Below are 72,089 nucleotides of genomic sequence, written 5' to 3' on the forward strand. Positions count from 1 at the left end.
AGTGACTTTTATGTCTCCTCCTTTTTTCTCTACTAAATTGTTAGACACACTTAATTTAGTTTAATTTCAGTTTTTCAAACATTTTATTTTAATGCAAATTTTTGTTAAATATTAAAAACTATTAAATGGCTTATGCATAGAAATGAGAAAACGCTCATGTAACACACAAAATAAGCTCCATTTTTCCTTATTAAAAGTATTATTATTATTATTACTTTTGTTACTATTACTATTATTATTATTATTATTATTATTATTATTATTGTTATTATTATTATTATTATTATTATTATTATTATTATTATTATTAACTTTTGTATAGTAAATATTTTTATACCAGTTTTAAAATGAGTTATTAATTTTATTCAATTTCTTGCCTAAAAACACAGATCACAGATGATCTCTTGCATAGAAATGAGAAAACGCTCATATAACACACAAAATAAGCTTAATTTTTGCTTAGAAAACTAAGCTTACTTTTATTACTATTATTATTATTTTTATTATTATTATTATTATTATTATTATTATTATTATTACTATTATTATTATTATTATTATTATTATTATTAACTTTTGTATAGTAAATGTTTTTATACCAGTTTTAAAATGAGTTATTAATTTTATTCAATTTCTTGCCTAAAAACACAGATCACAGATGATCTCTTGCATAGAAATGAGAAAACGCTCATATAACACACAAAATAAGCTTCATTTTTGCTTAGAAAACTAAGCTTACTTTTATTACTATTATTATTATTATTATTATTATTATTATTATTATTACTATTATTATTATTATTATTATTATTATTATTATTACTATTATTATTATTATTATTATTATTATTATTATTATTATTATTATTATTATTATTATTATTATTATTATTATTATTATTATTATTAAAAAATTATATTAAACAGACAGAAAACGTCGTATTCTGACAAAAAAACGAATTACGTTATAGACTTGACGAGAACGGCGTATCTCGGACTCTTATAGGACTCTTATAGGGTCAAAAAGTATCAGTTTGGATTAAAACAAATTATTTTTGTTGACTCTCAGTCTGAATTGTTCATCAGTTCAAACAAAAACGGCTTATTTTAGACGATCTTTTGCTTTGAACATGAAAATATACATCGAACAGACTAAAAACGTATTAATCTGGCATAAAAGAGCAATTTATGTATCACTTTGGATAAAGGCAGCTAATCCTATTCGTTTCATTGCTTAAAATAGACAAAATTGTTAATAAATCAAACAAAAACGCTGTATTCTAGCACAAAATACTAATTACATTAAAGTTTCGACGAGAATAGCTTATTTGGAATGATTCTATGCTTCCAAACGAGTAAATTTTTATTAAACAGACGCCAAACATCATGTTTTGTCCTATAAAGACATTTTATATTGCAGTTTGTATTAAAACAAAATATTTTCGTTGATTCTTTGTTAGAAGCAGCAAACCTAACATTAAAGAATCTGAAAACTTTGTATTCGGACACAAACCACCGAATTTTGTATCAGTTTAGACAAAAACGGTTGATTTTCGACAATATTTTGCTTTGAACAAGAAAACTTATATCAAACTGACTAAAAACGTCTTATTTTAGTACAAAACAAAAGATTTGCGTTATAGTCTTAAAGCTGATTCATGCCACAATTTGGATAAAAACCAATTATTTTCGTTAATTCATTGTTACAAACATGAAACCTTACATCAAAGTAACTGAAAACCCCTTATTCAGGCACAGAAATTGGAATTACGTTTCAGTCTGGACAAAAACTGCTTACTTTAGACAATCCTTTGTTTTGAATACAAAAACTTACATTAAAAAGATTTAAAACGTCTTATTCTGGCTGAAAACTGCAAATTATATATTACTCTAGATAAAAGCAATTTATCCTGATTACTCCTTTACTTAGAATAGAGTAAACTTGTATAAAACTTAATGAAAACTTTAAATTTCGTCTCAAAGAAATAATTTACGTTATAGTTTTGACCAGCACTGTTTATTTCAAACGATTTTATGATTTGAAACTAATGAACTTTTATGGGGCAGATGCAAAACCACATATTACCATATAAAGCGTTGTTTTAAAGCAAAGTATTACCTTTTGCAACAAGAAATTTCACACGTCAAAGAAACTGAAAACATCGTATCCATGCACAAATATCGAATTACGTATCAGGTTAGGCAAATACAGCTTATTTTAAACTATTCCTTGCTATAAACAAGAAAAATTTTATCAAACATATTGAAAATGTCTTATTCTCGAAAATAAGAGCAAATTATGTATCAGTTTTAACAAAAGCGGATTACTCTGTTTGATTCTATGCTTAGAGTAGAGTAAACTACTATAAAACGTAATGAAAACTCTATATTCAAGCACAAAAGAACAAATTACGTTATAGTTTTGACAAAAAAAAATTATTTCGGACGACTACATACTTCGAAGTAAGCAAACTTTAATTGAACAAGTGCAAAAGCTAATACTTTGCTTTAAAATAACGATTTATGTGGTAATATGGTATTTTGCATCTGTCCTATAAAAGTTTACTCGTTTCGCTCCATTGAATCATTCGAAATAAATTATTTTGACACAACAACGAAAATAATTTTTTTGTTCAAACTGTAACATGTCGTTTTTATAAAACGAACTAAGACGTTTGGCATCTGTTTAGTGAAAGTTTTCTTGTTTGGAGGCATAAAATCGTTTGAAATTAACAGTTCTGGTCAAAACTATAACGTAAATTATTTCTTTGAGACGAAATTTAAAGTTTTCATTAACTTTTATACAAGTTTGCTCTATTCTAAGCAAAGGAGTAATCGGGATAAACTACTTTTATCCAAAGTAATACATAATTTGCAGTTTTGAGCCAGAATAAGACGTTTTTAATCTTTTTAATGTAAGTTTTCGTGTTCAAAAGAAAGAATCGTCTAAAATAAGCAATTTGTGTCTAGACTGAAACGTAATTTGATTTTCTGTGACATAAATCGTTTTTTAAAAGCGAAATTAGACGTTTTGCCTCTGTTCAGTGAAAGTATACTGGTTTCAAAGCATAGAATCGTTTGAAATTAACAGTTCTCGTCAAGACTATAACGCAAATCTTTAAAGTGATACAAAGAAATAATTTACGTTATAGTTTTGACCAGAACTCTTAATTTCAAACGATTTTATGCCCCCAAACGAAAAAACTTTCACTAAACAGAAGCCAAACGTCTTAGTTCGTTTTATAAAAGCGACTTATGTTACAGTTTAAACAAAAACAAATTATTTTCGTTTTTGTTGTGTCAAAATAATTTATTTCGAATGATTCAATGAAGCGAAACGAGTAAACTTTTATAGGACAGATGCAAAATACCATTTTACCACATAAATTGTTATTTTAAAGCAAAGTATTAGCTTTTGCACTTGTTCAATTAAAGTTTGCTTACTTCGAAGTATGTAATCGTCCGAAATATTTTTTTTAGTCAAAACTATAACGTAATTTGTTCTTTTGAGCTTGAATATAGAGTTTTCATTACGTTTTATAGTAGTTTACTCTACTCTAAGCATAGAATCAAACAGAGTAATCCGCTTTTGTTAAAACTGATACATAATTTGCTCTTATTTTCGAGAATAAGACGTTTTCAATATGCTTGATAAAATTTTTCTTGTTTATAGCAAGGAATCGTTTAAAATAAGCTGTATTTGCCTAAACTGATACGTAATTCGATATTTATGTATGGATACGAAGTTTTCAGTTTCTTTGACGTGAAATTTCTTGTTGCAAAAGGTAATAATTTGCTTTAAAACAACGCTTTATATGGTAATATGTGGTTTTGCATCTGCCCCATAAAAGTTCATTAGTTTCGAATCATAAAATCGTTTGAAATAAACAGTGCTGGTCAAAACTATAACGTAAATTATTTCTTTGAGACGAAATTTAAAGTTTTCATTAAGTTTTATACAAGTTTACTCTATTCTAAGTAAAGGAGTAATCAGGATAAATTGCTTTTATCTAGAGTAATATATAATTTGCAGTTTTCAGCCAGAATAAGACGTTTTTAATCTTTTTAATGTAAGTTTTTATATTCAAAACAAAGGATCGTCTAAAGTAAGCAGTTTTTGTCCAGACTGAAACGTAATTCGAATTTCTGTGCCTGAATAAGGGGTTTTCAGTTACTTTGATGTAAGGTTTATGTTTGTAACAATGAATTAACGAAAATAATTGGTTTTTATCCAAACTGTGGCATGAATCGTTTTTAAAAGGCGAAATAAGATGTTTTTCCTCTGTACAGTGAAAGTTTACTCGTTTCAAAGCATAGAACCGTTTGAAATTAACAGCTCTCGTTAAGACTATAACGCAAATCTTTTGTTTTGTGCTAAAATAAGACGTTTTTAGTCAGTTTGATATAAGTTTTCTTGTTCAAAGCAAAATATTGTCGAAAATCAACGGTTTTTGTCTAAACTGATACAAAATTCGGTGGTTTGTGTCCGAATACAAAGTTTTCAGATTCTTTAATGTTAGGTTTGCTGCTTCTAACAAAGAATCAACGAAAATATTTTGTTTTAATACAAACTGCAATATAAAATGTCTTTATAGGACAAAACATGATGTTTGGCATCTGTTTAATAAAAATTTACTCGTTTGGAAGCATGAATCATTCCAAATAAGCTATTCTCGTCGAAACTATAATGTAATTAGTATTTTGTGCTAGAATACAGCGTTTTTGTTAGATTTATTAACAATTTTGACTATTTTAAGCAATGAAACGAATAGGATTAGCTGCCTTTATCCAAAGTGATACATAAATTGCTCTTTTATGCCAGATTAATACGTTTTTAGTCTGTTCGATGTAAGTTTTTTTGTTCAAAGCAAAAGATCGTCTAAAATAAGCCGTTTTTGTTTGAACTGATGAACAATTCAGACTGAGAGTCAACAAAAATAATTTGTTTTAATCCAAACTGATACTTTTTGACCCTATAAGAGTCCTATAAGAGTCCGAAATACGCCGTTCTCGTCAAGTCTATAACGTAATTCGTTTTTTTGTGTCAGAATACGACGTTTTCTGTCTGTTTAATACAATTTTTTAATAATAATAATAATAATAATAACAATAATAATAATAATAATAATAAAAATAATATTAATAATAATAATAGTAATAATAATAATAATAATAATAATAATAGTAGTAATAAAAGTAAGCTTAGTTTTCTAAGCAAAAATGAAGCTTATTTTGTGTGTTATATGAGCGTTTTCTCATTTCTATGCAAGAAATCATCTGCGATCTGTATTTTTAGGCAAGAAATTGTCTAAAATTAATAACTCATTTTAAAACTGGTATAAAAACATTTACTATACAAAAGTTAATAATAATAATAATAATAATAATAATAGTAATAATAATAATAAAAATAATAATAATAGTAATAAAAGTAAGCTTAGTTTTCTAAGCAAAAATGAAGCTTATTTTGTGTGTTATATGAGCGTTTTCTCATTTCTATGCAAGAGATCATCTGTGATCTGTGTTTTTAGGCAAGAAATTGAATAAAATTATAACTCATTTTAAAACTGGTATAAAAACATTTACTATACAAAAGTTAATAATAATAATAATAATAATAATAATAATAATAATAATAATAATAATAATAATAATAATAATAATAATAATAATAATAATAATAATAATAATAATAATAATAATAATAATAATGATAATAATACTTATAATAATGAATTTCTTTCTAAATTAAAGCTTAGTTTTTCTAAGCAAAAATGATGCTTATTTTGTGTTATCTAAGCGTTTTCTCATTTCTATGCAAGAGATCATCTGTGATCTGTGTTTTTAGGCAAGAAATTGTCTAAAATTAAAAACTTATTTTAAAACTGGTATAAAAACATTTACTATACAAAAGTTAATAATAATAATAATAATAATAATAATAATAATATAAATAAAAATAATAATAATAGTAATAAAAGTAAGCTTAGTTTTCTAAGCAAAAATAAAGCTTATTTTGTGTGTTATATGAGCGTTTTCTCATTTCTATGCAAGAGATCATCTGTGATCTGTGTTTTTAGGCAAGAAATTGAATAAAATTAATAACTCATTTTAAAACTGGTATAAAAACATTTACTATACAAAAGTTAATAATAATAATAATAATAATAATAATAATAGTAATAAAAGAAATAATAATAATAATAATAATAATAATAATAATAATGATAATAATACTTATAATAATAAATTTCTTTCTAAATTAAAGCTTAGTTTTTCTAAGCAAAAATGATGCTTATTTTGTGTTATCTGAGCGTTTTCTCATTTCTATGCAAGAGATCATCTGTGATCTGTGTTTTTAGGCAAGAAATTGTCTAAAATTAATAACTCATTTTAAAACTGGTATAAAAACATTTACTATACAAAAGTTATAATCGGTTTTTAATAATAATAATATTAATAATAATAATATTAATAATAATAATAATAATAATAATAATAATAATAATAGTAATAATAATAATAAAAATAATAGTAATAATAATAATATTAATAAAAATAATAATAATAGTAGTAATAAAAGTAAGCTTAGTTTTCTAAGCAAAAATGAAGCTTATTTTGTGTTACATGAGCTTTTCTCATTTCTATGCAAAAGATCATGTGTGATCTGTGTTTTTAGGCAATCTAAGCCATTTGATAGTTTTTAGGCAAGAAATTGGCTAAAATTAATAAGTTAATAATAATAATAATAATAATAATAATAATAATAATAATAATAATAATAATAATAATAATATCAATAATAATAATAATAATAATAATAATAATAATAATGATAGTAATAGTAACAAAAGTAATAATAATAATAATACTTTTAATAAGGAAAAATGGAGCTTATTTTGTGTGTTAAATGAGCGTTTTCTCATTTCTATGCAAAAGATTATGTGTGATCTGTGTTTTTAGGCAATCTAAGCCATTTTATAGTTTTTAATATTTAACAAAAATTTGCTTTAAAATAAAATGTTTGAAAAACTGAAATTAAACTAAATTAATTGCGTCTAACACTTTAGTAGAGGAAAAAGGAGAAGACATAAAAGTCACTAAAGTCTTAGAGTTGTCTTTAGTCGTCATATTAATAACAATAACATTTATAATAACAATACTAGTAGTACTAAATTTGCTTATATGCAAGCGCTTAATTAAGGTAACAGTTTTTTGGTTTCTTGCTTATATCTCGAAAACAGTTACTCCTATCAATTTTTATCTTTTCACTAAAATTAAAGTTGATAAAATTTCCTACAAAATAGTTATTTGCATTTTTCATGTAGGACTAACCATAAGCGAGATATAAGTTTGAAAATAATTAATAATTAAAAAAAAGTGTTTTAACAGAAAATGTCTTGTGATTTAAAATACACTTAATTTATTGGGTCCAATACTTTATTAGAAGAAAAAGGAGGTGACATAAAAGTCACTGAAGTCTTCAGAGTCGTTTTTAAATGCTGCATTTTTGTCTAAATCTCAAACATTGAAAACTGAATTACATTTTTGTTCAGTAACAGTTACAGTTTTCTTATTGGTTTTTTGCTTATATCTCGAAAACAGTTCCTCCTATCAAATTTTATCTTTCTTTCAAAATTAAAGCTGATAAAATTTCCAACAAAATAGTTATTTACATTTTTCTTGTAGGACCAAGCATAAACGAGTTATAGAGTTGGATATAAATAATATTTAACAAAAATTTGCTTTAAAATAAAATGTTTGAAAAACCGAAATTAAACTAAATTAATTGTGTCTAACACTTTAGTAGAGGAAAAAGAAGAAGACATAAAAGTCACCAAAGTTTTCAGAGTTGTTTTTAGTACTAAATTTGCTTATATGCAAGCCCTTAATTAAGGTAACAGTTTTTTGGTTTCTTGCTTATATCTCGAAAACAGTTACTCCTATCAATTTTTATCTTTTCACTAAAATTAAAGTTGATAAAATTTCCTACAAAATAGTTATTTGCATTTTTCATGTAGGACTAACCATAAGCGAGATATAAGTTTGAAAATAATTGATATTTAAAAAAAAATGTGCTTTAACAGAAAATGTCTTGTGATTTAAAATACACTTAATTTATTGGGTCCAATACTTTATTAGAAGAAAAAGGAGGTGACAAAAATGTCACTGAAGTTTTTAGAGTCGTTTGTAAATGATGCATTTTCGTCTTCGTCTCAAATATTGAAAACTGAATTACATTTTTGTTCAGTAACTGTAACAGTTTTCACTTTGGTTTTTTGCTTATATCTCGAAAACATTTACTCTTATCAATTTTTATCTTTCTTTCAAAATTAAAGCTGATAAAATTTCCTACAAAATAGTTACATGCATTTCTTTTGTAGGACCTACCGTAAGCGAGTTAAAGAGTTAGATATAAATAACCTTTAACAAAAATTTGCTTTAAAATTAAATGTTTGAAAAACTGAAATTAAACTAAATTAATTGTGTCTAACACTTTAGTAGAGGAAAAAGGAAAAGACATAAAAGTCACTAAAGGTTTCAGAGTCGTCTTTAGTCGTCATATTAATAACAATAACATTAATAATAATAATGCTAATAGTACTATATTTGCTTATATGCAAGCGCTTAATTAAGATAACAGATTTTGGTTTCTTGCTTATATCTCGAAAACAGTTACTCCTATCAATTTTTATTTTTTTACTAAAATTAAAGCTGATAAAATTTCCTACAAAATAGTTATTTGCATTTTTCATGTAGGACTAACCATAAGCGAGATATAAGTTTGATAATAATTAATATTTAAAAAAAAAGTGCTTTAACAGAAAATGCCTTGTGATTTAAAATACAATAAAAACATTTACTATACAAAAGTTATAATTGGTTTTTAATAATAATAATAATAATAATAATAATAATAATAATAATAATAATAATAATAATAATAATAATAATAATAATACTTATAATAATAAATTTCTTTCTAAATTAACTTATATTAAACAGGCAGAAAACGTCGTATTCTGACACAAAAAAACGAATTACGTTATAGACTTGACGAGAACGGCTTATCTCGGACTCTTATAGGACTCTTATAGGGTCAAAAAGTATCAGTTTGGATTAAAACAAATTATTTTTGTTGAGTCTCCGTCTGAATTGTTTACCAGTTCAAACAAAAACGGCTTATTTTAGACGATCTTTTGCTTTGAACAAGAAAACTTACATCGAACAGACTAAAAACGTATTAATCTGGCATAAAAGAGCAATTTATGTATCACTTTGGATAAAGGCAGCTAATCCTATTCGTTTCATTGCTTAAAATAGACAAAATTGTTAATAAATCTAACAAAAACGCTGTATTCTAGCACAAAATACTAATTACATTATAGTTTCGACGAGTATAGCTTATTTCGAATGATTCTATGCTTCCAAACGAGTAATTTTTTTTAAAACAGTTGCCAAACATCATGTTTTGTCCTATAAAGACATTTTATATTGCAGTGTGTATTACATCAAAGTAACTGAAAACCCCTTATTCTGGCACAGCAATTCGAATTACGTTTCAGTCTGGACAAAAACTGCTTACTTTAGACGATCCTTTGTTTTGAATACAAAAACTTACATTAAAATGATTAAAAACGTCTTATTCTGGCCGAAAACTGCAAATTATATATTACTCTAGATAAAAGCAATTTATCCTGATTACTCCTTTACTTAGAATAGAATAAACTTGTATAAAACTTAATGAAAACTTTAAATTTCGTCTCAAAGAAATAATTTACGTTATAGTTTTGACCAGCACTGTTTATTTCAAACAATTTTATGATTCGAAACTAATGAACTTTTATGGGGCAAATGCAAAACCACATATTACCATATAAAGCGTTGTTTTAAAGCAAATTATTACCTTTTGCAACAAGAAATTTCACGTCAAAGAAACTGAAAACATCGTATCCATGCACAAATATCGAATTACGTATCAGTTTAGGCAAATACAGCTTATTTTAAACGATTCCTTGCTATAAACAATTATTATTTATTAATAAACAATTATTTTATTAATTATTTTCAATCTTATATCTCGCTTATGGTTAGTCCTACATAAAAAATGCAAATAACTATTTTGTAGGAAATTTTATCAGCTTGAATTTTAGTAAAAAGATAAAAATTGATAAGAGTAACTGTTTTCGAGATATGAGCAAGAAACCAAAACACTGTAACCTTAATTAAGCGTTTGCATATAAGCAAATTTAGTACTATTAATATTATTATTATTAATGTTATTGTTATTAATATGACGATTAAAGACAACTTTGAAACCTTTAGTGACTTTTATGTCTTCTTCTTTTTCCTCTACTAAAGTGTTAGACACAATTAAATTAGTTTAATTTCAGTTTTTCAAACATTTTATTTTAAAGCAAATTTTTGTTAAATATTATTTATATCCAACTCTATAACTCGCTTATGGTTGGTCCTACAAGAAAAATGCAAATAACTATTTTGTAGGAAGTTTTATCAGCTTTAATTTTGAAAAAAAGATAAAAATTGATAAAAGTAACTGTTTTCGAGATATAAGCAAAAAACCAATAAGAAAACTGTGACTGTTACTGAACAAAAATGTAATTCGGTTTTCAATGTTTGCGACGACGACGAAACTGCAGCATTTAAAAACGACTCTGAAGACTTCAGTGATTTTTATGTCACTTCCTTTTTCTTCTAATAAAGTATTGGACCCAATAAATTAAGTGTATTTTAAATCACAAGACATTTTCTGTTAAAGCACTTTTTTTTTAAATATTAATTATTTTCAATCATATATCTCGCTTATGGTTAGTCCTACATGAAAAATGCAAATAACTATTTTGTAGGAAATTTTATCAGCTTGAATTTTAGTAAAAAGATAAAAATTGATAGGAGTAACTGTTTTCGAGATATAAGCAAGAAACCAAAACACTGTTACCTTAATTAAGCGTTTGCATATAAGCAAATTTAGTACTATTAGTATTATTATTATTAATGTTATTGTTATTAATATGACAACTAAAGACAACTCTGAAACCTTTAGTGACTTTTATGTCTTTTCCTTTTTCCTCTACTAAAGTGTTAGACACAATTAAATTAGTTTAATTTCAGTTTTTCAAACATTTTATTTTAAAGCAAATTTTTGTTAAATATTATTTATATCCAACTCTATAACTCGTTTATGGTTGGTCCTACAAGAAAAATGCAAATAACTATTTTGAAGGAAATGTTATCAGCTTTAATTTTGAAAAAAAGACAAAAATTTATAGGAGTAACTGTTTTCGAGATATAAGCAAGAAACCAAAAAACTGTTACCTTAATAAAGCGCTTGCATATAAGCAGATTTAGTACTATTAGTATTATTATTATTAATGTTATTGTTATTAATATGACGACTAAAAACGATTCTGAAGACTTTGGTGACTTTTATGTCTTTTTCTTTTTTCTCTACTAAAGTGTTAGACACAATTAATTTAGTTTAATTTCAGTATTTCAAACATTTTATTTTTAAGCAAGTTTTTGTTAAATATTATTTATATCCAACTTTATAACTCGCTTATGGTTGGTCCTACAAGAAAAATGCAAATAACTATTTTGTAGGAAATGTTATCAGCTTTAATTTTGAAAGAAAGATAAAAATTGATAAGAGTAACTGTTTTCGAGATATAAGCAAAAAACCAAAGTAAAAACTGTTACCGTTTCTGAACAAAAATGTAATTCAGTTTTCAATGTTTGAGACGAAGACGAAAATGCAGCATTTAAAATCGACTCTGAAGACTTCAGTGACTTATATGTCACCCCCTTATTTTCTAATAAAGTATTGGACCTAATAAATTAAGTGTATTTTAAATCACAAGACATTTTCTGTTAAAGCACTTCTTTTTTAAATATTAATTATTTTCAATCTTATATCTCGCTTATGGTTAGTCCTACATAAAAAATGCAAATAATTATTTTGTAGGAAATTTTATCAGCTTAAATTTTAGTAAAAAGATAAAAATTGATAGGAGTAACTGTTTTCGAGATATGAGCAAGAAACCAAAACACTGTTACCTTAATTAAGCGTTTGCATATAAGCAAATTTAGTACTATTAGTATTATTATTATTAATGTTATTGTTATTAATATGACGATTAAAGACAACTTTGAAACCTTTAGTGACTTTTATGTCTTCTTCTTTTTCCTCTACTAAAGTGTTAGACACAATTAAATTAGTTTAATTTCAGTTTTTCAAACATTTTATTTTAAAGCAAATTTTTGTTAAATATTATTTATATCCAACTCTATAACTCGCTTATGGTTGGTCCTACAAGAAAAATGCAAATAACTATTTTGTAAGAAATTTTATCAGCTTTAATTTTAAAAAAAAGATAAAAATTGATAGGAGTAACTGTTTTCGAGATATAAGCAAGAAACCAAAAAACTGTTACCTTAATAAAGCGCTTGCATATAAGCAGATTTAGTACTATTAGTATTATTATTATTAATGTTATTGTTATTAATATGACGACTAAAAACGATTCTGAAGACTTTGGTGACTTTTATGTCTTTTTCTTTTTTCTCTACTAAAGTGTTAGACACAATTAATTTAGTTTAATTTCAGTATTTCAAACATTTTATTTTTAAGCAAGTTTTTGTTAAATATTATTTATATCCAACTTTATAACTCGCTTATGGTTGGTCTTACAAGAAAAATGCAAATAACTATTTTGTAGGAAATGTTATCAGCTTTAATTTTGAAAGAAAGATAAAAATTGATAGGAGTAACTGTTTTCGAGATATAAGCAAAAAACCAATAAGAAAACTGTAACTGTTACTGAACAAAAATGTAATTCAGTTTTCAATGTTTGAGACGAAGACAAAAATGCAGCATTTAAAAACGACTCTGAAGACTTCAGTGACTTTTATGTCACCTCCTTTTTCTTCTAATACAGTATTGGACCCAATAAATTAAGTGTATTTTATAAATCACAAGACATTTTCTGTTAAAACACTTTTTTTTAATTATTAATTATTTTCAAACTTATATCTCGCTTATGGTTAGTTCTACATGAAAAATGCAAATAACTATTTTGTAGGAAATTTTATCACCTTAATTTTAGTGAAAAAGTAAAAATTGATAGGAGTAACTGTTTTCGAGATATAAGCAAAAAACAAAAAAACTGTTACCTTAATTAAGCGCTTGCATATAAGCAAATTTAGTACTACAAGTATTGTTATTATAAATTTTATTGTTATTAATATGACGACTAAAGACAACTCTAAGACTTTAGTGACTTTTATGTCTCCTCCTTTTTTCTCTACTAAAGTGTTAGACACACTTAATTTAGTTTAATTTCAGTTTTTCAAACATTTTATTTTAATGCAAATTTTTGTTAAATATTAAAAACTATTAAATGGCTTAGATTGCCTAAAAACACAGATCACACATGATCTTTTGCATAGAAATGAGAAAACGCTCATGTAACACACAAAATAAGCTCCATTTTTCCTTATTAAAAGTATTATTATTATTATTACTTTTGTTACTATTATTATTATTATTATTATTATTATTATTATTGTTATTATTATTATTATTATTAATATTATTATTATTATTATTATTATTATTATTATTATTATTATTATTAACTTTTGTATAGTAAATGTTTTTATACCAGTTTTAAAATGAGTTATTAATTTTAGCCAATTTCTTGCCTAAAAACTATCAAATGGCTTAGATTGCCTAAAAACACAGATCACACATGATCTTTTGCATAGAAATGAGAAAAGCTCATATAACACAAAATAAGCTTCATTTTTGCTTAGAAAACTAAGCTTACTTTTATTACTACTATTATTATTATTTTTATTATTATTATTATTATTACTATTATTTTTATTATTATTATTACTATTATTATTATTATTATTATTACTTTTATTACTATTATTATTATTATTATTATTATTAAAAACCTATTATAACTTTTGTATAGTAAATGTTTTTATTGTATTTTAAATCACAAGGCATTTTCTGTTAAAGCACTTTCTTTTTAAATATTAATTATTATCAAACTTATATCTCGCTTATGGTTAGTCTTACATGAAAAATGCAAATAACTATTTTGTAGGAAATTTTATCAGCTTTAATTTTAGTAAAAAGATAAAAATTGATAGGAGTAACTGTTTTCGAGATATAAGCAAGAAACCAAAAAACTGTTACCTTAATTAAGCGCTTGCATATAAGCAAATTTAGTAATATTAGTATTACTAATATTAATGTTATTGTTATTAATGTGACGATTAAAAACGACTCTTAAGACTTTGGTGACTTTTATGTCTTCTCCTTTTTCCTCTACTAAAGTGTTAGTCTTAATTTAGTTTAATTTCGGTTTTTCAAACATTTTATTTTAAAGCAAATTTTTGTTAAAGATTATTTATATCCAACTCTATAACTCGCTTATGGTTGGTCCTACAAAAAAATGCAAATAACTATTTTGTAGGAAATTTTATCAGCTTTAATTTTGAAAAAAAGATAAAAATTGATAGGAGTAACTGTTTTCGATATATAAGCAAGAAACCAAAAAACTGTTATCTTAATTAAGCGTTTGCATATAAGCAAATTTAGTACTATTAGTATTATTATTATTAATGTTATTGTTATTAATATGACGACTAAAGACGACTCTGAAACATTTAGTAACTTTTATGTCTTCTCCTTTTTCCTCTACTAAAGTGTTAGACACAATTAATTTAGTTTAATTCGGGTTTTTCAAGCATTTTATTTTAAAGCAAATTTTTGTTAAATATTATTTATATCCAACTCTATAACTCGTTTATGCTTGGTCCTACAAGAAAAACGTAAATAACTATCTTGTTGGAAATTTTATCAGCTTTAATTTTGAAAGAAAGATAAAATTTGATAGGAGTAACTGTTTTCGAGACATAAGCAAAAAACCAAAAAGAAAACTGTAACTGTTACTGAACAAAAATGTAATTCAGTTTTCAATGTTTGAGACGAAGACAAAAATGCAGCATTTAAAAACGACTCTGAAGACTTCAGTGACTTTTATGTCACCTCTTTTTCTTCTAATAAAGTATTGAACCCAATAAATTAAGTGTATTTTAAATCACAAGACATTTTCTGTTAAAACACTTTTTTTTAATTATTAATTATTTTCAAACTTATATCTCGCTTATGGTTAGTTCTACATGAAAAATGCAAATAACTATTTTGTAGGAAATTTTATCACCTTTAATTTTAGTGAAAAAGTAAAAATTGATAGGAGTAACTGTTTTCGAGATATAAGCAAAAAACCAAAAAACTGTTACCTTAATTAAGCGTTTGCATATAAGCAAATTTAGTACTATTAGTATTATTATTATTAATGTTATTGTTATTAATATGACGACTAAAGACAACTCTAAGACTTTAGTGACTTTTATGTCTCCTCCTTTTTTCTCTACTAAAGTGTTAGACACACTTAATTTAGTTTAATTTCAGTTTTTCAAACATTTTATTTTAATGCAAATTTTTGTTAAATATTAAAAACTATTAAATGGCTTAGATTGCCTAAAAACACAGATCACACATGATCTTTTGCATAGAAATGAGAAAACGCTCATGTAACACACAAAATAAGCTCCATTTTTCCTTATTAAAAGTATTATTATTATTATTACTTTTGTTACTAATACTATTATTATTCTTATTATTATTATTATTATTATTATTGTTATTATTATTATTATTAGTAGTAGTATTATTATTATTATTATTATTATTATTATTATTATTATTATTATTATTATTATTATTATTATTATTATTATTAACTTTTGTATAGTAAATGTTTTTATACCAGTTTTAAAATGAGTTATTAATTTTAGCCAATTTCTTGCCTAAAAACTATCAAATGGCTTAGATTGCCTAAAAACACAGATCACACATGATCTTTTGCATAGAAATGAGAAAAGCTCATATAACACAAAATAAGCTTCATTTTTGCTTAGAAAACTAAGCTTACTTTTATTACTACTATTATTATTATTTTTATTATTATTATTATTATTACTATTATTTTTATTATTATTATTATTAGTATTATTATTATTATTATTATTATTATTATTAATATTATTATTATTAAAAACCGATTATAACTTTTGTATAGTAAATGTTTTTATACCAGTTTTAAAATGAGTTATTAATTTTAGACAATTTCTTGCCTAAAAAAACAGATCACAGATGATCTCTTGCATAGAAATGAGAAAACGCTCAGATAACACAAAATAAGCATCATTTTTGCTTAGAAAAACTAAGCTTTAATTTACAAAGAAATTCATTATTATAAGTATTACTATCATTATTATTATTATTATTATTATTATTATTATTATTATTATTATTATTACTATTATTATTGTTATTATTACTATTATTATTATTATTATTATTATTATTATTATTATTATTATTATTATTAACTTTTGTATAGTAAATGTTTTTATACCAGTTTTAAAATGAGTTATTAATTATTAATTTTATTCAATTTCTTGCCTAAAAACACAGATCACAGATCATCTCTTGCATAGAAATGAGAAAACGCTCATATAACACACAAAATAAGCTTCATTTTTGCTTAGAAAACTAAGCTTACTTTTGTTACTATTATTATTATTTTTATTATTATTATTATTATTATTATTATTACTATTATTATTATTATTATTATTATTAACTTTTGTATAGTAAATGTTTTTATACCAGTTTTAAAATGAGTTATTAATTTTAGACAATTTCTTGCCTAAAAATACAGATCACAGATGATTTCTTCCATTGAAATGAGAAAACGCTCATATAACACACAAAATAAGCTTCATTTTTGCTTAGAAAACTAAGCTTACTTTTATTACTATTATTATTATTATTATTATTATTATTATTATTATTATTATTATTATTATTATTATTGTTATTATTATTATTATTATTAAAAAATTATATTAAACAGACAGAAAACGTCGTATTCTGACACAAAAAAACGAATTACGTTATAGACTTGACGAGAACGGCGTATCTCGGACTCTTATAGGACTCTTATAGGGTCAAAAAGTATCAGCTTGGATTAAAACAAATTATTTTTGTTGACTCTCAGTCTGAATTGTTCATCAGTTCAATCAAAAACGGCTTATTTTAGACGATCTTTTGCTTTGAACATGAAAACATACATCGAACAGACTAAAAACGTATTAATCTGGCATAAAAGAGCAATTTATGTATCACTTTGGATAAAGGCAGCTAATCCTATTCGTTTCATTGCTTAAAATAGACAAAATTGTTAATAAATCTAACAAAAACGCTGTATTCTAGCACAAAATACTAATTACATTATAGTTTCGACGAGAATAGCTTATTTGGAATGATTCTATGCTTCCAAACGAGTAAATTTTTATTAAACAGACGCCAAACATCATGTTTTGTCCTATAAAGACATTTTATATTGCAGTTTGTATTAAAACAAAATATTTTCGTTGATTCTTTGTTAGAAGCAGCAAACCTAACATTAAAGAATCTGAAAACTTTGTATTCGGACACAAACCACCGAATTTTGTATCAGTTTAGACAAAAACGGTTGATTTTCGAGAATATTTTGCTTTGAACAAGAAAACTTATATCAAACTGACTAAAAACGTCTTATTTTAGTACAAAACAAAAGATTTGCGTTATAGTCTTAACGAGAGCTGTTAATTTCAAACGGTTCTATGCTTTGAAACGAGTAAACTTTCACTGTACAGAGGAAAAACATCTTATTTCGCCTTTTAAAAACGATTCATGCTACAGTTTGGATAAAAACCAATTATTTTCGTTAATTCATTGTTACAAACATAAACCTTACATCAAAGTAACTGAAAACCCCTTATTCAGGCACAGAAATTCGAATTACGTTTCAGTCTGGACAAAAACTGCTTACTTTAGACGATCCTTTGTTTTGAATACAAAAACTTACATTAAAAAGATTAAAAACGTCTTATTCTGGCTGAAAACTGCAAATTATATATTACTCTAGATAAAAGCAATTTATCCTGATTACTCCTTTACTTAGAATAGAGTAAACTTGTATAAAACTTAATGAAAACTTTAAATTTCGTCTCAAAGAAATAATTTACGTTATAGTTTTGACTAGCACTGTTTATTTCAAACGATTTTATGATTCGAAACTAATGAACTTTTATGGGGCAGTAACAAAACCACATATTACCATATAAAGCGTTGTTTTAAAGCAAATTATTACCTTTTGCAACAAGAAATTTCACGTCAAAGAAACTGAAAACTTCGTATCCATACATAAATATCGAATTACGTATCAGTTTAGGCAAATACAGCTTATTTTAAACGATTCCTTGCTATAAACAAGAAAAATTTTATCAAGCATATTGTCACGTGTGTGACGGGGTGGACAGGGGACAATAATCAAAACGGAAGCTTTCTTTCATAAGAGTCTATATTTAACTACCAAACTAACACTAATGTGATGTAAAGATTTACTTACATTCTAGTCGCTATAAAGCTCTTCATGGCACCGACCATATGTCACCCTTTGTCACTTTCCACTGACTATCAACGAAATGAATGAATTCTACGTTTCTCTACGGCGACCCCGTAGTTCGAACCACCGGAAGGCTGACTTAGCTATTGCTCATCGGAATTCGCAAATTCCGATATCAGCAATAGCTTGCAACCTCGCTAGGGTGTTCGACCTAAGAGGAAGCTCAACTTCCCGTTGGTGACATATGCCCGGCCCTTCAAGATTGTCGTCTCGACAATTTATTTCCTATTCTAACCTAACAGTTACAATTCTAAGTTCTGCCAACAACCCACAACCACGTTATCCTCACTTCTCAAGAAACATCCCTTATGCCACCTGATGTTTTGGAAGGGGTCTTCTTTCTTCCCAGAATGGACCAGGAAGGCTTTCAGATCAGCGTAGGTGAACCAGGGTTCCTCATGTGTGGTGGGTGGTCCATCTCTTTGGGGCGTACTTCTCGAACGACCTGATGATGACTTGGGGCTCGTCCTCTACGGTGTCGACCCTTTCAGGTTACAGTCAGTAACTGTTTCTACGCCTTTGTTTGTTCCCAATGGGTACGACGGCAATACGTCACAGAGTCGGGACTTCCAGCTTGTAGCTTGGTTTAGGAAGTCCTCCACTTCATGTTATTTTGAGTTTTTGACTGACGTTTTCTCCTATCCCCCCGGTTCTACGGCTACCTGCCTCTCCTTCAGCTCTCCCTGTCCGACCGCTCTGTCTTTGGTTTGTGAGGCTCTTCTCGTGGGCGTTGGGCAGAAGAAAAAAAAACAACAATTACAAACAATCCTTAACCTATTTACATCTATCAGAGTCACTGACTCTACTACATTACATGATTCTTGACCTAGATACTACATATTATTACTATTTTGCTGACAAGTCCGAACTAAGTCGAGTTAGTTCGACCTTGTCAGGTATCTTCTTTCATCCTTAGCCGTGACTGTGACCCAGATATTATTATCAACAGTCCGACTATGAACTATTTCTCGTTTTTTTTTTCCAAAAATTTCTTCCCTCTTTTTTTTTGTAACCCCATAATACTAGCTAGGTACCCTTATAAAATCTATTCCCCCTTTTGTTTGTCTTTCTCTATGTCCCATGACTCCCTTAATTTTGTGTTTTTTTTTTCTCTAGATTTCACTTACGTTGTGGATCATTACTTCACTCCTAGTTGGGAGTGGCTCCAAAGTCACTCTGGTCTTTTGACCTCTTGCCAAAGACAGCAGGCTTGCTTCATCCAGTTCGAGTCGTCCCTCCGACCGACTCTTTTCCCTGTGGTTCACTCTTGGCCTTGGAGAAAGTACTTCATTTTCCTCCGAACTCGCGCTACCTTCTTCTTCTCGAATTTTTGACCCTTGCCGAGAGTTTGTCTCTTTTGAATTTCTTTTCCTGCAGCACAACTTAATAATTTTTGCTAATACATAAATAAGAAAGGTTAATAATGCTATGTGCATGAGCACGAGAACCACTTGGTGACCCAATTGGCTCTCCTCACCCCAAGCGTGCACTCCTGGAGTGGGAGCAATTATTATCCCTCCTGGATTCCTTTTTAACACCAAGTATGCCACGAACACTGACAGGACCGTGTTCCAAATCAGTAAAATCGTATCACCGTGCAAAGCGTATGTGGCGCTGAACTGATGGTCGATGTTATGATTATTCAGCTGTTCTCTTATCTCTTCCACTCGATTTGCTGTTGATGTCAGATTGAGATGGGGAACGGTGAGAGTCCAGTTCAAGTTGAGACATTGGCTTACGTTCGTAAATCTTAATTGGTCCTTCTGTCTAAATTCACCTAATACTAGTGAACCAAGCGAGGACCATATTGCCGGTATCACGTGGACTACGGATACTTCCTTCACTTCCTGCTCTATGCATGGGTATCTTTTTTCAATTAAGACTTCTTCCCTTGAAATAAGTGTACAATGACAGGGCACGTGAATTTTTCTTGCTCCCGGTTGAATTTTGTCGCTTGTAGGTCCGATTGTGGTTTCATGTGCGTCACAGCGAATACTGGCTTTTTCGTCAATATGAGTCATGATAAATATTTCGTCTTCGATCTCTGTGATAGTCAGTGCTTGTGATCTGTAGCATGTCATAGGACAATGGCTTCCTAATTCTTCGATTGACCCCCCTGAGATTAATTTTCTTACGCACGTCGGCCCATGAATCGAATCGGCCGAAAACCTCGGTAGGAAACACAATTTATTTTCAAAAGGTCGACAGTGGTGCAGGCTCACACCGGAGATTGTTCTCGTCTCTATTTTCTTCCCGTTCGAAATTGCGACATATGTGCTCTCATGTTGAATCCTGCAAGTGTGGTTGTACCAGGCGAAAGGTACACTGATTAACTCATACAGAGTCCAGGTGTAACCTTTTCTTCTAATTGGGATTCGTACTTGTATGGTTATGTTTCCTCCAGTCAGCGTGCAATCACTTATCGGTAGCGTGTATAACATCCAGATGTTACTCGTAGGAATGGCCAGTTCCTGATCGTGTTGCTGGATGTGTAGGGCTAATTTCTGTAGGTCTTTTCTCAAAATTGCTGGTGGTAAGATGGTCTGAGGTATCAAGTGTTGTTTACAGGCGGTCGCAATTTCGTTTTCTTCCATCGTTCTTAAGTTGTTCAAGGTCCTTTTTAAATTTAGATAGGTGTTGTAGACCGCCGCTGTGATTAATTTTTCGTCCTCCTCCATGTGAATGTTGTTGTTGTTTGTCATGTCCATTGCCAGTTTTTCGATTATGTGCATCCTTTTCTCCACCTTTTCAAAAGCGGTCGCTGCTTCTTTTTGGTACGCTGCAAATTCGTGTGACTCCTTACCTATGTTTTTCAAGGTTTCGCTTAATCCTCGTTGGATTTCTTCTACGTGTTGTGCTAATTCGCCTTCTGTCATTGCCAACTTATTAAATTTTTGTTGTGTCGCAAACCCGCAACACCATTCGAATGAACTTGCTATGAAGTCCAGCGCCCTTTGAAATCTTCTGTTTGTTTGGTGGCCCGCTTTAACCTGACTGTCCACCATTTGTCCCAACATTGAACGTTCCCTCTCATAGATGGTCGAAGGTCTCCCCATCTCATCGATTATTTTACATCCGACTTTTCCTTCTCCTCTGCTACAATAGTTGATCGGGTTAATTTCACTTTCTGTCTTCATGTTTGACCTCCAGCTCGTCGAATAGGTAAGGGGAATGGTGGCTTCATAATTAATTGTCCCTGGTAACTTTTTCCAGTACACCCCTGTACTGATTTCGACTTCCTCTGCTAGAGACATGGTCATGGGAAGAATAAAAAATCTGCAAGAAGATACATTTTAATTTTTTAATTCATTATTTTCCTAAAATTACCCTTATCCCTTAATTAGTTTCTTAACCTATCTTACACACTATTAATTACACAGATTTTTTTTTTCACGGGCCCTGAGTCGGAGAAGTCCATGGGTCGTGATATTTCAAAATCCGACTGACGTGAACAACTTCGCGTTTTGGCTTCTTTTTCGTACCAAGCTCCAATTCGTAGTTGACATCACTTACTTTTTTCACCACTGTGTACGGCCCAAACCATCGGCACATCAATTTGGGACTTTTTCCTATTTTTCGCCTTGGTACGAACATCTTTACTTGTTCTCCCACTGAAAAGTCCACATGTCGATGAAAGGAGTCGTACCGGTCCTTGTCGTATCCTTGCCGTTTGGTGATATTTGCCGCCGCTTGCGCTTGAATTGCGAGCAGTTTTTCCCGAATTTCAATGATGTCCTTGTTCTCCACTTGCATTGCCAATAAATTTGCCTCCGTCGGCAATGTGGGAAGTCTTCCGAACAATACTAAATAGGGTGGGTACCCCGTAGTTGCCTGCACGCTTGTATTGTACCCGAACGTTGTGGGTTTTACGTATTCGTCCCAATCTCGCTGGTCAGTCCCGGTAAAAATGGCTAACATACCCGCTAATGTTTTGTTGTATTTTTCAACGAGTCCGTTTGTTTGTGGTCTGTACGCTGTTGTGTATAAGTCCTTCGCCACGCCCATTAATTTCAATAATTCGGTTACCATTTGGCTCCGAAACACTGTTCCCCTGTCACTCAAAAAACAACGCGGTGCTCCATAAATGGTAATTACATTTTCGAATATGAATCTTGAGACGCTCTTTGCTGAACCGTCCTTGATGGCTCCTGCAATTGCATATCTGGAAACATATTCTGTGCAGACAATTACCATTGTATTTCCTGACTGCGATTTGGGAAATGGTCCTAAGAGATCTACCGAAAGCATTGACCAAATTGTCCCCACAGGAATTGGTTGTAGCAATCCTGCTCCTTTTTTGAAATCTTCACCTTTTCGAGACTGGCAATCCGGACATCCCCTAACAAATTTTTCCACATCTTTTTGTTGTCCAGTCCAGAAGTACCTTTCTCGAATTTTTTCCAACGTTTTAGTTGTCCCTAAATGTCCGCTTAGTGGATCACTGTGGTGGTTATATAAGATTTCCCCTATTAAAGATTTTGGAATTGCGAGTAGGTGATCTCTTCCGACTTCGCGAGTGTTTTTCTTATATAGCACCCCATCTATAAGAGAAAAATTTTTTGCCCTTCTTCTTGTCCCTATTGGGATATTTGTGTCATTGTCGTTTTCCACTGCAGTTATTAATTCCTTTAGTTCATCGTCCTCTAGCTGAAGTTGTCTCAACTCGTCTGGTTCCACGAGGTAAGTTGGGATTTCTTCGCAATCGACCTCATCGGCTTCGTTCCGTTCGGCTACCGGATTCCTTGACAAGCAATCAGCATCCTTGTGTTTTGACCCGCTTCGATGAACCACGGTGTACTGAAATTCTGATAATTTTATGGCCCATCTTGCTAGTTTTCCAGTTGGATCTTTGATTGATTTTAACCAGCGAATTGCGCTATGATCTGTGACAATTTTTACGTGTCTACCGTGTACTAAATGTCTTAGGTATGATAGAGCCCACACGCACCCCAAACATTCTAATTCTGTAATTCCCAAGTTCCTCTCGTTCTTTGTTAGGCTGCGGCTAACAAAAGCGATAGGGTGGCTTTGTTGGTCTTCTCCCACCTGTAATAAAACTGCTCCGAGCCCCTGCAGACTGGCGTCCACTCTTAATTCGCAATCCTTGTTCGGGTCAAATCTTCGAAGAACTGGTGTTGTCGTCATTTTCTCCTTTAGCATGTTGAACGCCTGTTCCTGTTCCTTACTCCATTCGAATTTCAGTTTTCTTTTTGTTACTTCATGTAGTGGGCGAGCAATGGCTGAGAAATTCTTAATAAATTTGCGGTAGTAGTTGCACATTCCTAAAAATCGTTGAACCTCCTTGACTGATTTTGGCGTCGGCATATTTGCAATGCCGTTTATTTTATTCTGATCCACGCTGATGCCCTCAGCGTTCACTTTAAACCCTAGTATTTCGATTTCCCTTTTCAGATAATGGCACTTACTTGGTTTTAACGTCAGTCCTGCTTCTCGAAGCCTGTGAAATACCCTTTTTAATTTTTCGATGTGTTCCTCAACGGTCCTCGAAAAAATGATGATGTCATCTAAATAGATTAGGATGTCCTTCCACTTCATATCCGAAAAAAGTTTGTCCATAAGAGCTTGGAAAGTTCCTGGTGCGCAACAAAGACCGAATGGCATGACGTTAAATTGATACTGACCTTGACCCTGAGCGATAAATGCTGTGTACTCTTTACACTCATCTTTGACGGCTACCTGCCAATATCCGCTTGTTAAGTCCAGGGTTGAGTAGTATTGACTGTCGTGCCCGATGTAGGTCATTACGTCGTCTATGTTGGGAATGGGATAGTTGCATTTCTTCGTCACTTCATTTAACTTCCGATAGTCGACGCAAAACCTCATTTTTCCGTCTTTTTTTTTCGTCAGTACCACTGGAAATCCCCACGGACTCGTGCTCGGTTCGATTATTTTGTTTTCCAACATTTCGTTAATTTGGTCGTTAATAATTTCGCGTTCTATGTGTGATACCCTGTATGGCTTACACTTAATGGGTTTGGCTCCTTGTACATCTATTTCGTGTTCTACTAAATTTGTTTTACCCAATTCTGACGTTGAGTTCGCAAAAATGTCCGAGAATTCCTGTAATAGTTTGTTTATTTTCTTTTTATCTGACTCCGGTAAACAGCTGTTTATGTTGTGGTCATCAGGTTTCACGCTGTGTTTCTTTATCGACGTGTACAAGAAAAATTTTTCGCCAAGTAGATCGCCCGCCTCCTCTTGTAACCATCCCAGTGTTGTTCCCTTATAAACACGAATGCAGTTGTTTGCTCTTGAAGTGAGTACTGTTTCAAGTTGATTGTTATTGGTTTTTTCTAATAAACCAATTAGCAGTCCCCTAGGTACCAAAAATCGTTCATTTTTTATGAATTCGCCATCTTTTCCGTCTTCCTGTTTGGCACTTGTCCCTAATTTAATTCTTACCGGGCGTCCAGGTCTGAGAATAACATCTGTCTGTGTCATCACTTTGATTTTCTTGATGTCGTCAGCGTTTTTCGTCTCCGTTTGTAGTACGGTAGTGTTTGTGTCATCACTCTTTGACCTATTTTCCGACTTCGTTCTTATCTTCACTCCTGCTCTCGGGAAATGGATCATTTTTTCCCCGTAGTTTATGATGACCTCTTCGCGCTTTAAAAATGCATCTCCTAAGATTACCGGACTTGGCAATTTATCAACTACGATTGCCTCGAATTCGAATTTCCTATTACCTAAATGTAGTTCAAAATTTGTCTTACCTAAGGTGGGAATTTTGTGGTTCCCTACCGTCCTTAAAAATAACCTATTCTTATCTGATAACTTATTCTCTACTAACTCTCTACTTACAAGATTATTACTACACCCCGTGTCTATTATGACGTCTACGTTCTTACCTCTATGATACCCCGTTATTAATAATATATTTGTCGGCGTCCCGGTTGTGAAAATGCTGTCGACTTGGACGACATCCGGACGCACGTCGGACGCCGTCCTTACTCTTTTCCCGCATAATTTTTTCCGTCGCTTCTACCTTCGTTCTTCTTCCTGTTCCGGCAGACGGCCGCAAAATGTCCAGGTTTTCCGCAAACGAAGCATTTTTTCGTCTGGGGAGCCGGGTTCCTCTCGAAGTTCTTTCTTTCTTGATTTCTGCAAACCGATGCGTAATGTCCCGGTTTACCACAAGAAAAACAGATGGGTCTCCCGTCCTTGGTCCTAGTATTTGGGAATTGTTGTCGCCGATTTTCCCATTTCCGGTTTTCCTCGTGGCTGGTCCGTGACCTGTTCGCTTCCGTTTGCTGACGGTGCGTTCTGTCGTTCATTGTTACGAACGCACTGTCCGCTGAAATGTTGTTAATCAGCGACTTTTTCTTCACTTCGCTAATTTTGAAGACAAGATTTTTGATGTCTCTCTTACTCATCTCTGGGTCGCTAAACATCAAAAATGTTTCCGCTAACTGTGGCAGCAAACCCTCCTCGAAAAACATCCTGAATGTCGCATCCGACATTTGAGGGTCATATTCCTGTTGAAGCGACAATAACTCGAAATAATAGGATTTTATATCTTCATTCACTCCCTGTTTGCGGCTTTCAAACCTCATTCTTGCGCTTTTCGTGGAATTTCCTCGTCCGAATTCCTCTAGGAAGTCTGCCACTAATTGCCTCCACGTTTTTGTAGCGTTTTGTGCTTCTCCTGTGTACTCATTGTACCAAACCGACGCCGCTTTTTCTAGGAAAATCGGAAGGTACGCAATTTTCAAGTTGTCGTCCCAAGCGTTCGCCAGTGCTACCCTATTGTATGTTTGTATGAAGGTATTTGGATCCACCGTGGCTGGATCCTATTTTCGCTGACCCCTAACTTTTACGCGAACATATTGCCTCCTATCCACCGATCGTGCCGTCGGCGAATTCCACGTCACGGTAATTTTTCAATTATAAATCTTTCATACTAATACGAACTTCATTTTAAAATTCCGAAATCTTGGGGCGCCTCCACCATAATGTCACGTGTGTGACGGGGTGGACAGGGGACAATAATCAAAACGGAAGCTTTCTTTCATAAGAGTCTATATTTAACTACCAAACTAACACTAATGTGATGTAAAGATTTACTTACATTCTAGTCGCTATAAAGCTCTTCATGGCACCGACCATATGTCACCCTTTGTCACTTTCCACTGACTATCAACGAAATGAATGAATTCTACGTTTCTCTACGGCGACCCCGTAGTTCGAACCACCGGAAGGCTGACTTAGCTATTGCTCATCGGAATTCGCAAATTCCGATATCAGCAATAGCTTGCAACCTCGCTAGGGTGTTCGACCTAAGAGGAAGCTCAACTTCCCGTTGGTGACAATATTGAAAACGTCTTATTCTCGAAAATAAGAGCAAATTATGTATCAGTTTTAACAAAAGCGGATTACTCTGTTTGATTCTATGCTTAGAGTAGAGTAAACTACTATAAAACGTAATGAAAACTCTATATTCAAGCTCAAAAGAACAAATTACGTTATAGTTTGGACTAAAAAAAAATATTTCGGACGATTACATACTTCGAAGTAAGCAAACTTTAATTGAACAAGTGCAAAAGCTAATACTTTGCTTTAAAATAACAATTTATGTGGTAAAATGGTATTTTGCATCTGTCCTATAAAAGTTTACTCGTTTCGCTTCATTGAATCATTCGAAATAAATTATTTTGACACAACAACAACGAAAATAATTTGTTTTTGTTTAAACTGTAACATAAGTCGCTTTTATAAAACGAACTAAGACGTTTGGCTTCTGTTTAGTGAAAGTTTTCTCGTTTGGGGGCATAAAATCGTTTGAAATTAACAGTTCTGGTCAAAACTATAACGTAAATTATTTCCTTGAGACGATATTTAAAGTTTTCATTAAGTTTTATACAAGTTTGCTCTATTCTAAGCAAAGGAGTAATCGGGATAAACTACTTTTATCCAAAGTAATACATAATTTGCAGTTTTGAGCCAGAATAAGACGTTTTTAATCTTTTTAATGTAAGTTTTCGTGTTCAAAAGAAAGAATCGTCTAAAATAAGCAATTTGTGTCTAGACTGAAACGTAATTTGATTTTCTGTGACATAAATCGTTTTTTAAAAGCGAAATTAGACGTTTTGCCTCTGTTCAGTGAAAGTATACTGGTTTCAAAGCATAGAATCGTTTGAAATTAACAGTTCTCGTCAAGACTATAACGCAAATCTTTAAAGTGATACAAAGAAATAATTTACGTTATAGTTTTGACCAGAACTCTTAATTTCAAACGATTTTATGCCCCCAAACGAGAAAACTTTCACTAAACAGAAGCCAAACGTCTTAGTTCGTTTTATAAAAGCGACTTATGTTACAGTTTAAACAAAAACAAATTGTTTTCGTTGTTGTTGTGTCAAAATAATTTATTTCGAATGATTCAATGAAGCGAAACGAGTAAACTTTTATAGGACAGATGCAAAATACCATTTTACCACATAAATTGTTATTTTAAAGCAAAGTATTAGCTTTTGCACTTGTTCAATTAAAGTTTGCTTACTTCGAAGTATGTAATCGTCCGAAATATTTTTTTTTAGTCCAAACTATAACGTAATTTGTTCTTTTGAGCTTGAATATAGAGTTTTCATTACGTTTTATAGTAGTTTACTCTACTCTAAGCATAGAATCAAACAGAGTAATCCGCTTTTGTTAAAACTGATACATAATTTGCTCTTATTTTCGAGAATAAGACGTTTTCAATATGCTTGATAAAATTTTTCTTGTTTATAGCAAGGAATCGTTTAAAATAAGCTGTATTTGCCTAAACTGATACGTAATTCGATATTTATGTATGGATACGAAGTTTTCAGTTTCTTTGACGTGAAATTTCTTGTTGCAAAAGGTAATAATTTGCTTTAAAACAACGCTTTATATGGTAATATGTGGTTTTGTTACTGCCCCATAAAAGTTCATTAGTTTCGAATCATAAAATCGTTTGAAATAAACAGTGCTAGTCAAAACTATAACGTAAATTATTTCTTTGAGACGAAATTTAAAGTTTTCATTAAGTTTTATACAAGTTTACTCTATTCTAAGTAAAGGAGTAATCAGGATAAATTGCTTTTATCTAGAGTAATATATAATTTGCAGTTTTCAGCCAGAATAAGACGTTTTTAATCTTTTTAATGTAAGTTTTTGTATTCAAAACAAAGGATCGTCTAAAGTAAGCAGTTTTTGTCCAGACTGAAACGTAATTCGAATTTCTGTGCCTGAATAAGGGGTTTTCAGTTACTTTGATGTAAGGTTTATGTTTGTAACAATGAATTAACGAAAATAATTGGTTTTTATCCAAACTGTAGCATGAATCGTTTTTAAAAGGCGAAATAAGATGTTTTTCCTCTGTACAGTGAAAGTTTACTCGTTTCAAAGCATAGAACCGTTTCAAATTAACAGCTCTCGTTAAGACTATAACGCAAATCTTTTGTTTTGTGCTAAAATAAGACGTTTTTAGTCAGTTTGATATAAGTTTTCTTGTTCAAAGCAAAATATTGTCGAAAATCAACGGTTTTTGTCTAAACTCATACAAAATTCGGTGGTTTGTGTCCGAATACAAAGTTTTCAGATTCTTTAATGTTAGGTTTGCTGCTTCTAACAAAGAATCAACGAAAATATTTTGTTTTAATACAAACTGCAATATAAAATGTCTTTACAGGACAAAACATGATGTTTGGCATCTGTTTAATAAAAATTTACTCGTTTGGAAGCATGAATCATTCCAAATAAGCTATTCTCGTCGAAACTATAATGTAATTAGTATTTTGTGCTAGAATACAGCGTTTTTGTTAGATTTATTAACAATTTTGTCTATTTTAAGCAATGAAACGAATAGGATTAGCTGCCTTTATCCAAAGTGATACATAAATTGCTCTTTTATGCCAGATTAATACGTTTTTAGTCTGTTCGATGTAAGTTTTTTTGTTCAAAGCAAAAGATCGTCTAAAATAAGCCGTTTTTGTTTGAACTGATGAACAATTTAGACTGATAGTCAACAAAAATAATTTGTTTTAATCCAAACTGATACTTTTTGACCCTATAAGAGTCCTATAAGAGTCCGAAATACGCCGTTCTCGTCAAGTCTATAACGTAATTCGTTTTTTTGTGTCAGAATACGACGTTTTCTGTCTGTTTAATATAAGTTTTTAATAATAATAATAATAATAACAATAATAATAATAATAATAATAATAATAATAATAATAATAATAATAATAATAATAATAATAATAATAATAATAATAATAATAATAATAATAATAATAATAGTAATAAAAGTAAGCTTAGTTTTCTAAGCAAAAATGAAGCTTATTTTGTGTGTTATATGAGCGTTTTCTCATTTCAATGGAAGAAATCATCTGTGATCTGTATTTTTAGGCAAGAAATTGTCTAAAATTAATAACTCATTTTAAAACTGGTATAAAAACATTTACTATACAAAAGTTAATAATAATAATAATAATAATAATAATAATAATAGTAATAATAATAATAATAATAATAATAATAAAAATAATAATAATAGTAATAAAAGTAAGCTTAGTTTTCTAAGCAAAAATAAAGCTTATTTTGTGTGTTATATGAGCGTTTTCTCATTTCTATGCAAGAGATCATCTGTGATCTGTGTTTTTAGGCAAGAAATTGAATAAAATTAATAATTAATAACTCATTTTAAAACTGGTATAAAAACATTTACTATACAAAAGTTAATAATAATAATAATAATAATAATAATAATAATAATAATAATAATAATAATAATAGTAATAATAACAATAATAATAGTAATAATAATAATAATAATAATAATAATAATAATAATAATAATAATAATAATAATGATAATAATACTTATAATAATGAATTTCTTTCTAAATTAAAGCTTAGTTTTTCTAAGGAAAAATGAAGCTTATTTTGTGTTATCTGAGCGTTTTCTCATTTCTATGCAAGAGATCATCTGTGATCTGTTTTTTTAGGCAAGAAATTGTCTAAAATTAATAACTCATTTTAAAACTGGTATAAAAACATTTACTATACAAAAGTTATAATCGGTTTTTAATAATAATAATATTAATAATAATAATAATAATAATAATAATAATAATAATAATAATAGTAATAATAATAATAAAAATAATAGTAATAATAATAATAATAATAAAAATAATAATAATAGTAGTAATAAAAGTAAGCTTAGTTTTCTAAGCAAAAATGAAGCTTATTTTGTGTTATATGAGCTTTTCTCATTTCTATGCAAAAGATCATGTGTGATCTGTGTTTTTAGGCAATCTAAGCCATTTGATAGTTTTTAGGCAAGAAATTAGCTAAAATTAATAACTCATTTTAAAACTGGTATAAAAACATTTACTATACAAAAGTTAATAATAATAATAATAATAATAATAATAATAATAATAATAATAATAATAATAATAATAATAATACTAATAATAATAATAATAATAACAATAATAATAATAATAATAATAATAGTAATAGTAACAAAAGTAATAATAATAATAATACTTTTAATAAGGAAAAATGGAGCTTATTTTGTGTGTTACATGAGCGTTTTCTCATTTCTATGCAAAAGATCATGTGTGATCTGTGTTTTTAGGCAATCTAAGCCATTTAATAGTTTTTAATATTTAACAAAAATTTGCATTAAAATAAAATGTTTGAAAAACTGAAATTAAACTAAATTAAGTGTGTCTAACACTTTAGTAGAGAAAAAAGGAGGAGACATAAAAGTCACTAAAGTCTTAGAGTTGTCTTTAGTCGTCATATTAATAACAATAAAATTTATAATAACAATACTTGTAGTACTAAATTTGCTTATATGCAAGCGCTTAATTAAGGTAACAGTTTTTTTGTTTTTTGCTTATATCTCGAAAACAGTTACTCCTATCAATTTTTACTTTTTCACTAAAATTAAGGTGATAAAATTTCCTACAAAATAGTTATTTGCATTTTTCATGTAGAACTAACCATAAGCGAGATATAAGTTTGAAAATAATTAATAATTAAAAAAAAGTGTTTTAACAGAAAATGTCTTGTGATTTATAAAATACACTTAATTTATTGGGTCCAATACTGTATTAGAAGAAAAAGGAGGTGACATAAAAGTCACTGAAGTCTTCAGAGTCGTTTTTAAATGCTGCATTTTTGTCTTCGTCTCAAACATTGAAAACTGAATTACATTTTTGTTCAGTAACAGTTACAGTTTTCTTATTGGTTTTTTGCTTATATCTCGAAAACAGTTACTCCTATCAATTTTTATCTTTCTTTCAAAATTAAAGCTGATAACATTTCCTACAAAATAGTTATTTGCATTTTTCTTGTAAGACCAACCATAAGCGAGTTATAAAGTTGGATATAAATAATATTTAACAAAAACTTGCTTAAAAATAAAATGTTTGAAATACTGAAATTAAACTAAATTAATTGTGTCTAACACTTTAGTAGAGAAAAAAGAAAAAGACATAAAAGTCACCAAAGTCTTCAGAATCGTTTTTAGTCGTCATATTAATAACAATAACATTAATAATAATAATACTAATAGTACTAAATCTGCTTATATGCAAGCGCTTTATTAAGGTAACAGTTTTTTGGTTTCTTGTTTATATCTCGAAAACAGTTACTCCTATCAATTTTTATCTTTCTTCCAAAATTAAAGCTGATAAAATTTCCTACAAAATAGTTATTTGCATTTTTCTTGTAGGACCAACCATAAGCGAGTTATAGAGTTGGATATAAATAATATTTAACAAAAATTTGCTTTAAAATAAAATGTTTGAAAAACTGAAATTAAACTAATTTAATTGTGTCTAACACTTTCGTAGAGGAAAAAGAAGAAGACAAGAAAGACAAAAATTTATAGGAGTAACTGTTTTCGAGATATAAGCAAAAAACCAAAGTAAAAACTGTTACCGTTTCAGAACAAAAATGTAATTCAGTATTCAATGTTTGAGACGAAGACGAAAATGCAGCATTTAAAATCGACTCTGAAGATTTCAGTGACTTATATGTCACCCCCTTTTTTTCTAATAAAGTATTGGACCTAATAAATTAAGTGTATTTTAAATCACAAGACATTTTCTGTTAAAGCACTTCTTTTTTAAATATTAATTATTTTCAATCTTATATCTCGCTTATGGTTAGTCCTACATAAAAAATGCAAATAATTATTTTGTAGGAAATTTTATCAGTGTGAATTTTAGTAAAAAGATAAAAGTTAATAGGAGTAACTGTTTTCGAGATATGAGCAAGAAACCAAAACACTGTTACCTTAATTAAGCGTTTGCATATAAGCAAATTTAGTACTATTAGTATTATTATTATTAATGTTATTGTTATTAATATGACGATTAAAGACAACTTAGAAACCTTTAGTGACTTTTATGTCTTCTTCTTTTTCCTCTACTAAAGTATTAGACACAATTAAATTAGTTTAATTTCAGTTTTTCAAACATTTTATTTTAAAGCAAATTTTTGTTAAATATTATTTATATCCAACTCTATAACTCGCTTATGGTTGGTCCTACAAGAAAAATGCAAATAACTATTTTGTAGGAAATTTTATCAGCATTAATTTTGACAGAAAGATAAAAATTGATAGGAGTAACTGTTTTCGAGATATAAGCAAAAAACCAATAAGAAAACTGTGACTGTTACTGAACAAAAATGTAATTCAGTTTTCAATGTTTGAGACGAAGACGAAACTGCAGCATTTAAAAACGACTCTGAAGACTTCAGTGACTTTTATGTCACTTCCTTTTTCTTCTAATAAAGTATTGGACCCAATAAATTAAGTGTATTTTAAATCACAAGACATTTTCTGTTAAAGCACTTTTTTTTTAAATATTAATTATTTTCAATCATATATCTCGCTTATGGTTAGTCCTACATGAAAAATGCAAATAACTATTTTGTAGGAAATTTTATCAGCTTGAATTTTAGTAAAAAGATAAAAATTGATAGGAGTAACTGTTTTCGAGATATAAGCAAGAAACCAAAACACTGTTACCTTAATTAAGCGTTTGCATATAAGCAAATTTAGTACTATTAGTATTATTATTATTAATGTTATTGTTATTAATATGACAACTAAAGACAACTCTGAAACCTTTAGTGACTTTTATGTCTTTTCCTTTTTCCTCTACTAAAGTGTTAGACACAATTAAATTAGTTTAATTTCAGTTTTTCAAACATTTTATTTTAAAGCAAATTTTTGTTAAAAAGTATTTATATCCAACTCTATAACTCGCTTATGGTTGGTCCTACAAGAAAAATGCAAATAACTATTTTGTAGGAAATTTTATCAGCTTTAATTTTAAAAAAAAGACAAAAATTTATAGGAGTAACTGTTTTCGAGATATAAGCAAGAAACCAAAAAACTGTTACCTTAATAAAGCGCTTGCATATAAGCAGATTTAGTACTATTAGTAATATTATTATTAATGTTATTGTTATTAATATGACGACTAAAAACGATTCTGAAGACTTTGGTGACTTTTATGTCTTTTTCTTTTTTCTCTACTAAAGTGTTAGACACAATTAATTTAGTTTAATTTCAGTATTTTAAACATTTTATTTTTAAGCAAGTTTTTGTTAAATATTATTTATATCCAACTTTATAACTCGCTTATGGTTGGTCCCACAAGAAAAATGCAAATAACTATTTTGTAGGAAATGTTATCAGCTTTAATTTTGAAAGAAAGATAAAAATTGATAGGAGTAACTGTTTTCGAGATATGAGCAAGAAACCAAAACACTGTTACCTTAATTAAGCGTTTGCATATAAGCAAATTTAGTACTATTAGTATTATTATTATTAATGTTATTGTTATTAATATGACGATTAAAGACAACTTTGAAACCTTTAGTGACTTTTATGTCTTCTTCTTTTTCCTCTACTAAAGTGTTAGACACAATTAAATTAGTTTAATTTCAGTTTTTCAAACATTTTATTTTAAAGCAAATTTTTGTTAAATATTATTTATATCCAACTCTATAACTCGCTTATGGTTGGTCCTACAAGAAAAATGCAAATATTTATTTTGTAGGAAATTTTATCAGCTTTAATTTTGACAGAAAGATAAAAATTGATAGGAGTAACTGTTTTCGAGATATAAGCAAAAAACCAATAAGAAAACTGTGACTGTTACTGAACAAAAATGTAATTCAGTTTTCAATGTTTGAGACGAAGACGAAACTGCAGCATTTAAAAACGACTCTGAAGACTTCAGTGACTTTTATGTCACTTCCTTGTTCTTCTAATAAAGTATTGGACCCAATAAATTAAGTGTATTTTAAATCACAAGACATTTTCTGTTAAAGCACTTATTTTTTAAATATTAATTATTTTCAATCATATATCTCGGTTATGGTTAGTCCTACATGAAAAATGCAAATAACTATTTTATAGGAAATTTTATCAGCTTGAATTTTAGTAAAAAGATAAAAATTGATAGGAGTAACTGTTTTCGAGATATAAGCAAGAAACCAAAACACTGTTAACTTAATTAAGCGTTTGCATATAAGCAAATTTAGTACTATTAGTATTCTTATTATTAATGTTATTGTTATTAATATGACAACTAAAGACAACTCTGAAACCTTTAGTGACTTTTATGTCTTTTCCTTTTTCCTCTACTAAAGTGTTAGACACAATTAAATTAGTTTAATTTCAGTTTTTCAAACATTTTATTTTAAAGCAAATTTTTGTTAAAAATTATTTATATCCAACTCTATAACTCGCTTATGGTTGGTCCTACAAGAAAAATGCAATTAACTATTTTGTAGGAAATTTTATCAGCTTTAATTTTGAAAAAAAGACAAAAATTTATAGGAGTAACTGTTTTCGAGATATAAGCAAGAAACCAAAAAACTGTTACCTTAATAAAGCGCTTGCATATAAGCAGATTTAGTACTATTAGTAATATTATTATTAATGTTATTGTTATTAATATGACGACTAAAAACGATTCTGAAGACTTTGGTGACTTTTATGTCTTTTTTTTTTTTCTCTACTAAAGTGTTAGACACAATTAATTTAGTTTAATTTCAGTATTTTAAACATTTTATTTTTAAGCAAGTTTTTGTTAAATATTATTTATATCCAACTTTATAACTCGCTTATGGTTGGTCCCGCAAGAAAAATGCAAATAACTATTTTGTAGGAAATGTTATCAGCTTTAATTTTGAAAGAAAGATAAAAATTGATAGGAGTAACTGTTTTCGAGATATGAGCAAGAAACCAAAACACTGTTACCTTAATTAAGCGTTTGCATATAAGCAAATTTAGTACTATTAGTATTATTATTATTAATGTTATTGTTATTAATATGACGATTAAAGACAACTTTGAAACCTTTAGTGACTTTTATGTCTTCTTCTTTTTCCTCTACTAAAGTGTTAGACACAATTAAATTAGTTTAATTTCAGTTTTTCAAACATTTTATTTTAAAGCAAATTTTTGTTAAATATTATTTATATCCAACTCTATAACTCGCTTATGGTTGGTCCTACAAGAAAAATGCAAATATTTATTTTGTAGGAAATTTTATCAGCTTTAATTTTGACAGAAAGATAAAAATTGATAGGAGTAACTGTTTTCGAGATATAAGCAAAAAACCAATAAGAAAACTGTGACTGTTACTGAACAAAAATGTAATTCAGTTTTCAATGTTTGAGACGAAGACGAAACTGCAGCATTTAAAAACGACTCTGAAGACTTCAGTGACTTTTATGTCACTTCCTTTTTCTTCTAATAAAGTATTGGACCCAATAAATTAAGTGTATTTTAAATCACAAGACATTTTCTGTTAAAGCACTTTTTTTTTAAATATTAATTATTTTCAATCATATATCTCGCTTATGGTTAGTCCTACATGAAAAATGCAAATAACTATTTTATAGGAAATTTTATCAGCTTGAATTTTAGTAAAAAGATAAAAATTGATAGGAGTAACTGTTTTCGAGATATAAGCAAGAAACCAAAACACTGTTACCTTAATTAAGCGTTTGCATATAAGCAAATTTAGTACTATTAGTCATATTATTATTAATGTTATTGTTATTAATATGACAACTAAAGACAACTCTGAAACCTTTAGTGACTTTTATGTCTTTTCCTTTTTCCTCTACTAAAGTGTTAGACACAATTAAATTAGTTTAATTTCAGTTTTTCAAACATTTTATTTTAAAGCAAATTTTTGTTAAAAATTATTTATATCCAACTCTATAACTCGCTTATGGTTGGTCCTACAAGAAAAATGCAAATAACTATTTTGTAGGAATTTTTATCAGCTTTAATTTTGACAGAAAGATAAAAATTGATAGGAGTAACTGTTTTCGAGATATAAGCAAAAAACCAATAAGAAAACTGTGACTGTTACTGAACAAAAATGTAATTCAGTTTTCAATGTTGGAGACGAAGACGAAACTGCAGCATTTAAAAACGACTCTGAAGACTTCAGTGACTTTTATGTCACTTCCTTTTTCTTCTAATAAAGTATTGGACCCAATAAATTAAGTGTATTTTAAATCACAAGACATTTTCTGTTAAAGAACTTTTTTTTTAAATATTAATTATTTTCAATCATATATCTCGCTTATGGTTAGTCCTACATGAAAAATGCAAATAACTATTTTATAGGAAATTTTATCAGCTTGAATTTTAGTAAAAAAATAAAAATTGATAGGAGTAACTGTTTTCGAGATATAAGCAAGAAACCAAAACACTGTTACCTTAATTAAGCGTTTGCATATAAGCAAATTTAGTACTATTAGTATTATTATTATTAATGTTATTGTTATTAATATGACAACTAAAGACAACTCTGAAACCTTTAGTGACTTTAATGTCTTTTCCTTTTTCCTCTACTAAAGTGTTAGACACAATTAAATTAGTTTAATTTCAGTTTTTCAAACATTTTATTTTAAAGCAAATTTTTGTTAAAAATTATTTATATCCAACTCTATAACTCGCTTATGGTTGCTCCTACAAGAAAAATGCAAATAACTATTTTGTAGGAAATTTTATCAGCTTTGATTTTGAAAAAAAGACAAAAATTCATAGGAGTAACTGTTTTCGAGATATAAGCAAGAAACCAAAAAACTGTTACCTTAATAAAGCGCTTGCATATAAGCAGATTTAGTACTATTAGTATTATTATTATTATTAATGTTATTGTTATTAATATGACGACTAAAAACGATTTTGAAGACTTTGGTGACTTTTATGTCTTTTTCTTTTTTCTCTACTAAAGTGTTAGACACAATTAATTTAGTTTAATTTCAGTATTTCAAACATTTTATTTTTAAGCAAGTTTTTGTTAAATATTATTTATATCCAACTTTATAACTCGCTTATGGTTGGTCCTACAAGAAAAATGCAAATAACTATTTTGTAGGAAATGTTATCAGCTTTAATTTTGAAAGAAAGATAAAAATTGATAGGAGTAACTGTTTTCGAGATATAAGCAAAAAACCAATGTAAAAACTGTTACCGTTTCAGAACAAAAATGTAATTCAGTTTTCAATGTTTGAGACGAAGACGAAAATGCAGCATTTAAAATCGACTCTGAAGACTTCAGTGACTTATATGTCACCCCCTTTTTTTCTAATAAAGTATTGGACCTAATAAATTAAGTGTATTTTAAATCACAAGACATTTTCTGTTAAAGCACTTCTTTTTTAAATATTAATTATTTTCAATCTTATATCTCGCTTATGGTTAGTCCTACATAAAAAATGCAAATAACTATTTTGTAGGAAATTTTATCAGCTTGAATTTTAGCAAAATTATAAAAGTTGATAGGAGTAACTGTTTTCGAGATATGAGCAAGAAACCAAAACACTGTTACCTTAATTAAGCGTTTGCATATTAGCAAATTTAGTACTATTAGTATTATTATTATTAATGTTATTGTTATTAATATGACGATTAAAGACAACTTTGAAACCTTTAGTGACTTTTATGTCTTCTTCTTTTTCCTCTACTAAAGTGTTAGACACAATTAAATTAGTTTAATTTCAGTTTTTCAAACAATTTATTTTAAAGCAAATTTTTGTTAAATATTATTTATATCCAACTCTATAACTCGCTTATGGTTGGTCCTACAAGAAAAATGCAAATAACTATTTTGTAGGAAATTTTATCAGCTTTAATTTTGAAAAAAAGATAAAAATTGATAGGAGTAACTGTTTTCGAGATATAAGCAAGAAACCAAAAAACTGTTACCTTAATAAAGCGCTTGCATATAAGCAGATTTAGTACTATTAGTATTATTATTATTATTAATGTTATTGTTATTAATATGACGACTAAAAACGATTTTGAAGACTTTGGTGACTTTTATGTCTTTTTCTTTTTTCTCTACTAAAGTGTTAGACACAATTAATTTAGTTTAATTTCAGTATTTCAAACATTTTATTTTTAAGCAAGTTTTTGTTAAATATTATTTATATCTAACTTTATAACTCGCTTATGGTTGGTTCTACAAGAAAAATGCAAATAACTATTTTGTAGGAAATTTTATCAGCTTGAATTTTAGTAAAAAGATAAAAGTTGATAGGAGTAACTGTTTTCGAGATATGAGCAAGAAACCAAAACACTGTTACCTTAATTAAGCGTTTGCATATTAGCAAATTTAGTACTATTAGTATTATTATTATTAATGTTATTGTTATTAATATGACGATTAAAGACAACTTTGAAACCTTTAGTGACTTTTATGTCTTCTTCTTTTTCCTCTACTAAAGTGTTAGACACAATTAAATTAGTTTAATTTCAGTTTTTCAAACATTTTATTTTAAAGCAAATTTTTGTTAAATATTATTTATATCCAACTCTATAACTCGCTTATGGTTGGTCGTACAAGAAAAATGCAAATAACTATTTTGTAGGAAATTTTATCAGCTTTAATTTTGAAAGAAAGATAAAAATTGATAGGAGTAACTGTTTTCGAGATATAAGCAAAAAACCAATAAGAAAACTGTGACTGTTACTGAACAAAAATGTAATTCGGTTTTCAATGTTTGAGACGAAGACGAAACTGCAGCATTTAAAAACGACTCTGAAGACTTCAGTGACTTTTATGTCACTTCCTTTTTCTTCTAATAAAGTATTGGACCCAATAAATTAAGTGTATTTTAAATCACAAGACATTTTCTGTTAAAGCACTTTTTTTTTTAATATTAATTATTTTCAATCATATATCTCGCTTATGGTTAGTCCTACATGAAAAATGCAAATAACTATTTTGTAGGAAATTTTATCAGCTTGAATTTTAGTAAAAAGATAAAAATTGATAGAAGTAACTGTTTTCGAGATATAAGCAAGAAACCAAAACACTGTTACCTTAATTAAGCGTTTGCATATAAGCAAATTTAGAACTATTAGTATTATTATTATTAATGTTATTGTTATTAATATGACAACTAAAGACAACTCTGAAACCTTTAGTGACTTTTATGTCTTTTCGTTTTTTTTCTACTAAAGTGTTAGACACAGTAAAATTAGTTTAATTTCAGTTTTTCAAACATTTTATTTTAAAGCAAATTTTTGTTAAATATTATTTATATCCAACTCTATAACTCGCTTATGGTTGGTCCTACAAGAAAAATGCAAATAACTATTTTGTAGAATATTTTATCAGCTTTGATTTTGAAAGAAAGACAAAAATTCATAGGAGTAACTGTTTTCGAGATATAAGCAAGAAACCAAAAAACTGTTACCTTAATAAAGCGCTTGCATATAAGCAGATTTAGTACTATTAGTATTATTATTATTAATGTTATTGTTATTAATATGACGACTAAAAACGATTCTGAAGACTTTGGTGACTTTTATGTCTTTTTCTTTTTTCTCTCCTAAAGTGTTAGACACAATTAATTTAGTTTAATTTCAGTATTTCAAACATTTTATTTTTAAGCAAGTTTTTGTTAAATATTATTTATATCCAACTTTATAACTCGCTTATGGTTGGTCCTACAAGAAAAATGCAAATAACTATTTTGTAGGAAATGTTATCAGCTTTAATTTTGAAAGAAAGATAAAAATTGATAGGAGTAACTGTTTTCGAGATATAAGCAAAAAACCAAAGTAAAAACTGTTACCGTTTCAGAACAAAAATATAATTCAGTTTTCAATGTTTGAGACGAAGACGAAAATGCAGCATTTAAAATCGACTCTGAAGACTTCAGTGACTTATATGTCACCCCCTTTTTTTCTAATAAAGTATTGGACCTAATAAATTAAGTGTATTTTAAATCACAAGACATTTTCTGTTAAAGCACTTCTTTTTTAAATATTAATTATTTTCAATCTTATATCTCGCTTATGGTTAGTCCTACATAAAAAATGCAAATAATTATTTTGTAGGAAATTTTATCAGCTTGAATTTTAGTAAAAAGATAAAAATTGATAGGAGTAACTGTTTTCGAGATATGAGCAAGAAACCAAAACACTGTTACCTTAATTAAGCGTTTGCATATAAGCAAATTTAGTACTATTAGTATTATTATTATTAATGTTATTGTTATTAATATGACGATTAAAGACAACTTTGAAACCTTTAGTGACTTTTATGTCTTCTTCTTTTTCCTCTACTAAAGTGTTAGACACAATTAAATTAGTTTAATTTCAGTTTTTCAAACAATTTATTTTAAAGCAAATTTTTGTTAAATATTATTTATATCCAACTCTATAACTCGCTTATGGTTGGTCCTACAAGAAAAATGCAAATAACTATTTTGTAGGAAATTTTATCAGCTTTAATTTTGAAAAAAAGATAAAAATTGATAGGAGTAACTGTTTTCGAGATATAAGCAAGAAACCAAAAAACTGTTACCTTAATAAAGCGCTTGCATATAAGCAGATTTAGTACTATTAGTATTATTATTAATAATGTTATTGTTATTAATATGACGACTAAAAACGATTCTGAAGACTTTGGTGACTTTTATGTCTTTTTCTTTTTTCTCTACTAAAGTGTTAGACTCAATTAATTTAGTTTAATTTAGGTTTTTCAAACATTTTATTTAAAGCAAATTTTTGTTAATTATTATTTATATCCAACTCTATAACTCGCTTATGGTTGGTTCTACAAGAAAAATGCAAACAACTATTTCGTAGGAAGCTTTATCAGCTTTAATTTTAAAAGAAAGATAAAAATTGATAGGAGTAACTGTTTTCGAGATATAAGCAAAAAACCAATAAGAAAACTGTAACAGTTACTGAACAAAAATGTAATTCAGTTTTCAATGTTTGAGACGAAGACGAAAATGCAGCATTTACAAACGACTCTAAAGACTTCAGTGACCTTTCTGTCACCTCTTTTTTCTTCTAATAAAGTATTGGACCCAATAAATTAAGTGTATTTTAAATCACAAGACATTTTCTGTTGAAGCACTTTTTTTTAAATTTTAATTATTTTCAAACTTATATCTCGCTTATGGTTAGTCCTACATTAAAAATGCAATTAACTATTTTGTAGGAAATTTTATCAGCTTTAATTTTAGTAAAAAGATAAAAATTGATAGGAGTAACTGTTTTCGAGATATAAGCAAGAAACCAAAACACTGTTACCTTAATTAAGCGTTTGCATATAAGCAAATTTAGTACTATTAGTATTATTATTATTAATGTTATTGTTATTAATATTACGATTAAAGACAACTTTGAAACCTTTAGTGACTTTTATGTCTTCTTCTTTTTCCTCTACTAAAGTGTTAGACACAATTAAATTAGTTTAATTTCAGTTTTTCAAACATTTTATTTTAAAGCAAATTTTTGTTAAATATTATTTATATCCAACTCTATAACTCGCTTATGGTTGGTCCTACAAGAAAAATGCAAATAACTATTTTGTAGGAAATTTTATCAGCTTTAATTTTGAAAAAAAGATAAAAATTGATAGGAGTAACTGTTTTCGAGATATAAGCAAAAAACCAATAAGAAAACTGTGACTGTTACTGAACAAAAATGTAATTCGGTTTTCAATGTTTGAGACGAAGACGAAACTGCAGCATTTAAAAACGACTCTGAAGACTTCAGTGACTTTTATGTCACTTCCTTTTTCTTGTAATAAAGTATTGGACCCAATAAATTAAGTGTATTTTAAATCACAAGACATTTTCTGTTAAAGCACTTTTTTTTTAAATATTAATTATTTTCAATCATATATCTCGCTTATGGTTAGTCCTACATGAAAAATGCAAATAACTATTTTGTAGGAAATTTTATCAGCTTGAATATTAGTAAAAAGATAAAAATTGATTGGAGTAACTGTTTTCGAGATATAAGCAAGAAACCAAAACACTGTTACCTTAATTAAGCGTTTGCATATAAGCAAATTTAGTACTATTAGTATTATTATTATTAATGTTATTGTTATTAATATGACAACTAAAGACAACTCTGAAACCTTTAGTGACTTTTATGTCTTTTTCTTTTTTCTCTACTAAAGTGTTAGACACAGTTAAATTAGTTTAATTTCAGTTTTTCAAACATTTTATTTTAAAGCAAATTTTTGTTAAATATTATTTATATCCAACTCTATAACTCGCTTATGGTTGGTCCTACAAGAAAAATGCAAATAACTATTTTGTAGAATATTTTATCAGCTTTAATTTTGAAAGAAAGACAAAAATTTATAGGAGTAACTGTTTTCGAGATATAAGCAAGAAACCAAAAAACTGTTACCTTAATAAAGCGCTTGCATATAAGCAGATTTAGTACTATTAGTATTATTATTATTAATGTTATTGTTATTAATATGACGACTAAAAACGATTCTGAAGACTTTGGTGACTTTTATGTTTTTTTTTTCTCTACTAAAGTGTTAGACACAATTAATTTAGTTTAATTTCAGTATTTCAAACATTTTATTTTTAAGCAAGTTTTTGTTAAATATTATTTATATCCAACTTTATAACTCGCTTATGGTTGGTCCTACAAGAAAAATGCAAATAACTATTTTGTAGAAAATGTTATCAGCTTTAATTTTGAAAGAAAGATAAAAATTGATAGGAGTAACTGTTTTCGAGATATAAGCAATAAACCAAAGTAAAAACTGTTACCGTTTCAGAACAAAAATGTAAATCAGTTTTCAATGTTTGAGACGAAGACGAAAATGCAGCATTTAAAATCGACTCTGAAGACTTCAGTGACTTATATGTCACCCCCTTTTTTTTTTTAATAAAGTATTGGACCTAATAAATTAAGTGTATTTTAAATCACAAGACATTTTCTGTTAAAGCACTTTTTTTTTAAATATTAATTATTTTCAATCATATATCTCGCTTATGGTTAGTCCTACATGAAAAATGCAAATAACTATTTTGTAGGAAATTTTATCAGCTTGAATTTTAGTAAAAAGATAAAAATTGATAGGAGTAACTGTTTTCGAGATATAAGCAAGAAACCAAAACACTGTTACCTTAATTAACCGTTTGCATATAAGCAAATTTAGTACTATTAGTATTATTATTATTAATGTTATTGTTATTAATATGACAACTAAAGACAACTTTGAAACCTTTAGTGACTTTTATGTCTTTTCCTTTTTTCTCTACTAAAGTGTTAGACACAGTTAAATTAGTTTAATTTCAGTTTTTCAAACATTTTATTTTAAAGCAAATTTTTGTTAAATATTATTTATATCCAACTCTATAACTCGCTTATGGTTGGTCCTACAAGAAAAATGCAAATAACTATTTTGTAGAATATTTTATCAGCTTTAATTTTGAAAGAAAGACAAAAATTTATAGGAGTAACTGTTTTCGAGATATAAGCAAGAAACCAAAAAACTGTTACCTTAATAAAGCGCTTGCATATAAGCAGATTTAGTACTATTAGTATTATTATTATTAATGTTGTTGTTATTAATATGACGACTAAAAACGATTCTGAAGACTTTGGTGACTTTTATGTCTTTTTCTTTTTTCTCTACTAAAGTGTTAGACACAATTAATTTAGTTTAATTTCAGTATTTCAAACATTTTATTTTTAAGCAAGTTTTTGTTAAATATTATTTATATCCAACTTTATAACTCGCTTATGGTTGGTCCTACAAAAAAAATGCAAATAACTATTTTGTAGGAAATGTTATCAGCTTAAATTTTGAAAGAAAGATAAAAATTGATAGGAGTAACTGTTTTTGAGATATAAGCAAAAAACCAAAGTAAAAACTGTTACCGTTTCAGAACAAAAATGTAACTCAGTTTTCAATGTTTGAGACGAAGACGAAAATGCAGCATTTAAAATCGACTCTGAAGACTTCAGTGACTTATATGTCACCCCCTTTTTTTTTTTAATAAAGTATTGGACCTAATAAATTAAGTGTATTTTAAATCACAAGACATTTTCTGTTAGAGCACTTCTTTTTTAAATATTAATTATTTTCAATCTTATATCTCGCTTATGGTTAGTCCTACATAAAAAATGCAAATAACTATTTTGTAGGAAATTTTATCAGCTTGAATTTTAGTAAAAAGATAAAAATTGATAGGAGTAACTGTTTTCGAGATATGAGCAAGAAACCAAAACACTGTTACCTTAATTAAGCGTTTGCATATAAGCAAATTTAGTACTATTAGTATTATTATTATTAATGTTATTGTTATTAATATGACGATTAAAGACAATTTTGAAACCTTTAGTGACTTTTATGTCTTCTTCTTTTTCCTCTACTAAAGTGTTAGACACAATTAAATTAGTTTAATTTCAGTTTTTCAAACATTTTATTTTAAAGCAAATTTTTGTTAAATATTATTTATATCCAACTCTATAACTCGCTTATGGTTGGTTCTACAAGAAAAATGCAAATAACTATTTTGTAGGAAATTTTATCAGCTTTAATTTTGACAGAAAGATAAAAATTGATAGGAGTAACTGTTTTCGAGATATAAGCAAAAAACCAATAAGAAAACTGTGACTGTTACTGAACAAAAATGTAATTCAGTTTTCAATGTTTGAGACGAAGACGAAACTGCAGCATTTAAAAACGACTCTGAAGACTTCAGTGACTTTTATGTCACTTCCTTTTTCTTCTAATAAAGTATTGGATCTAATAAATTAAGTGTATTTTAAATCACAAGACATTTTCTGTTAAAGCACTTTTTTTTTAAATATTAATTATTTTCAATCATATATCTCGCTTATGGTTAGTCCTACATAAAAAATGCAAATAACTATTTTGTAGGAAATTTTATCAGCTTGAATTTTGGTAAAAAGATAAAAATTGATAGGAGTAACTGTTTTCGAGACATAAGCAAGAAACCAAAACACTGTTACCTTAATTAAGCGTTTGCATATAAGCAAATTTAGTACTATTAGTATTATTATTATTAATGTTATTGTTATTAATATGACAACTAAAGACAACTCTGAAACCTTTAGTGACTTTTATGTCTTTTTCTTTTTCCTCTACTAAAGTGTTAGACTCAATTAATTTAGTTTAATTTCGGTTTTTCAAACATTTTATTTTAAAGCAAATTTTTGTTAAATATTATTTATATCCAACTCTATAACTCGCTTATGGTTGGTCCTACAAAAAAATGCAAATAACTATTTTGTAGGAAATTTTATTAGCTTTAATTTTGAAAAAAAGATAAAAATTGATAGGAGTAACTGTTTTCGAGATATAAGCAAGAAACCAAAAAAATGTTACGTTAATTAAGCGTTTGCCTATAAGCAAATTTAGTACTATTAGTATTATTATTATTAATGTTATTGTTATTAATATGACGACTAAAGACGACTCTGAAACATTTAGTGACTTTTATGTCTTCTCCTTTTTCCTCTACTAAAGTGTTAGACACAATTAATTTAGTTTAATTCCGGTTTTTCAAGCATTTTATTTTAAAGCAAATTTTTGTTAAATATTATTTATATCCAACTCTATAACTCGTTTATGCTTGGTTCTACAAGAAAAATGTAAATAATTATTTTGTTGGAAATTTTATCAGCTTTAATTTTGAAAGAAAGATAAAATTTGATAGGAGTAACTGTTTTCGAGATATAAGCAAAAAACCAATAAGAAAACTGTAACTGTTACTGAACAAAAATGTAATTCAGTTTTCAATGTTTGAGACGAAGTCAAAAATGCAGCATTTAAAAACGACTCTGAAGACTTCAGTGACTTTTATGTCACCTCCTTTTTCTTCTAATAAAGTATTGGACCCAACAAATTAATTGTATTTTAAATCACAAGACATTTTCTGTTAAAACACTTTTTTTTAATTAATAATTATTTTCAAACTTATATCTCGCTTATGGTTAGTTCTACATGAAAAATGCAAATAACTATTTTGTAGGAAATTTTATCACCTTTAATTTTGGTGAAAAAGTAAAAATTGATAGGAGTAACTGTTTTCGAGATATAGACAAAAAACAAAAAAACTGTTACCTTAATTAAGCGCTTGCATATAAGCAAATTTAGTACTACTAGTATTGTTATTATAAATGTTATTGTTATTAATATGACGACTATAGACAACTTTAAGACTTTAGTGACTTTTATGTCTCCTCCTTTTTCCTCTACTAAAGTGTTAGACACAATTAATTTAGTTTAATTTCGGTTTTTTAAACATTTTATTTTAAAGCAAATTTTTGTTAAATATTAAAAACTATAAAATGGCTTAGATTGCCTAAAAACACAGATCACACATGATCTTTTGCATAAAAATGAGAAAACGCTCATGTAACACACAAAATAAGCTCCATTTTTCCTTTTTAAAAGTATTATTATTATTATTACTTTTGTTACTATTACTATTATTATTATTATTATTATTATTATTATTATTATTGTTATTATTATTATTATTATTAAAAACTTATATTAAACAGACAGAAAACGTCGTATTCTGACACAACTTAAAACACAGATCACACATGATCTTTTGCATAGAAATGAGAAAACGCTCATATAACACAAAATAAGCTTCATTTTGGCTTAGAAAACTAAGCTTACTTTTACTACTACTATTATTTTTATTTTTATTATTACTATTATTATTACTATTATTTTTATTAATATTATTACTATTATTATTATTATTATTATTATTATTATTATTATTATTATTATTATTAATATTATTCTTATTAAAGACCGATTATAACTTTTGTATAGTAAATGTTTTTATACCAGTTTTAAAATGAGTTATTAATGTTAGACAATTTCTTGCCTAAAAACACAGATCACAGATGATCTCTTGCATAGAAATGAGAAAACGCTCAGATAACACAAAATAAGCATCATTTTTGCTTAGAAAAACTAAGCTTTAATTTAGAAAGAAATTTATTATTATAAGTATTATTATCATTATTATTATTATTATTATTGTTTCTTTTATTACTATTATTATTATTATTATTATTATTAATATTATTATTATTATTATTATTATTAACTTTTGTATAGTAAATGTTTTTATACCAGTTTTAAAATGAGTTATTAATTTTATTCAATTTCTTGCCTAAAAACACAGATCACAGATGATCTCTTGCATAGAAATGAGAAAACGCTCATATAACACACAAAATAAGCATCATTTTTGCTTAGAAAAACTAAGCTTTAATTTAGAAAGAAATTCATTATTATAAGTATTATTATCATTATTATTATTATTATTATTATTATTATTTCTTTTATTACTATTATTATTATTATTATTATTATTATTATTATTACTATTATTATTATTATTATTATTACTATTATTATTATTATTATTATTATTAACTTTTGTATAGTAAATGTTTTTATACCAGTTTTAAAATGAGTTATTAATTTTAGACAATTTCTTGCCTAAAAATACAGATCACAGATGATTTCTTGCATAGAAATGAGAAAGCTCTCATATAACACACAAAATAAGCTTCATTTTTGCTTAGAAAACTAAGCTTACTTTTATTTCTATTATTATTTTTATTATTATTATTATTATTATTATTATTATTATTATTATTATTATTATTATTATTATTATTATTATTATTATTATTATTATTGTTATTATTATTATTATTATTATTGTTATTATTATTATTATTATTAAAAACTTATATTAAACAGACAGAAAACGTCGTAATCTGACACAAAAAAACGAATTACGTTATAGACTTGACGAGAACGGCGTATCTCGGACTCTTATAGGACTCTTATAGGGTCAAAAATTATCAGTTTGGATTAAAACAAATTATTTTTGTTGACTCTCAGTCTGAATTGTTCATCAGTTCAAACAAAAACGGCTTACTTTAGACGATCTTTTGCTTTGAACAAGAAAACTTACATCGAACAGACTAAAAACGTATTAATCTGGCATAAAAGAGCAATTTATGTATCACTTTGGATAAAAGCAGCTAATCCTATTCGTTTCATTGCTTAAAATAGACAAAATTGTTAATAAATCTAACGAAAACGCTGTATTCTAGCACAAAATACTAATTACATTATAGTTTCGACGAGAATAGCTTATTTGGAATGATTCTATGCTTCCAAACGAGTAAATTTTTAATAAACAGATGCCAAACATCATGTTTTGTCCTATAAAGACATTTTATATTGCAGTTTGTATTAAAACAAAATATTTTCGTTGATTCTTTGTTAGAAGCAGCAAACCTAACATTAAAGAATCTGAAAACTTTGTATTCGGACACAAACCACCGAATTTTGTTTCAGTTTAGACAAAAACGGTTGATTTTCGACAATATTTTGCTTTGAACAAGAAAGCTTATATCAAACTGACTAAAAACGTCTTATTTTAGCACAAAACAAAAGATTTGCGTTATAGTCTTAAAGCTGATTCATGCCACAGTTTGGATAAAAACCAATTATTTTTGTTAATTCATTGTTACAAACAAGAAACCTTACATCAAAGAAACTGAAAACCCCTTATTTAGGCACAGAAATTCGAATTACGTTTCAGTCTGGACAAAAACTGCTTATTTTAGACGATCCTTTGTTTTGAACACGAAAACTTACATTAAAAAGATTAAAAACGTCTTATTCTGGCTGAAAACTGCAAATTATATATTACTCTAGATAAAAGCAATTTATCCTGATTACTCCTTTACTTAGAATAGAGTAAACTTGTATAAAACTTAATGAAAACTTTAAATTTCGTCTCAAAGAAATAATTTACGTTATAGTTTTGACCAGCACTGTTTATTTCAAACGAAATTATGATTCGAAACTAATGAACTTTTATGGGGCAGATGCAAAACCACATATTACCATATAAAGCGTTGTTTTAAAGCAAAGTATTACCTTTTGCAACAAGAAATTTCACGTCAAAGAAACTGAAAACATCGTATCCATGCACAAATATCGAATTACGTATCAGTTTAGGCAAATACAGCTTATTTTAAACGATTCCTTGCTATAAACAAGAAAAATTTTATCAAACATATTGAAAATGTCTTATTCTCGAAAATAAGAGCAAGTTATGTATCAGTTTTAACAAAAGCGGATTACTCTGTTTGATTCTATGCTTAGAGTAGAGTAAACTACTATAAAACGTAATGAAAACTCTATATTCAAGCTCAAAAGAACAAATTACGTTATAGTTTTGACAAAAAAAAATTATTTCGGACGACTACATATTTCGAAGTAAGCAAACTTTAATTGAACAAGTGCAAAAGCTAATACTTTGCTTTAAAATAACGATTTATGTGGTAATATGGTATTTTGCATCTGTCCTATAAAAGTTTACTCGTTTCGCTCCATTGAATCATTCGAAATAAATTATTTTGACACAACAACGAAAATAATTTTTTTCTTTAAACTGTAACATGTCGTTTTTATAAAACGAACTAAGACGTTTGGCATCTGTTTAGTAAAAGTTTTCTCGTTTGGGGGCATAAAATCGTTTGAAATTAACAGTTCTGGTCAAAACTATAACGTAAATTATTTCTTTGAGACGAAATTTAAAGTTTTCATTAAGTTTTATACAAGTTTGCTCTATTCTAAGCAAAGGAGTAATCAGGATAAACTGCTTTTATCCAAAGTAATACATAATTTGCAGTTTTGAGCCAGAATAAGACGTTTTTAATCTTTTTAATGTAAGTTTTCGTGTTCAAAAGAAAGAATCGTCTAAAATAAGCAATTTGTGTCCAGACTGAAACGTAATTTGATTTTCTGGGCCTGAATAAGAGATTTTCAGTTTCTTTGATGTAAGGTTTCTTGTTTGTAACAATGAATAAACGAAAATCATTGGTTTTAATCCAAACTGTGACATAAATCGTTTTTTAAAGGCGAAATCAGACGTTTTGTCTCTGTTCAGTGAAGGTATAGTGGTTTCAAAGCATAGAATCGTTTGAAATTAACAGTTCTCGTCAAGACTATAACGCAAATCTTTAAAGTGATACAAAGAAATAATTTACGTAATAGTTTTGACCAGAACTGTTAATTTCAAACGATTTTATGCCCCCAAACGAAAAAACTTTCACTAAACAGATGCCAAACGTCTTAGTTCGTTTTATAAAAGCGACTTATGTTACAGTTTAAACAAAAACAAATTATTTGTGTTGTTGTTGTGTCAAAATAATTTATTTCTAATGATTCAATGGAGCGAAACGGGTAAACTTTTATAGGACAGATGCAAAATACCATATTACCACATAAATCATTATTTTAAAGCAAAGTATTAGCTTTTGCACATGTTCAATTAAAGTTTGCTTACTTCGAAGTATGTAATCGTCCGAAATATTTTTTTTTTGTCAAAACTATAACGTAATTTGTTCTTTTGAGCTTAAATATAGAGTTTTCATTACGTTTTATAGTAGTTTACTCTACTCTAAGCATAGAATCAAACAGAGTAATCCGCTTTTGTTAAAACTGATACATAATTTGCTCTTATTTTCGAGAATAAGACGTTTTCAATATGCTTGATAAAATTTTTCTTGTTTATAGCAAGGAATCGTTTAAAATAAGCTGTATTTGCCTAAACTGATACGTAATTAGATATTTATGTATGGATACAAAGTTTTCAGTTTCTTTGACGTGAAATTTCTTGTTGCAAAAGGTAATACTTTGCTTTAAAACAACGCTTTATATGGTAATATGTGGTTTTGCATCTGCCCCATAAAAGTTCATTAGTTTCGAATCATAATTTCGTTTGAAATAAACAGTGCTGGTCAAAACTATAACGTAAATTATTTCTTTGAGACGAAATTTAAAGTTTTCATTAAGTTTTATACAAGTTTACTCTATTCTAAGTAAAGGAGTAATCAGGATAAATTGCTTTTATCTAGAGTAATATATAATTTGCAGTTTTCAGCCAGAATAAGACGTTTTTAATCTTTTTAATGTAAGTTTTTGTATTCAAAACAAAGGATCGTCTAAAGTAAGCAGTTTTTGTCCAGACTGAAACGTAATTCGAATCTCTGTGCCTGAATAAGGGCTTTTCAGTTACTTTGATGTAAGGTTTATGTTTGTAACAATGAATTAACGAAAATAATTGGTTTTTATCCAAACTGTGGCATGAATCGTTTTTAAAAGGCGAAATAAGATGTTTTTCCTCTGTACAGTGAAAGTTTACTCGTTTCAAAGCATAGAACCGTTTGAAATTAACAGCTCTCGTTAAGACTATAACGCAAATCTTTTGTTTTGTGCTAAAATAAGACGTTTTTAGTCAGTTTGATATAAGCTTTCTTGTTCAAAGCAAAATATTGTCGAAAATCAACCGTTTTTGTCTAAACTGAAACAAAATTCGGTGGTTTGTGTCCGAATACAAAGTTTTCAGATTCTTTAATGTTAGGTTTGCTGCTTCTAACAAAGAATCAACGAAAATATTTTGTTTTAATACAAACTGCAATATAAAATGTCTTTATAGGACAAAACATGATGTTTGGCATCTGTTTATTAAAAATTTACTCGTTTGGAAGCATAGAATCATTCCAAATAAGCTATTCTCGTCGAAACTATAATGTAATTAGTATTTTGTGCTAGAATACAGCGTTTTTGTTAGATTTATTAACAATTTTGTCTATTTTAAGCAATGAAACGAATAGGATTAGCTGCCTTTATCCAAAGTGATACATAAATTGCTCTTTTATGCCAGATTAATACGTTTTTAGTCTGTTCGATGTAAGTTTTCTTGTTCAAAGCAAAAGATCGTCTAAAGTAAGCCGTTTTTGTTTGAACTGATGAACAATTCAGACTGAGAGTCAACAAAAATAATTTGTTTTAATCCAAACTGATAATTTTTGACCCTATAAGAGTCCTATAAGAGTCCGAGATACGCCGTTCTCGTCAAGTCTATAACGTAATTCGTTTTTTTGTGTCAGAATACGACGTTTTCTGTCTGTTTAATATAAGTTTTTAATAATAATAATAATAATAACAATAATAATAATAATAATAATAATAACAATAATAATAATAATAATAATAATAATAATAATAATAATAATAATAATAATAATAGTAATAATAATAATAATAATAATAGTAATAATAATAATAATAATAATAATAATAATAATAATAATAATAATAATGATAATAATACTTATAATAATGAATTTCTTTCTAAATTAAAGCTTAGTTTTTCTAAGCAAAAATGATGCTTATTTTGTGTGTTATATGAGCGTTTTCTCATTTCTATGCAAGAGATCATCTGTGATCTGTGTTTTTAGGCAAGAAATTGAATAAAATTAATAACTCATTTTAAAACTGGTATAAAAACATTTACTATACAAAAGTTAATAATAATAATAATAATAATAATATTAATAATAATAATAATAATAGTAATAAAAGAAACAATAATAATAATAATAATAATGATAATAATACTTATAATAATAAATTTCTTTCTAAATTAAAGCTTAGTTTTTCTAAGCAAAAATGATGCTTATTTTGTGTTATCTGAGCGTTTTCTCATTTCTATGCAAGAGATCATCTGTGATCTGTGTTTTTAGGCAAGAAATTGTCTAACATTAATAACTCATTTTAAAACTGGTATAAAAACATTTACTATACAAAAGTTATAATCGGTCTTTAATAAGAATAATATTAATAATAATAATAATAATAATAATAATAATAATAATAATAATAATAATAATAGTAATAATAATAATAAAAATAATAGTAATAATAATAATAATAATAAAAATAAAAATAATAGTAGTAGCAAAAGTAAGCTTAGTTTTCTAAGCCAAAATGAAGCTTATTTTGTGTTATATGAGCGTTTTCTCATTTCTATGCAAAAGATCATGTGTGATCTGTGTTTTAAGTTGTGTCAGAATACGACGTTTTCTGTCTGTTTAATATAAGTTTTTAATAATAATAATAATAATAATAATAATAATAATAATAATAATAATAATAATAATAATAATAATAATAATAATAATAATAATAATAATAATAACAATAATAATAATAATAATAATAATAGTATAATAATAATAATAGTAATAGTAACAAAAGTAATAATAATAATAATACTTTTAAAAAGGAAAAATGGAGCTTATTTTGTGTGTTACATGAGCGTTTTCTCATTTTTATGCAAAAGATCATGTGTGATCTGTGTTTTTAGGCAATCTAAGCCATTTTATAGTTTTTAATATTTAACAAAAATTTGCTTTAAAATAAAATGTTTGAAAAACCGAAATTAAACTAAATTAATTGTGTCTAACACTTTAGTAGAGGAAAAAGGAGGAGACATAAAAGTCACTAAAGTCTTAAAGTTGTCTTTAGTCGTCATATTAATAACAATAACATTTATAATAACAATACTAGTAGTACTAAATTTGCTTATATGCAAGCGCTTAATTAAGGTAACAGTTTTTTTGTTTTTTGCCTATATCTCGAAAACAGTTACTCCTATCAATTTTTACTTTTTCACCAAAATTAAAGGTGATAAAATTTCCTACAAAATAGTTATTTGCATTTTTCATGTAGAACTAACCATAAGCGAGATATAAGTTTGAAAATAATTATTAATTAAAAAAAAGTGTTTTAACAGAAAATGTCTTGTGATTTAAAATACACTTAATTTGTTGGGTCCAATACTTTATTAGAAGAAAAAGGAGGTGACATAAAAGTCACTGAAGTCTTCAGAGTCGTTTTTAAATGCTGCATTTTTGACTTCGTCTCAAACATTGAAAACTGAATTACATTTTTGTTCAGTAACAGTTACAGTTTTCTTATTGGTTTTTTGCTTATATCTCGAAAACAGTTACTCCTATCAAATTTTATCTTTCTTTCAAAATTAAAGCTGATAAAATTTCCAACAAAATAGTTATTTACATTTTTCTTGTAGGACCAAGCATAAACGAGTTATAGAGTTGGATATAAATAATATTTAACAAAAATTTGCTTTAAAATAAAATGCTTGAAAAACCGGAATTAAACTAAATTAATTGTGTCTAACACTTTAGTAGAGAAAAAAGGAGAAGACATAAACACACTAAATGTTTCAGAGTCGTCTTTAGTCGTCATATTAATAACAATAACATTAATAATAATAATACTAATAGTACTAAATTTGCTTATATGCAAACGCTTAATTAACGTAACATTTTTTTGCTTTCTTGCTTATATCTCGAAAACAGTTACTCCTATCAATTTTTATCTTTTTTTCAAAATTAAAGCTAATAAAATTTCCTACAAAATAGTTATTTGCATTTTTTTGTAGGACCAACCATAAGCGAGTTATAGAGTTGGATATAAATAATATTTAACAAAAATTTGCTTTAAAATAAAATGTTTGAAAAACCGAAATTAAACTAAATTAATTGAGTCTAACACTTTAGTAGAGGAAAAAGAAAAAGACATAAAAGTCACTAAAGGTTTCAGAGTTGTCTTTAGTTGTCATATTAATAACAATAACATTAATAATAATAATACTAATAGTACTAAGTTTGCTTATATGCAAACGCTTAATTAAGGTAACAGTGTTTTGGTTTCTTGCTTATATCTCGAAAACAGTTACTCCTATCAATTTTTATCTTTTTACTAAAATTCAAGCTGATAAAATTTCCTACAAAATAGTTATTTGCATTTTTCATGTAGGACTAACCATAAGCGCGATATATGATTGAAAATAATTAATATTTAAAAAAAAAGTGCTTTAACAGAAAATGTCTTGTGATTTAAAATACACTTAATTTATTGGGTCCAATACTTTATTAGAAGAAAAAGGAAGTGACATAAAAGTCACTGAAGTCTTCAGAGTCGTTTTTAACAGCTGCAGTTTCGTCTTCGTCTCAAACATTGAAAACTGAATTACATTTTTGTTCAGTAACAGTCACAGTTTTCTTATTGGTTTTTTGCTTATATCTCGAAAACAGTTACTCCTATGAATTTTTATTTTTTTGTCAAAATTAAAGCTGATAAAATTTCCTACAAAATAGTTATTTGCATTTTTCTTGTAGGACCAACCATAAGCGAGTTATAGAGTTGGATATAAATAATATTTAACAAAAATTTGCTTTAAAATAAAATGTTTGAAAAACTGAAATTAAACTAATTTAATTGTGTCTAACACTTTAGTAGAGGAAAAAGAAGAAGACATAAAAGTCACTAAAGGTTTCAAAGTTGTCTTTAATCGTCATATTAATAACAATAACATTAATAATATTAATACTAATTGTACTAAATTTGCTTATATGCAAACGCTTAATTAAGGTAACAGTGTTTTGGTTTCTTGCTCTTATCTCGAAAACAGTTACTCCTATCAATTTTTATTTTTTTACTAAAATTCAAGCTGATAAAATTATATAACAAAATAGTTATTTGCATTTTTTATGTAGGACTAACCATAAGCGAGATATAAGATTGAAAATAATTAATATTTAAAAAAGAAGTGCTTTAACAGAAAATGTCTTGTGATTAAAAATACACTTAATTTATTAGGTCCAATACTTTATTAAAAAAAAAAGGGGGTGACATATAAGTCACTGAAGTCTTCAGAGTCGATTTTAAATGCTGCATTTTCGTCTTCGTCTCAAACATTGAAAACTGAATTACATTTTTGTTCTGAAACGGTAACAGTTTTTACTTTGGTTTTTTGCTTATATCTCGAAAACAGTTACTCCTATCAATTTTTATCTTTCTTTCAAAATTAAAGCTGATAACATTTCCTACAAAATAGTTATTTGCATTTTTCTTGTAGGACCAACCATAAGCGAGTTATAAAGTTGGATATAAATAATATTTAACAAAAACTTGCTTAAAAATAAAATGTTTGAAATACTGAAATTAAACTAAATTAATTGTGTTTAACACTTTAGTAGAGAAAAAAGAAAAAGACATAAAAGTCACCAAAGTCTTCAGAATCGTTTTTAGTCGTCATATTAATAACAATAACATTAATAATAATAATACTAATAGTACTAAATCTGCTTATATGCAAGCGCTTTATTAAGGTAACAGTTTTTTGGTTTCTTGCTTATATCTCGAAAACAGTTACTCCTATGAATTTTTGTCTTTCTTTCAAAATTAAAGCTGATAAAATATTCTACAAAACAGTTATTTGCATTTTTCTTGTAGGACCAACCATAAGCGAGTTATAGAGTTGGATATAAATAATATTTAACAAAAATTTGCTTTAAAATAAAATGTTTGAAAAACTGAAATTAAACTAATTTAACTGTGTCTAACACTTTAGTAGAGGAAAAAGAAGAAGACATAAAAGTCACTAAAGGTTTCAAAGTTGTCTTTAATCGTCATATTAATAACAATAACATTAATAATAATAATACTAATAGTACTAAATTTGCTTATGTGCAAACGCTTAATTAAGGTAACAGTGTTTTGGTTTCTTGCTCATATCTCGAAAACAGTTACTCCTATCAACTTTTATCTTTTTACTAAAATTCAAGCTGATAAAATTTCCTACAAAATAATTATTTGCATTTTTTATGTAGGACTAACCACAAGCGAGATATAAGATTGAAAATAATTAATATTTAAAAAAGAATTGCTTTAACAGAAAATGTCTTGTGATTTAAAATACACTTAATTTATTAGGTCCAATACTTTATTAGAAAAAAAGGGGGTGACATATAAGTCACTGAAGTCTTCAGAGTCGATTTTAAATGCTGCATTTTCGTCTTCGTCTCAAACATTGAAAACTGAATTACATTTTTGTTCTGAAACGGTAACAGTTTTTACTTTGGTTTTTTGCTTATATCTCGAAAACAGTTACTCCTATTAATTTTTATCTTTCTTTCAAAATTAAAGCTGATAACATTTCCTACAAAATAGTTATTTGCATTTTTCTTGTAGGACCAACCATAAGCGAGTTATAAAGTTGGATATAAATAATATTTAACAAAAACTTGCTTAAAAATAAAATGTTTGAAATACTGAAATTAAACTAAATTAATTGTGTCTAACACTTTAGTAGAGAAAAAAGAAAAGGACATAAAAGTCACCAAAGTCTTCAGAATCGTTTTTAGTCGTCATATTAATAACAATAACATTAATAATAATAATACTAATAGTACTAAATCTGCTTATATGCAAGCGCTTTATTAAGGTAACAGTTTTTTGGTTTCTTGCTTATATCTCGAAAACAGTTACTCCTATGAATTTTTGTCTTTCTTTCAAAATTAAAGCTGATAAAATATTCTACAGAATAGTTATTTGCATTTTTCTTATAGGACCAACCATAAGCGAGTTATAGAGTTGGATATAAATAATATTTAACAAAAATTTGCTTTAAAATAAAATGTTTGAAAAACTGAAATTAAACTAATTTAACTGTGTCTAACACTTTAGTAGAGAAAAAAGGAAAAGACATAAAAGTCACTAAAGGTTTCAGAGTTGTCTTTAGTTGTCATATTAATAACAATAACATTAATAATAATAATACTAATAGTACTAAATTTGCTTATATGCAAACGCTTAATTAAGGTAACAGTGTTTTGGTTTCTTGCTTATATCTCGAAAACAGTTACTCCTATCAATTTTTATCTTTTTACTAAAATTCAAGCTGATAAAATTTCCTACAAAATAGTTATTTGCATTTTTCATGTAGGACTAACCATAAGCGAGATATATGATTGAAAATAATTAATATTTAAAAAAAAAGTGCTTTAACAGAAAATGTCTTGTGATTTAAAATACACTTAATTTATTGGGTCCAATACTTTATTAGAAGAAAAAGGAAGTGACATAAAAGTCACTGAAGTCTTCAGAGTCGTTTTTAAATGCTGCAGTTTCGTCTTCGTCTCAAACATTGAAAACCGAATTACATTTTTGTTCAGTAACAGTCACAGTTTTCTTATTGGTTTTTTGCTTATATCTCGAAAACAATTACTCCTATCAGTTTTTATTTTTTTTTTAAATAAAGCTGATAAAATTTCCTACAAAATAGTTATTTGCATTTTTCTTGTAGGACCAACCATAAGCGAGTTATAAAGTTGGATATAAATAATATTTAACAAAAACTTGCTTAAAAATTAAATGTTTGAAATACTGAAATTAAACTAAATTAATTGTGTCTAACACTTTAGTAGAGAAAAAAGAAAAAGACATAAAAGTTACCAAAGTCTTCAGAATCGTTTTTAGTCGTCATATTAATAACAATAACATTAATAATAATAATACTAATAGTACTAAATTTGCTTATATGCAAACGCTTAATTAAGGTAACTACTACTAATAATAATACTATAATACTAATAGTATTATTATTATTAATGTTATTGTTATTAATATGACGACTAAAAACGATTCTGAAGACTTTGGTAACTTTTATGTCTTTTTCTTTTTTCTCTACTAAAGTGTTAGACACAATTAATTTAGTTTAATTTCAGTATTTCAAACATTTAATTTTTAAGCAAGTTTTTGTTAAATATTATTTATATCCAACTTTATAACTCGCTGATGGTTGGTCCTACAAGAAAAATGCAAATAACTATTTTGTAGGAAATTTTATCAGCTTTATTTTGAAAAAAAAATAAAAACTGATAGGAGTAATTGTTTTCGAGATATAAGCAAAAAACCAAAGTGAAAACTGTTACCGTTTCAGAACAAAAATGTAATTCAGTTTTCAATGTTTGAGACGAAGACGAAAATGCAGCATTTACAATCGACTCTGAAGACTTCAGTGACTTATATGTCACCCCCTTTTTCTTCTAATAAAGTATTGGACCTAATAAATTAAGTGTATTTTAAATCACAAGACATTTTCTGTTAAAGCACTTTTTTTTTAAATATTAATTATTTTCAAACTTATATCTCGCTTATGGTTAGTCCTACATGAAAAATGCAAATAACTATTTTGTAGGAAATTTTATCAGCTTGAATTTTAGTAAAAAGATAAAAATTGATAGGAGTAACTGTTTTCGAGATATAAGCAAGAAACCAAAACACTGTTACCTTAATTAAGCGTTTGCATATAAGCAAATTTAGTACTATTAGTATTATTATTATTAATGTTATTGTTATTAATATGACAACTAAAGACAACTCTGAAACCTTTAGTGACTTTTATGTCTTTTCCTTTTTCCTCTACTAAAGTGTTAGACACAGTTAAATTAGTTTAATTTCAGTTTTTCAAACATTTTATTTTAAAGCAAATTTTAGTAATATATTATTTATATCCAACTCTATAACTCACTTATGGTTGGTCCTACAAGAAAAATGCAAATAACTATTTTGTAGGAAATTTTATCAGCTTTAATTTTGGAAGAAAGATAAAAATTGATAGGAGTAACTGTTTTCGAGATATAAGCAAAAAACCAATAAGAAAACTGTAACTGTTACTGAACAAAAATTTAATTCGGTTTTCAATGTTTGAGACGAAGACGAAACTGTAGCATTTAAAAACGACTCTGAAGACTTCAGTGACTTTTATGTCACTTCCTTTTTCTTCTAATAAAGTATTGGACCCAATAAATTAAGTGTATTTTAAATCACAAGACATTTTCTGTTAAAGCACTTCTTTTTTAAATATTAATTATTTTCAATCTTATATCTCGCTTATGGTTAGTCCTACATAAAAAATGCAAATAACTATTTTGTAGGAAATTTTATCAGCTTGAATTTTAGTAAAAAGATAAAAATTGATAGGAGTAACTGTTTTCGAGATATGAGCAAGAAACCAAAACACTGTTACCTTAATTAAGCGTTTGCATATAAGCAAATTTAGTTCTATTAGTATTATTATTATTAATGTTATTGTTATTAATATGACGATTAAAGACAACTTTGAAACCTTTAGTGACTTTTATGTCGTCTTCTTTTTCCTCTACTAAAGTGTTAGACACAATTAAATTAGTTTAATTTCAGTTTTTCAAACATTTTATTTTAAAGCAAATTTTTGTTAAATATTATTTATATCCAACTCTATAACTCGCTTATGGTTGGTCCTACAAGAAAAATGCAAATAATTATTTTGTAGGAAATTTTATCAGCTTTAATTTTGAAAGAAAGATAAAAATTGATTGGAGTAACTGTTTTCGAGATATAAGCAAAAAACCAATAAGAAAACTGTGACTGTTACTGAACAAAAATGTAATTCGGTTTTCAATGTTTGAGACGAAGACGAAACTGCAGCATTTAAAAACGACTCTGAAGACTTCAGTGACTTTTATGTCACTTCCTTTTTCTTCTAATAAAGTATTGGACCCAATAAATTAAGTGTATTTTAAATCACAAGACATTTTCTGTTAAAGCACTTTTTTTTTTAAATATTAATTATTTTCAATCATATATCTCGCTTATGGTTAGTCCTACATGAAAAATGCAAATAACTATTTTATAGGAAATTTTATCAGCTTGAATTTTAGTAAAAAGATAAAAATTGATAGGAGTAACTGTTTTCGAGATATAAGCAAGAAACCAAAACACTGTTACCTTAATTAAGCGTTTGCATATAAGCAAATTTAGTACTATTAGTATTATTATTATTAATGTTATTGTTATTAATATGACAACTAAAGACAACTCTAAAACCTTTAGTGACTTTTATGTCTTTTCCTTTTTCCTCTACTAAAGTGTTAGACACAATTAAATTAGTTTAATTTCAGTTTTTCAAACATTTTATTTTAAAGCAAATTTTTGTTAAAAATTATTTATATCCAACTCTATAACTCGCTTATGGTTGGTCCTACAAGAAAAATGCAAATAACTATTTTGTAGGAAATTTTATCAGCTTTAATTTTGAAAAAAAGACAAAAATTCATAGGAGTAACTGTTTTCGAGATATAAGCAAGAAACCAAAAAACTGTTACCTTAATAAAGCGCTTGCATATAAGCAGATTTAGTACTATTAGTATTATTATTATTAATGTTATTGTTATTAATATGACGACTAAAAACGATTCTGAAGACTTTGGTGACTTTTATGTCTTTTTCTTTTTTCTCTACTAAAGTGTTAGACACAATTAATTTAGTTTAATTTCAGTATTTCAAACATTTTATTTTTAAGCAAGTTTTTGTTAAATATTATTTATATCCAACTTTATAACTCGCTTATGGTTGGTCCTACAAGAAAAATGCAAATAACTATTTTGTAGGAAATGTTATCAGGGTTAATTTTGAAAAAAAGATAAAAATTGATAGGAGTAACTGTTTTCGAGATATAAGCAAAAAACCAATGTAAAAACTGTTACCGTTTCAGAACAAAAATGTAATTCAGTTTTCAATGTTTGAGACGAAGACGAAAATGCAGCATTTAAAATCGACTCTGAAGACTTCAGTGACTTATATGTCACCCCCTTTTTTTCTAATAAAGTATTGGACCTAATAAATTAAGTGTATTTTAAATCACAAGACATTTTCTGTTAAAGCACTTCTTTTTTAAATATTAATTATTTTCAATCTTATATCTCGCTTATGGTTAGTCCTACATAAAAAATGCAAATAATTATTTTGTAGGAAATTTTATCAGCTTGAATTTTAGTAAAAAAATAAAAGTTGATAGGAGTTACTGTTTTCGAGATATGAGCAAGAAACCAAAACGCTGTTACCTTAATTAAGCGTTTGCATATAAGCAAATTTAGAACTATTAGTATTATTATTATTAATGTTATTGTTATTAATATGACGATTAAAGACAACTTTGAAACCTTTAGTGACTTTTATGTCTTCTTCTTTTTCCTCTACTAAAGTGTTAGACACAATTAAATTAGTTTAATTTCAGTTTTTCAAACATTTTATTTTAAAGCAAATTTTTGTTAAATATTATTTATATCCAACTCTATAACTCGCTTATGGTTGGTCCTACAAGAAAAATGCAAATAACTATTTTGTAGGAAATTTTATCAGCTTTAATTTTGACAGAAAGATAAAAATTGATAGAAGTAACTGTTTTCGAGATATAAGCAAAAAACCAATAAGAAAACTGTGACTGTTACTGAACAAAAATGTAATTCAGTTTTCAATGTTTGAGACGAAGACGAAACTGCAGCATTTAAAAACGACTCTGAAGACTTCAGTGACTTTTATGTCACTTCCTTTTTCTTCTAATAAAGTATTGGACCCAATAAATTAAGTGTATTTTAAATCACAAGACATTTTCTGTTAAAGCACTTTTTTTTTAAATATTAATTATTTTCAATCATATATCTCGCTTATGGTTAGTCCTACATGAAAAATGCAAATAACTATTTTATAGGAAATTTTATCAGCTTGAATTTTAGTAAAAAGATAAAAATTGATAGGAGTAACTGTTTTCGAGATATAAGCAAGAAACCAAAACACTGTTACCTTAATTAAGCGTTTGCATATAAGCAAATTTAGTACTATTAGTATTATTATTATTAATGTTATTGTTATTAATATGACAACTAAAGACAACTCTGAAACCTTTAGTGACTTTTATGTCTTTTCCTTTTTCCTCTACTAAAGTGTTAGACACAATTAAATTAGTTTAATTTCAGTTTTTCAAACATTTTATTTTAAAGCAAATTTTTGTTAAAAAGTATTTATATCCAACTCTATAACTCGCTTATGGTTGGTCCGACAAGAAAAATGCAAATAACTATTTTGTAGGAAATTTTATCAGCTTTAATTTTGAAAAAAAGACAAAAAGTCATAGGAGTAACTGTTTTCGAGATATAAGCAAAAAACCAAAAAACTGTTACCTTAATAAAGCGCTTGCATATAAGCAGATTTAGTACTATTAGTATTATTATTATTAATGTTATTGTTATAAATATGACGACTAAAAACGATTCTGAAGACTTTGGTGACTTTTATGTCTTTTTCTTTTTTCTCTACTAAAGTGTTAGACACAATTAATTTAGTTTAATTTCAGTATTTCAAACATTTTATTTTTAAGCAAATTTTTGTTAAATATTATTTATATCCAACTTTATAACTCGCTTATGGTTGGTCCCACAAGAAAAATGTAAATAACTATTTTGTAGGAAATGTTATCAGCTTTAATTTTAAAAGAAAGAGAAAAATTGATAGGAGTAACTGTTTTCGAGATATGAGCAAGAAACCAAAACACTGTTACCGTAATTAAGCGTTTGCATATAAGCAAATTTAGTACTATTAGTATTATTATTATTAATGTTATTGTTATTAATATGACGATTAAAGACAACTTTGAAACCTTTAGTGACTTTTGAGTCTTCTTCTTTTTCCTCTACTAAAGTGTTAGACACAATTAAATTAGTTTAATTTCAGTTTTTCAAACATTTTATTTTAAAGCAAATTTTTGTTAAATATTATTTATATCCAACTCTATAACTCGCTTATGGTTGGTCCTACAAGAAAAATGCAAATATTTATTTTGTAGGAAATTTTATCAGCTTTAATTTTGACAGAAACATAAAAATTGATAGGAGTAACTGTTTTCGAGATATAAGCAAAAAACCAATAAGAAAACTGTGACTGTTACTGAACAAAAATGTAATTCGGTTTTCAATGTTTGAGACGAAGACGAAACTGCAACATTTAAAAACGACTCTGAAGACTTCAGTGACTTTTATGTCACTTCCTTTTTCTTCTAATAAAGTATTGGACCCAATAAATTAAGTGTATTTTAAATCACAAGACATTTTCTGTTAAAGCACTTCTTTTTTAAGTATTAATTATTTACAATCTTATATCTCGCTTATGGTTAGTCCTACATAAAAAATGCAAATAACTATTTTGTAGGAAATTTTATCAGCTTAAATTTTAGTAAAAAAATAAAAATTGATAGGAGTAACTGTTTTCGAGATATGAGCAAGAAACCAAAACACTGTTACCTTAATTAAGCGTTTGCATATAAGCAAATATTGTACTATTAGTAATATTATTATTAATGTTATTGTTATTAATATGACGATTAAAGACAACTTTGAAACCTTTAGTGACTTTTATGTCTTCTTCTTTTTCCTCTACTAAAGTGTTAGACACAATTAAATTAGTTTAATTTCAGTTTTTCAAACATTTTATTTTAAAGCAAATTTTTGTTAAATATTATTTATATCCAACTCTATAACTCGCTTATGGTTGGTCCTACAAGAAAAATGCAAATAACTATTTTGTAGGAAATTTTATCAGCTTTAATTTTGACAGAAAGATAAAAATTGATAGGAGTAACTGTTTTCGAGATATAAGCAAAAAACCAATAAGAAAACTGTGACTGTTACTGAACAAAAATGTAATTCAGTTTTCAATGTTTGAGACGAAGACGAAACTGCAGCATTTAAAAACGACTCTGAAGACTTCAGTGACTTTTATGTCGCTTCCTTTTTCTTCTAAAAAAGTATTGGACCCAATAAATTAAGTGTATTTTAAATAACAAGATATTTTCTGTTAAAGCACTTTTTTTTTAAATATTAATTATTTTCAATCATATATCTCGCTTATGGTTAGTCCTACATGAAAAATGCAAATAACTATTTTGTAGGAAATTTTATCAGCTTGAATTTTAGTAAAAAGATAAAAATTGATAGGAGTAACTGTTTTCGAGATATAAGCAAGAAACCAAAACACTGTTACCTTAATTAAGCGTTTGCATATAAGCAAATTTAGTACTATTAGTATTATTATTATTAATGTTATTGTTATTAATATGACAACTAAAGACAACTCTGAAACCTTTAGTGACTTTTATGTCTTTTCCTTTTTCCTCTACTAAAGTGTTAGACACAATTAAATTAGTTTAATTTCAGTTTTTCAAACATTTTATTTTAAAGCAAATTTTTGTTAAATATTATTTATATCCAACTCTATAACTCGTTTATGGTTGGTCCTACAAGAAAAATGCAAATAACTATTTTGTAGGAAATTTTATCAGCTTTAATTTTGAAAAAAGACAAAAATTCATAGGAGTAACTGTTTTCGAGATATAAGCAAGAAACCAAAAAACTGTTACCTTAATAAAGCGCTTGCATATAAGCAGATTTAGTACTATTAGTATTATTATTATTAATGTTATTGTTATTAATATGACGACTAAAAACGATTCTGAAGACTTTGGTGACTTTTATGTCTTTTTCTTTTTTCTCTACTAAAGTGTTAGACACAATTAATTTAGTTTAATTTCAGTATTTCAAACATTTTATTTTTAAGCAAGTTTTTGTTAAATATTATTTATATCCAACTTTATAACTCGCTTATGGTTGGTCCTACAAGAAAATTGCAAATAACTATTTTGTAGGAAATGTTATCAGCTTTAATTTTGAAAAAAAGATAAAAATTGATAAGAGTAACTGTTTTCGAGATATAAGCAAAAAACCAAAGTAAAAACTGTTACCGTTTCAGAACAAAAATGTAATTCAGTTTTCAATGTTTGAGACGAAGACGAAAATGCAGCATTTAAAATCGACTCTGAAGACTTCAGTGACTTATATGTCACCCCCTTTTTTTTTTAATAAAGTATTGGACCTACTAAATTAAGTGTATTTTAAATCACAAGACATTTTCTGTTAAAGCACTTCTTTTTTAAATATTAATTATTTTCAATCTTATATCTCGCTTATGGTTAGTCCTACATAAAAAATGCAAATAACTATTTTGTAGGAAATTTTATCAGCTTAAATTTTAGTAAAAAAATAAAAATTGATAGGAGTAACTGTTTTCGAGATATGAGCAAGAAACCAAAACACTGTTACCTTAATTAAGCGTTTGCATATAAGCAAATATTGTACTATTAGTATTATTATTATTATTAATGTTATTGTTATTAATATGACGATTAAAGACAACTTTGAAACCTTTAGTGACTTTTATGTCTTCTTCTTTTTCCTCTACTAAAGTGTTAGACACAATTAAATTAGTTTAATTTCAGTTTTTCAAACATTTTATTTTAAAGCAAATTTTTGTTAAATATTATTTATATCCAACTCTATAACTCGCTTATGGTTGGTCCTACAAGAAAAATGCAAATAACTATTTTGTAGGAAATTTTATCAGCTTTAATTTTGACAGAAAGATAAAAATTGATAGGAGTAACTGTTTTCGAGATATAAGCAAAAAACCAATAAGAAAACTGTGACTGTTACTGAACAAAAATGTAATTCAGTTTTCAATGTTTGAGACGAAGACGAAACTGCAGCATTTAAAAACGACTCTGAAGACTTCAGTGACTTTTATGTCACTTCCTTTTTCTTCTAAAAAAGTATTGGACCCAATAAATTAAGTGTATTTTAAATAACAAGACATTTTCTGTTAAAGCACTTTTTTTTTAAATATTAATTATTTTCAATCATATATCTCGCTTATGGTTAGTCCTACATGAAAAATGCAAATAACTATTTTGTAGGAAATTTTATCAGCTTGAATTTTAGTAAAAAGATAAAAATTGATAGGAGTAACTGTTTTCGAGATATAAGCAAGAAACCAAAACACTGTTACCTTAATTAAGCGTTTGCATATAAGCAAATTTAGTACTATTAGTATTATTATTATTAATGTTATTGTTATTAATATGACAACTAAAGACAACTCTGAAACCTTTAGTGACTTTTATGTCTTTTCCTTTTTCCTCTACTGAAGTGTTAGACACAATTAAATTAGTTTAATTTCAGTTTTTCAAACATTTTATTTTAAAGCAAATTTTTGTTAAATATTATTTATATCCAACTCTATAACTCGTTTATGGTTGGTCCTACAAGAAAAATGCAAATAACTATTTTGTAGGAAATTTTATCAGCTTTAATTTTGAAAAAAAGACAAAAATTCATAGGAGTAACTGTTTTCGAGATATAAGCAAGAAACCAAAAAACTGTTACCTTAATAAAGCGCTTGCATATAAGCAGATTTAGTACTATTAGTATTATTATTATTAATGTTATTGTTATTAATATGACGACTAAAAACGATTCTGAAGACTTTGGTGACTTTTATGTCTTTTTCTTTTTTCTCTACTAAAGTGTTAGACACAATTAATTTAGTTTAATTTCAGTATTTCAAACATTTTATTTTTAAGCAAGTTTTTGTTAAATATTATTTATATCCAACTTTATAACTCGCTTATGGTTGGTCCTACAAGAAAAATGCAAATAACTATTTTGTAGGAAATGTTATCAGCTTTAATTTTGAAAGAAAGATAAAAATTGATAGGAGTAACTGTTTTCGAGATATAAGCAAAAAACCAAAGTAAAAACTGTTATCGTTTCAGAACAAAAATATAATTCAGTTTTCAATGTTTGAGACGAAGACGAAAATGCAGCATTTAAAATCGACTCTAAAGACTTCAGTGACTTATATGTCACCCCCTTTTTTTCTAATAAAGTATTGGACCTAATAAATTAAGTGTATTTTAAATCACAAGACATTTTCTGTTAAAGCACTTCTTTTTTAAATATTAATTATTTTCAATCTTATATCTCGCTTATGGTTAGTCCTACATAAAAAATGCAAATAATTATTTTGTAGGAAATTTTATCAGCTTGAATTATTAGTAAAAAGATAAAAATTGATAGGAGTAACTGTTTTCGAGATATGAGCAAGAAACCAAAACACTGTTACCTTAATTAAGCGTTTGCATATAAGCAAATTTAGTACTATTAGTATTATTATTATTAATGTTATTGTTATTAATATGACGATTAAAGACAACTTTGAAACCTTTAGTGACTTTTATGTCTTCTTCTTTTTCCTCTACTAAAGTGTTAGACACAATTAAATTAGTTTAATTTCAGTTTTTCAAACATTTTATTTTAAAGCAAATTTTTGTTAAATATTATTTATATCCAACTCTATAACTCGCTTATGGTTGGTCCTACAAAAAAAATGCAAATAACTATTTTGTAGGAAATTTTATCAGCTTTAATATTGAAAAAAAGATAAAAATTGATAGGAGTAACTGTTTTCGAGGTATAAGCAAGAAACCAAAAAACTGTTACCTTAATAAAGCGCTTGCATATAAGCAGATTTAGTACTATTAGTATTATTATTATTAACGTTATTGTTATTAATATGACGACTAAAAACGATTCTGAAGACTTTGGTGACTTTTATGTCATTTTCTTTTTTCTCTACTAAAGTGTTAGACTCAATTAATTTAGTTTAATTTCAGTTTTTCAAACATTTTATTTAAAGCAAATTTTTGTTAAATATTATTTATATCCAACTCTATAACTCGCTTATGGTTGGTCCTACAAGAAAAATGCAAACAACTATTTTGTAGGAAGCTTTATCAGCTTTAATTTTAAAAGAAAGATAAAAATTGATAGGAGTAACTGTTTTCGAGATATAAGCAAAAAACCAATAAGAAAACTGTAACAGTTACTGAACAAAAATGTAATTCAGTTTTCAATGTTTGAGACGAAGACGAAAATGCAGCATTTACAAACGACTCTAAAGACTTCAGTGACCTTTCTGTCACCTCTTTTTTCTTCTAATAAAGTATTGGACCCAATAAATTAAGTGTATTTTAAATCACAAGACATTTTCTGTTGAAGCACTTTTTTTTAAATTTTAATTATTTTCAAACTTATATCTCGCTTATGGTTAGTCCTACATTAAAAATGCAATTAACTATTTTGTAGGAAATTTTATCAGCTTTAATTTTAGTAAAATGATAAAAATTGATAGGAGTAACTGTTTTCGAGATATAAGCAAGAAACCAAAACACTGTTACCTTAATTAAGCGTTTGCATATAAGCAAATTTAGTACTATTAGTATTATTATTATTAATGTTATTGTTATTAATATTACGATTAAAGACAACTTTGAAACCTTTAGTGACTTTTATGTCTTCTTCTTTTTCCTCTACTAAAGTGTTAGACACAATTAAATTAGTTTAATTTCAGTTTTTCAAACATTTTATTTTAAAGCAAATTTTTGTTAAATATTATTTATATCCAACTCTATAACTCGCTTATGGTTGGTCCTACAAGAAAAATGCAAATAACTATTTTGTAAGAAATTTTATCAGCTTTAATTTTGAAAAAAAGATAAAAATTGATAGGAGTAACTGTTTTCGAGATATAAGCAAAAAACCAATAAGAAAACTGTGACTGTTACTGAACAAAAATGTAATTCGGTTTTCAATGTTTGAGACGAAGACGAAACTGCAGCATTTAAAAACGACTCTGAAGACTTCAGTGACTTTTATGTCACTTCCTTTTTCTTCTAATAAAGTATTGGACCCAATAAATTAAGTGTATTTTAAATCACAAGACATTTTCTGTTAAAGCACTTTTTTTTTAAATATTAATTATTTTCAATCATATATCTCGCTTATGGTTAGTCCTACATGAAAAATGCAAATAACTATTTTGTAGGAAATTTTATCAGCTTGAATTTTAGTAAAAAGATAAAAATTGATAGGAGTAACTGTTTTCGAGATATAAGCAAGAAACCAAATCACTGTTACCTTAATTAAGCGTTTGCATATAAGCAAATTTAGTACTATTAGTATTATTATTATTAATGTTATTGTTATTAATATGACAACTAAAGACAACTCTGAAACCTTTAGTGACTTTTATGTCTTTTCCTTTTTTCTCTACTAAAGTGTTAGACACAGTTAAATTAGTTTAATTTCAGTTTTTCAAACATTTTATTTTAAAGCAAATTTTTGTTAAATATTATTTATATCCAACTTCATAACTCGCTTATGGTTGGTCCTACAAGAAAAATGCAAATAACTATTTTGTAGAATATTTTATCAGCTTTAATTTTGAAAAAAAGACAAAAATTCATAGGAGTAACTGTTTTCGAGATATAAGCAAGAAACCAAAAAACTGTTACCTTAATAAAGCGCTTGCATATAAGCAGATTTAGTACTATTAGTATTATTATTATTAATGTTATTGTTATTAATATGACGACTAAAAACGATTCTGAAGACTTTGGTGACTTTTATGTCTTTTTCTTTTTTCTCTACTAAAGTGTTAGACACAATTAATTTAGTTTAATTTCAGTATTTCAAACATTTTATTTTTAAGCAAGTTTTTGTTAAATATTATTTATATCCAACTTTATAACTCGCTTATGGTTGGTCCTACAAGAAAAATGCAAATAACTATTTTGTAGGAAATGTTATCAGCTTTAATTTTGAAAGAAAGATAAAAATTGATAGGAGTAACTGTTTTCGAGATATAAGCAAAAAACCAAAGTAAAAACTGTTACCGTTTCAGAACAAAAATGTAATTCAGTTTTCAATGTTTGAGACGAAGACGAAAATGCAGCATTTAAAATCGACTCTGAAGACTTCAGTGACTTATATGTCACCCCCTTTTTTTTTTTAATAAAGTATTGGACCTAATAAATTAAGTGTATTTTAAATCACAAGACATTTTCTGTTAAAGCACTTTTTTTTTAAATATTAATTATTTTCAATCATATATCTCGCTTATGGTTAGTCCTACATGAAAAATGCAAATAACTATTTTGTAGGAAATTTTATCAGCTTGAATTTTAGTAAAAAGATAAAAATTGATAGGAGTAACTGTTTTCGAGATATAAGCAAGAAACCAAAACACTGTTACCTTAATTAAGCGTTTGCATATAAGCAAATTTAGTACTATTAGTATTATTATTATTAATGTTATTGTTATTAATATGACAACTAAAGACAACTCTGAAACCTTTAGTTACTTTTATGTCTTTTCCTTTTTTCTCTACTAAAGTGTTAGACACAGTTAAATTAGTTTAATTTCAGTTTTTCAAACATTTTATTTTAAAGCAAATTTTTGTTAAATATTATTTATATCCAACTCTATAACTCGCTTATGGTTGGTCCTACAAGAAAATTGCAAATAATTATTTTGTAGAATATTTTATCAGCTTTAATTTTGAAAGAAAGACAAAAATTCATAGGAGTAACTGTTTTCGAGATATAAGCAAGAAACCAAAAAACTGTTACCTTAATAAAGCGCTTGCATATAAGCAGATTTAGTACTATTAGTATTATTATTATTAATGTTATTGTTATTAATATGACGACTAAAAACGATTCTGAAGACTTTGGTGACTTTTATGTCTTTTTCTTTTTTCTCTACTAAAGTGTTAGACACAATTAATTTAGTTTAATTTCAGTATTTCAAACATTTTATTTTTAAGCAAGTTTTTGTTAAATAT

The 72,089-nt window shown here is 27.1% G+C and overlaps 1 protein-coding gene across 1 annotated transcript; it reads right to left on the reverse strand.

Annotated features, from left to right (window-relative positions):
- Positions 1–18,644: 18,644 nt before the first annotated feature.
- Positions 18,645–26,782, reverse strand: LOC135266364 (uncharacterized). Its single transcript, XM_064356947.1, has 2 exons — positions 26,707–26,782; positions 18,645–21,893 (listed from the first exon to the last, which is right to left on the reverse strand). The coding sequence occupies exons 1-2, from the start codon at positions 26,742–26,744 to the stop codon at positions 19,730–19,732; spliced, it is 2,202 nt and encodes a 733-aa protein (XP_064213017.1). The 5' UTR covers positions 26,745–26,782; the 3' UTR covers positions 18,645–19,729.
- Positions 26,783–72,089: the final 45,307 nt, after the last annotated feature.

This window comes from Tribolium castaneum, chromosome 5 (genome assembly GCF_031307605.1).
Source record: "Tribolium castaneum strain GA2 chromosome 5, icTriCast1.1, whole genome shotgun sequence".
Taxonomy (NCBI): domain Eukaryota; kingdom Metazoa; phylum Arthropoda; class Insecta; order Coleoptera; family Tenebrionidae; genus Tribolium; species Tribolium castaneum.

Excerpts from the sequence above, each read along its gene's own strand:
- LOC135266364 (XM_064356947.1), bottom strand. The coding sequence starts at position 26,744 with ATGGTCGGTGCCATGAAGAGCTTTATAGCGACTAGAAT. Across the intron at positions 21,894-26,706 it reads AGCTTTATAGCGACTAGAAT|ATTTTTTATTCTTCCCATGA; the intron begins GTAAGTAAATCT and ends ATCTTCTTGCAG.